General features: G+C 44.3%; 4 protein-coding genes across 5 annotated transcripts; 2 read left to right on the top strand and 2 right to left on the bottom strand.

The window, feature by feature from the left end:
- Positions 1-16,649: 16,649 nt before the first annotated feature.
- Positions 16,650-18,736, bottom strand: LOC123443214 (plastid division protein PDV1). The gene is made up of 2 exons (XM_045119519.1): positions 18,420-18,736; positions 16,650-17,406 (listed from the first exon to the last, which is right to left on the bottom strand). Exons 1-2 carry the CDS (start codon positions 18,690-18,692, stop codon positions 16,897-16,899), a joined length of 783 nt encoding a protein of 260 aa, XP_044975454.1. The 5' UTR covers positions 18,693-18,736; the 3' UTR covers positions 16,650-16,896.
- A 264-nt stretch (positions 18,737-19,000) lies between these two features.
- LOC123443213 lies at positions 19,001-21,564 on the top strand. The gene is made up of 2 exons (XM_045119518.1): positions 19,001-19,404; positions 21,267-21,564. The coding sequence occupies exons 1-2, from the start codon at positions 19,264-19,266 to the stop codon at positions 21,333-21,335; spliced, it is 210 nt and encodes a 69-aa protein (XP_044975453.1). The 5' UTR covers positions 19,001-19,263; the 3' UTR covers positions 21,336-21,564.
- Positions 21,565-22,314: 750 nt separating this feature from the next.
- Positions 22,315-28,864, top strand: LOC123443212 (mitochondrial carrier protein MTM1-like). 2 transcript variants are annotated; one of them, XM_045119516.1, is made up of 10 exons: positions 22,315-22,619; positions 22,950-22,991; positions 23,459-23,593; positions 23,681-23,740; positions 24,533-24,703; positions 25,049-25,148; positions 25,333-25,424; positions 25,536-25,688; positions 27,615-27,673; positions 28,428-28,864. In XM_045119516.1, the coding sequence occupies exons 1-10, from the start codon at positions 22,470-22,472 to the stop codon at positions 28,558-28,560; spliced, it is 1,095 nt and encodes a 364-aa protein (XP_044975451.1). In that variant the 5' UTR covers positions 22,315-22,469; the 3' UTR covers positions 28,561-28,864. The 2 variants fall into 2 exon arrangements, with proteins under 2 accessions (XP_044975451.1, XP_044975452.1); XM_045119517.1 differs by having other exon boundaries at positions 22,398-22,619; positions 25,360-25,424.
- Positions 28,865-35,734: 6,870 nt separating this feature from the next.
- On the bottom strand, positions 35,735-37,775 carry LOC123443215. Its single transcript, XM_045119520.1, has 5 exons — positions 37,436-37,775; positions 37,233-37,347; positions 36,450-36,514; positions 36,268-36,354; positions 35,735-36,198 (listed from the first exon to the last, which is right to left on the bottom strand). The coding sequence occupies exons 1-5, from the start codon at positions 37,568-37,570 to the stop codon at positions 35,944-35,946; spliced, it is 657 nt and encodes a 218-aa protein (XP_044975455.1). The 5' UTR covers positions 37,571-37,775; the 3' UTR covers positions 35,735-35,943.
- Between the last annotated feature and the right edge of the window lie 34,145 nt (positions 37,776-71,920).

Raw genomic sequence — 71,920 nt, forward strand, 5'->3', positions numbered from 1 at the left:
CCAAGCAGTTCAACAGGCAAGTTGTTCTTAAGGATAGGATATTGTTCTAAGACAACTCTATCTATTTCATCCCTTTCATCCATATGCATATCATTTTCATGCTCAAGCAAGTATTGCTCTAAGGGATTAGTAGGAGGCATGGAAATAGAAGCTAAGGCAATAGTTTCATCCTTACTAGGCAACTCCTTTTCATGAGGTTGTCTACCAAACTTGGAGAAATTGAACTCATGTGACACACCTTCAAAGCCAACAGTGACAGTTTGCTTCTCACAGTCAATATGAGCATTCAGGGTATTGAGGAAGGGTCTACCAAATATGATGGGACAAAAGCTATCTTGTGCGGTAGCAAGAAAGAGGAAATCAGCAGGATAATTCATTTTACCACACAATACTTCAACATCCCTAACAATTCCCACAGGGCACATAGTATCTCTATTGGCAAGCTGAATAGTGACATCAATAGGCTCTATCTCAACAGCTGCAATCTCATCTTTGATTTCATCGTATAAGGATTGAGGTATTGCACTAACACTAGCACCCACGTCACACAAACCATGATAACAATGATCTCCTATCTTAATAGAAACCACGGGCGTGCCAACAACAGGCCTATGTTTGTCTCTAGCGTGAGGTTTAGCAATTCTAGGAGCATCTTCACAAAAGTGAATATTATGTCCCTCAACATCGTCGGACAGAAGATCTTTGATAATAGCAATGCTAGGTTCAACTCTAATTTGCTGAGGGGGTGTAGGTGTTCTAATATAGTCTCTACGTATCACAGTTGAAGCTTTAGAATGATCCTTTATCCTAACAGGGAAAGGTGGTTTCTCAATGTAAGCACTGGGAACCACAGGATCATTATAGGCAATGACTTTCTCTTCAACTGGAGTGGGTTTAACTACATTGACTTCTAAAGGAGGATGATATTTAAACCACTTCTCTTTGGGGAGATCAATATGAGCAGCAAAGGATTCACACAGTGAAGCTACTATCTCAGAGTCAAGTCCATACTTAGCGCTAAAGTCACAAAAAGTATTTGTCTCAACAAAGGATTTAACGCAATCAAAAGTGAAATTAATACCTGACTCCTTACCTTCTTCAAGCTCCCAATCTTCAGAGTTGCGTTTAATTCTCTACAATAAATTCCATTTGAAGTCAATATCTCTGTTCAGAAAAGAACCGGTACAAGAAGTGTCAAGCATGGTGCGATCATCATGAGAAAGCCGAGCATAGAAGTTTTGAATGATAATTTCTCTCGAGAGCTCATGATTGGGGCATGAATATAGCATTGATTTAAGCCTGCCCCAAGCTTGAGCGATGATTTCTCTGTCACGAGGCCAAAAATTATAAATATAATTCCGATCACGATGTACTAAATGCATAGGATAAAACTTTTGATGAAATTCCAATTTCAACCAATTGTAGTCCCATGATCTAGTATCATCACATAGCATATACCATGTCAATGCCTTATCCTTCAAAGATAAAGGAAAGACCTTCTTCTTGACCTCATCCTCGGGCAAACCTGCAAGCTTAAATAAACCACAGACTTAATCTACATAGATCAGATGCAAATCTAGATGTGATGTTCCATCTCCTGTAAAAGGATTAGCCAGCAGTTTCTCAAGCATACTCGAAGAAAATTCAAAGCAAATATTTTCAGTGGGTGCAGCAGGTTGAGGAGCAACTATTTGTTCTTCCGTTTGAGGTGAAGATACCCGAACAAGCCCCTCAAAGGATTAGTATCCATAGTGACAAGTGACAACAAATTTCAGCACACTATATGAATGTTTCCTTACCAAGTTCCACTTACCAAAGGCGCTTCACTCCCCGGCAACGGCGCCAGAAAAGACTCTTGATGGCCCACAAGTATAGGGGATCAATCGTAGTCCTTTCAATAAGTAAGAGTGTCGAACCCAACGAGGAGCAGAAGGATCTGACAAGTGGTTTTCAGCAAGGTAAAATCTGCAGGCACTGAAATTGTCGGTAACAAGTGATTGTGTGGTGAGATGATTCGTAGCAAGCAACAAGTAACAAAGGTAGCAACTGTGCAGCAAAGTGGCCCAATCCCTTTTGTAGCAAGGGACAAGCCTGGACAAAGTCTTATAGGAGGAAAAACACTCCCGAGGACACACGGGAATTTCTGTCATGCTAGTTTTCATCATGTTCATATGATTCGCGTTCGTTACTTTGATAGTTTGATATGTGGATGGACCGGCGCTTGGGTACTGCCTTACTTGGACAAGCATCCCACTTATGATTAACCCCTCTCGCAAGCATCCGCAACTACAAATAAGAATTAAGACAAAAGTCTAACCATAGCATTAAACTAGTGGATCCAAATCAGCCCCTTGCGAAGCAATGCATAAACTAGGGTTTAAGCTTCTGTCACTCTAGCAACCCATCATCTACTTACTACTTCCTAATGCCTTCCCCTAGGCCCAAATAATGGTGAAGTGTTATGTAGTCGACGTTCACATAACACCACTAGAGGAAAAACAACATACAACATATCAAATTACCGAATGAATACCAAATTCACATGACTAATATTAGCATGACTTATCCCATGTCCTCAGGAACAAAAGTAACTACTCACAAAGCATAATCATATTCATGACCAGAGAGGTAATTAGTAGCATCAAGGATCTGAACATAAACTCTTCCACCAAATAATCCAACTAGCATCAACTACAAAGAGTAATCAACAGTACTAGCAACCTTACAAGTACCAATTGGAGTCGTGAGACGGAGATTGGTTACAAGTGATGAACTAGGGTTTGGATATGAGATGGTGCTGATGAAGATGTTGATGGCGACGAGTCCCCTCCGATGAGAGGAGTGTTGGTGATGACGATGGCGACGATTTCCCCCTCCGGGAGGGAAGTTTCCCCGGCAGGATCGTCCTGCCGGAGCTCTAGATTGGTTCCGCTCAAGTTCCGCCTCGTGGCGGTGGCGAAACCACGAAAAAGCTCCTCCTTGATTATTTTTTCTGGACGAAATCCTTCATATAGCAGAAGAGGGGGGCAAGTGGGCCAGTAGGTTGCCCACAATCCCTCATGGCGCGGCCTGGGGGGTGGCCGCACCGTGCAGGCTTGTGGCCAACCCCTCGCGCCCCTCTGGCCCTTCTTCGGCCCAATATTTTTTATAAATCCGGAAAAAGATCATCATTGATTTTTACAGCGTTTGGAGTTGCGTAGAATAGGTATCTCAACTTTGCTCCACTTTCAGGCCAGAATTCCAGCTGCCGGCATTCTCCCTCTTCATGTAAACCTTGCAAAATAAGAGAGAAAAGGCATAAGAATTGTACCGTGAAGTGAAATAACAGCCCAAGAAGCGATAAATATCAACGTGAAAACATGATGCAAAATGGACGTATCATCACGCCGGTGACAATGATGATCCTGCGATGCCTGAAGATGGAGACCGAAAGAGCAAAGATGATAATGGCCATATCATGTCACTATATGATTGCATGTGATGTTTATCATGTTTTTCATCTTATTGCTTAGAATGACGGTAGCATAATAAGATGATCCCTCTTAAAATTTCGAGAACGTATTCACCGTTGCGAAGGATCGTTGTCTCAAGCACCATGTGATGATCGAGTGTGATAGATTCTAACGTTCGCATACAACGGGTGTAAGCCAGATTTACACACGCGAAACACTTAGGTTGACTCGACGAGCTTAGCATGTACAGACATGACCTCGAATACAAGAGACCGAAAGGTCGAACATGATTCGTATGGTTGAATACGATCAGCATGAAGTTGCTCACCATGACGACTAGTCCGTCTCACGTGATGATCGGACACAGGTTGGTCAACATGGATCATGTATCACTTAGATTACTAGAGGGATGTTGATTTAAGTGGGAGTTCATACTTAATTTGATTAAATGAACTTAATTGTCATGAACTTAGTCTAAAAAGTTGTCTTTATAAATATTGTAGATGGCCAACGTCAACCTCAATTTCAACGCATTCCTAGCGAAAAATAAGCTGAAAGATGATGGTAGCAACTATGTGGACTGGGTTCGCAACTTGAAGCTCATCCTTGAAGCAGCTAAAAAGGCTTATGTCCTTGATGCGCCGCTAGGTGACCCTCCTGCTCCCGCAGCAGCGCAGGACATTCTGAACATCTGGCAAACGCGGAATGATGACTACTCTCTGGTTAGGTGTGGCATGTTATACAGTTTGGAAATGGGGCTCCAAAGGCGTTTTGAGCAACACGGTGCATATGAGATGTTCCAAGAGCTGAAACTAGTTTTTCAAGATCATGCCTGTGTCGAGAGATATGAAGTCTCCGACAAGTTCTTTAGCTGTAAGATGGAGGAGAACAGTTCTGTCAGTGAGCACATACTCAAAATGTCTGGGTTACACGGTCGTCTGACTTCACTTGGAGTCGAACTTCCGGATGATGCTATAATTGACAGAATCCTCCAGTCTCTCCCACCCAGCTACAAAGGTTTTGTGCTGAACTACAACACGCAAGGGATGGAGAAGACCATTCCCGAGTTGTACTCGATGCTCAAGTCTGCAGAAGTAGAAATCAAGAAAGAGCATCAAGTGTTGCTGGTCAACAAGACCACCGGTTTCAAGAAGGCGAAGGGTAAGAAGAACTTCAAGAAAGATGGCAAAGCCGTTGCCGTGCCCGGTAAGCCAGATGCCGGGAAGAAGAAAAAGAATGGACCCAAGCCTGAGAGTGAGTGCTTCTATTGCAAGGGAAAAGGTCACTGGAAGCGGAACTGCCCCAAGTACTCAGCAGACAACAAAGCCGGCAACGTTAAAGATATATATGATATACATGTTATTGATGTGTACCTTACCAGCGCTAGTAGTAGCTCCTGGGTATTTGATACCGGTGATGTTGCTCACATTTGCAACTCAAAGCAGGAACTGCGGAATAAGCGGAGACTGGCCAAGGACGAGGTGACGATGCGCGTCGGGAATGGTTCCAAGGTCGATGTGATCGCCGTCGGCACGCTACCTCTACATCTATCGTCGGGATTAGTATTAAACCTTAATAATTGTTATTTAGTACCAGCTTTGAGCATGAATATTGTATCAGGGTCTTGCTTAATGCGAGACGGCTACTCATTTAAGTCAGAGAATAATGGTTGTTCTATTTATATGAGTGATATGTTTTATGGTCATCTGATGTCAGTTGTGCTTCCATTGCAACGGCGCCAGAAATTGTCGTGTTGACGGCACCAGGAATCCTTCAGCTGTGGCTACGCCTTAAGGGACTTCCTAGGCAAGTATGCAAAGGATTTCCCTCGTGGCCTTGGAGCCTTGCGTTGGTGTTCCCTCGAAGCGGAAAGGGTGATGTAGCACAGCGGTGGTAAGTATTTCCCTCAGTTTGAGAACCAAGGTATCAATCCAGTGGAGGAGTATCTCAAGATCCTGCACAAACACAAAAGCTTGCTCCCAACGCTATGAAGGGGTTGTCAATCCCTTATAGATTGCTTGCCAAGTGAGAACTGAAAGCAATAAAGTAACAAAGCAAAGTAAAAGCGGAGGCGTAAACGATGGATGTGAATAGACCCGGGGGTCGTAGTGTTTACTAGTGGCTTCTCTCATGAAAGCAAGTAGACGGTGGGTGAACAAATTACTGTCGAGCAATTGATAGAACCGCGCAAAGTCGTGACGATATCTATGCAATGATTATATCTATAGGCATCACGTCCAAAACAAGTAGACCGATACTTTCTGCATCTACTACTATTACTCCACACGTCAACCGCTATCCAGCATGCATCTAGTGTATTAAGTCCATAAGAACAGAGTAACGCCTTAAGCAAGATGACATGATGTAGAGGGATAATCTCAAACCAATGATAAAAACCCCATCTTTTTACCCTTGATGGCAACTACTTGATGTGTGCCTTGCTGCCCCTACTGTCACTAGGAAAGGTCACCACATGGTAGAACCCAAAACCAAGCACTTCTCCCATTGCAAGAATCATAGATATAGTTGGCCAAACAAAACCCAAGACTCGGATAGACTTATGAAGATATCAAATCATGCATATAAGAAATCAACAAAGACTCAAATATATATCATAGATAATCTGATCACAAATCCACAATTCATCGGATCTCGACAAACACACCGCCAAAGAAGATTACATCGGATAGATCTCCATGAAGATCATGGAGAACTTTGTATTGAAGATCCAAGAGAGAGAAGAAGCCATCTAGCTACTAACTACGGACCCATAGGTCTGAAGTGAACTAGTCACGAGTCATTGGAGGGGCGATGATGATGATGAAGAAGCCCTCCAACTCCAAAGTCCCCTCCGGCAGGGCGCCGGGAAGGGTCTCCAGATGAGATCTCGTGGAAATGGAAGTTTGCGGCGGTGGAAAAGTATTTTCGAGGCTCCCCTGACTTTATGCAGAATATTTGGGAATTTATAGGCCAAAGACCTAGGTCAGGGGGCGGCCAGGGAGGCCACAAGCCTGCCCACCGCCGCCTCCCCCTGGTGGCAGAGTGGGGGCTTGTGGGCTCCCTGGAGCCCACCTGGCTTTGCCCAAAAGCCCCTGGTCTTCTTCCGTTCGGGAAAAAATCATTTCGCGGTTTTTCTTCCGTTTGGACTCCGTTCCAAAATCAGATCTGAAAAGAGTCAAAAACACGGAAAAAAAACAGGAACTCGCACTTGGCACTGAATTAATAAGTTAGTCCTGAAAAAGATATAAAAGGTACATAAAACGACCAAAGAAGACAAGATAACAACGTGAAACCATCAAAAATTATAGATATGTTTGAGACGTATCAAGCATCCCCGAGCTTAACTCCTACTCGTCCTCGAGTAGGGAAGTGATAAGAATGAATTTTTGATGCTTTCATGCTACCTAGCATAGGTGTCCTTTGTAATTCCTCTTATGTGACGTGAATGTTCAGATCCATTAGGTTCAAGACAATAGTTTGCTATTGACGTGGAAACAATAATAATTCAAGCAAACTAGCAAAGTAATCATGAACTTTCAAAATAACAAGGCGAAAAGAAAGTTATCCCTACAAAAGCATATAGTCAGGCTATGCTCTATAATCATTGCACAACGAATTTAAATCATGCACAACCCCGGTATTGGCCAAGTAATTGTTTCACACCTTTACTTTCTCAAACCTTTTCAACTCTCACGCAATACATGAGCGTGAGCCATGGTTATAGCACTATAGATGGTGTGGAATGTAGTGGAGGTTGCAAGACAAAAAAGGAGAAGATAGTCACATTAACTAGGCATATCAATGAGCTGTGGAGATGCTCATCAATAGATATCAATGTGAATGAGTAGGGATTGCCATACAAATGATGCACTAGAGCTACGAGTATGTGAAAGCTCTTAAAGAAAACTAGTGGGTGTGCATCCAACTTGCTTGCTCACGAAGACCTAAGGCAATTTTCAGGAAGCCTATCATTGTAATATACAAGCCAAGTTATATAATGAAAAATTCCCACTAGCTATATGGTGGTGACAAAACGAGAGACTCTCAATCATGAAGATCATTGTGCTTAATATGCACAAGTGTGGAAAAGGTGGTAGCATTGTCCCTTCTCTCTTGTTCTCTCATTTTTATTTTTTTATTTTTATTTGGTGTGCTCTTTGGCCTCTTTTTTTGGTGGGCTTCTTTGGCCTCTTTTATTTCCTCAGATGGGACAATGCTCCATTAATGATGACCATCACACTTTCAACTCAAAACTTAGAGCAACTATGACTCTATATGGAATGCCTTCGGTAGTGTACCGTGGCAATGATCTAGCATGGCATAGACATCAAAGGAAACATCATGCTAGCTATCTTACGATCATGCAATGGCAATGTAGACGTGGTGGCACATGTCATGGTGGTAGTTGCATGGCAATATATCTCGGAATGACTTTGAAAAAGCCATAGTAGGTAGGTATGGTGGCTGTTTTGAGGGAGGCTAATGGTGGGTTTTGTGCACCGGCGAAAGTTGCACGGCACTAAGAAGATAGTGATGGTGGAAGGTGAAAGTGCATCTAAACCATGGACTCAACATTAGTCATGAAGAACTCATATACTTGTTGCAAAAGTTTTATTAGTAATCGAAACAAAGCATTCAACGCATACTCCTAGGGGAAGGGTTGGTAGGTATAAACCATCGCGCGATCCCGACTGCCACGCAAAGGATGACAATCAATATACTAATCATGCTCAGTTTTCATCACATAGCGGTTCACCATACGTGCATGCTACGGGAATCACTAACTTCAACACAAGTATTTCTAGATCCACAACACCTTACTAGTGTGACTTTCAATATTACCATAACCACAACTCAAAACTAATTGAGATGAATCAAACTTCTCTAACTATTCAATGCACATGAAGGTGGAAGTTTTCGTATCCCTTTGGATAACTACCCCTTTTGAGACTACTTTCAAAGCATAGATCAACTACCAAGCCACGCATCGCTATCCAGCATGCATCTAGTGTATTAAGTCCATAAGAACAGAGTAACGCCTTACCTTGACGGCAACTACTTGATGTGTGCCTTGCTGCCCCTACTGTCACTGGGAAAGGTTTCCACATGGTAGAACCCAAAACCAAGCACTTCTCCCATTGCAAGAATCATAGATCTAGTTGGCCAAACAAAACCCAAGACTCGGAGAGACTTACAAGGATATCAAATCATGCATATAAGAAATCAGCAAAGACTCAAATATATATCATAGATAATCTGATCACAAATCCACAATTCATCGGATCTCGACAAACACACCGCCAAAGAAGATTACATCGGATAGATCTCCATGAAGATCATGGAGAACTTTGTATTGAAGATCCAAGAGAGAGAAGAAGCCATCTAGCTACTAACTACGAACCCGTAGGTCTGAAGTGAACTACTCACGAGTCATTGGAGGGGCGATGATGATGATGATGAAGAAGCCCTCCAACTCCAAAGTCCCCTCCGGCAGGGCACCAGGAAGGGTCTCCAGATGAGATCTCACGGAAACGGAAGCTTGCGGCGGCGGAAAAGTATTTTCGAGGCTCCCTGATTTTTTAAGGAATATTTGGGAATTTATAGGCCAAAGACCTAGGTCAGGAGGCGGCCAGGGAGGCCACAAGCCTGCCCACCGCCGCCTCCCCCCTTGGTGGCGGAGTGGGGGCTTGTGGGCTCCCTGGAGCCCACCTGGCTTGGCCCAAAAGCCCCTTGGTCTTCTTCATTTCAGGAAAAAATCATTTCGGGTTTTTTCTTCCGTTTGGACTCCGTTCCAATATCAGATGTGAAAAGAGTCAAAAACACCGAAAAAACAGGAACTAGCACTTGGCACTGAATTAATAAGTTAGTCCCAAAAAAGATATAAAAGGTACATAAAACAACCAAAGAAGACAAGATAACAGCGTGAAACCATGAAAAATTATAGATACGTTTGAGACGTATCATCATGCTCTGCTGGTGAATGGTTTATTCTTGATGAATCTCGATCGTGATGTTACACATATTCATAGTGTGAGTACCAAAATATGTAAAGTTGATAATGATAGTCCCACATACTTGTGGCACTGCCGACTTGGTCATATCGGTGTTAAGCACATGAAGAAGCTCCATGCTAATGGACTATCAGAGTCTCTTGACTTTGAATCATTTGGCACAAGCGAACCGTGCCACATGGGCAAGATGACTAAGACTCCATTCTCAGGAATAATGGAGAGAGCGACCGACTTATTGGAAATAATACATACTGATGTGTGTGGTCCAATGAACGTTGAAGCTCGCGGTGGCTACCGTTATGTTCTCACTCTCACCGATGATTTGAGTAGGTATGGGTATATCTACTTGATGAAGCACAAATCTGAGACGTTTGAAAAGTTCAAGGAATTTTAGAGTGAGGTTGAGAATCAACGTGACAAAAAAATTAAGTGTCTACGATATGATCGTGGAGGAGAATATTTGAGTCACGAGTTTGGTACACACCTAAGGAAGTGTGGAATCATTTCACAACTGACGCCGCCTGGCACACCGCAACGCAACAGAGTGTCTAAACGTCGTAATCGCACTTTATTAGATATGGTACGATATATGATGTCTCTTACCGACTTATCGCTATCATTTTGGGGATACGCATTAGAAACTGCAGCATTCACTTAAAATAGGGCACCGTCTAAACCCATTGAGACGACACCGTATGAATTATGGTTTGGCAAGAAACCTAAGCTGTCGTTTCTCAAAGTTTGGGGCTGCGATGCTTATGTGAAGAAACTTCAACTAGAGAAGCTCGAACCCAAAGCGGAGAAATGCGTATTCATAGGATACCCTAAGGAAACTATTGGGTATACCTTCTATCTTAGATACGAAGGTAAAACCTTTGTTGCCAAGAACGGATCCTTTCTAGAGAAAGAGTTTCTCTCAAAAGAAGTAAGTGGGAGGAAAGTAGAACTTGATGAGGTAATTACACCCCCTCTCGAACCGGAAAGTAGCGCAGCGCGGGAAATTGTTCCTGTGGCGCCTACACCAACTGAAGAGGAAGTTAATGATGATGATCATGAAGCTTCGGATCAAGTTGCTACTGAACCGCGAAGGTCCACAAGGGTACGATCCGCACCAGAGTGGTACGGCAACCCTGTGATGGAAATCATGTTGTTAGACAACGATGAACCTTCGAACTATGAAGAATCAATGGCGGGCCCGGATTCCAACAAATGGCTTGAAGCTATGAAATCCGAGATAGGGTCCATGTATGAGAACAAACTATGGGCTTTGGTGGACTTGCCCGATGATCGGAGAGCCATAGAAAATAAATGGATCTTCAAGAAGAAGACTGATGCAGACGGTAATGTGACCGTTTATAAAGCTCGACTTGTCGCAAAGGGTTTTTGACAAATTCAAGGAGTAGACTACGAAGAGACTTTCTCTCCCGTAGCGAAGCTGAAGTCAGTCTGGATCATGTTAGCAATTGCCTCCTTTTATGATTATGAAATTTGGCAAATGGACGTCAAAACAACATTCCTTAACGGGAATCTTAAGGAAGAGTTGTATATGATGCAACCTGAAGGTTTTGTCGACCCTAAGGGTGCTAACAAAGTGTGCAAGCTCCAGCGCTCCATCTATGGGCTGGTGCAAGCATCTCAGAGTTGGAACATTCGCTTTAATGAGGTGATTAAAGCGTTTGGGTTCATACAGGTTTATGGAGAAGCCTGTATGTACAAGAAAGTGAGTGGGAGCTCTGTAGCTTTCCTCATACTATATGTGGATGACATATTATTGATGGGGAATAATATAGAGATGTTGGAGAGCATAAAGGCCTATTTGAACAAGAGTTTTTCAATGAAGGACCTTGGAGAAGCTGCATACATATTAGGCATCAAGATCTATAGAGATAGATCGAGACGCCTCATAGGTCTTTCGCAAAGTACATACCTTGACAAGAAATTGAAGAAGTTCAATATGGAAAATTCAAAGAAGGGGTTCTTGCCAGTTTTGCAAGGTGTGAGATTGAGTAAGACTCGGTCACCGACCATGGCAGCAGACAGAGAGAATATGAGTAATGTCCCCTACGCTTCAGCCGTAGGCTCTTTAATGTATGCCATGTTGTGTACCAGACCTGATATAAACCTTGCCATAAGTTTGGTAGGGAGGTGCCAAAGTGATCCCGGTATGGAACACTGGACAACGGTCAAGAATATCCTTAAGTACCTGAAGAGGACTAAGGAGATCTTTCTCGTTTATGGAGGTGACGAAGAGCTCGTCGTAAAGGGTTACGTCGATGCTAGCTTCGACACAGATCCATATGACTCTAAGTCACAGACAGGATACGTGTATGTTTTGAATGGTGGGGCAGTGAGCTAGTGCAGCAGCAAGTAAGAAGTCGTGGCAACATCTACATGTGAAGCGGAGTACATAGCTGCTTCAGAAGCGGCTCATGAAGGAATTTGGATGAAGAAGCCCATCACCGACCTTGGAGTGGTTCCAAGCGCATCGGGTCCAATGACACTCTTCTGTGATAACACTAGGGCCATTGCCATAGCCAAGGAGCCCAGGTTTCACCAAAAGACCAAGCACATCAAACGCCGCTACAACTCCATCCAGGACCATGTCCAGAGTGGAGTAATAGATATTTGTAAAGTGCACACAGATCTGAATGTTGCAGACCCGTTGACTAAACCTCTTCCTCGAGCAAAACATGATCAACACCATAATGCTATGGGTGTTCGATACATCACAATGTAACTAGATTATTGACTCTAGTGCAAGTGGGAGACTGTTGAAAATATTCCCTAGAGGTAATAATAAAATGGTTATTATCATATTTCCTTGTTCATGATAATCGTCTATTGTTCATGATATAATTGTATTAACACGAAACAGTAATACATGTGTGAATAAATAGATCACAATGTGTCCCTAGCAAGCCTCTAGTTGGCTAGCCCGTTAATCAATAGATGATCATGGTTTCCTGATCATGGGCATTAGATGTCATTGATAACGGGATCACATCATTGGGAGAATCATGTGATGGACAAGACCCAATCCTGAGCATAGCACTAGATCGTATTGTTCGTATGCTAAAGCTTTTCTAATGTCAAGTGTCTTTTCCTTCGACCGTGAGATTGTGCAACTCCCGGATACCGTAGGAGTGCTTTGGGTGTATCAAACGTCACAACGTAACTGGGTGACTATAAAGGTGCACTACAGGTACCTCCGAAAGTGTCTGTTGGGTTGGTACGAATCGAGATCGGGAATTGTCACTCCGTGTGACGGAGAGGTATCTCTGTGCCCACTCGGTAGAACATCATCATGAGCTCAATGTGACTAAGGAGTTAGTCACAGGATGACGTGCTACGAAACGAGTAAAGAGACTTACCGGTAACGAGATTGAACAAGGTATAGGTATACCGACGATCGAATCTCGGGCAAGTTCTATACCGACAAACAAAGGGAATTGTATACGGGATTGATTGAATTCTTGACATCGTGGTTCATCCGATGAGATCATCGTGGAACATGTGGGAGCCACCATGGGTATCCAGATCCCGCTGATGGTTATTGGCCGGAGAGTGTCTCGGTCATGTCTACATGCCTCTCGAACCCGTAGGGTCTACACACTTAAGGTTCGATGATGCCAGGGTTATAGGGAAATGTTATACGAGGTTACCGAAAGTTGTTCGGAGGCCCGGCTGAGATCCCGGACGTCACGAGGAGCTCCGGAATGGTCCGGAGGTAAAGATTGATATATAGGATGGATGGTTTTGGACACCAGAAATGTTTCGGGCGTCACCGGTAGCGTACCGGGACCACCAGGACCACCGGAAGTGGTCCCGGGGGTCCACCGGGAGGTGCCACCAGCCCCAAGAGGTAGCATGGGCCAAAAGGTGGAGGGCAACTAGCCCAAAGTGGGCTGGTGCGCCTCCCACAAAGGGGCCCAAGGCGCATGAGGTGGAGAGGGGGGGGAAACCCTAGGCGCTGGTGGGCCTAAGGCCCACCTAGGGGTACGCCACCCCTCCCCCTGCCCTGGCCGCCGCACCTCCCATCTGGGGGGGGGGGCTGCCGCACCACCTAGGGTGGGAACCCTAGGGTGGCACCCCATCCCCTCCTCCTATATATACCTAGGGGTTTGGGGCTGTTTTGCACACGGTTTCTTCTCTCCCTCGGCGCTGCCCTGCTCCCCTCCTTCCTCCTCCTCCCATGGTGCTTGGCGAAGCCCTACCGGGAGACCTCGTCTCTCCATCGACACCACGTCGTCGTGCTGCCGGAGATCTTCCCCAGCCTCTCCCTCCTCCTTGCTGGATCAAGGTGCAGGAGACGTCACCGGGCTGCACGTGTTTTGAACGCGGAGGTGCCGTGGTTCGGCACTAGATCAGAATCACACCGCGATCTGAATCGCCGCGAGTACGACTCCATCAACCGCGTTCTAGCAACGCTTCCACTTAGCGATCTTCAAAGGTATGAAGATGCACTCACCCCTCTCTCGTTGCTGGTCTCTCCATAGGAAGATCTGAATATGGCGTAGGAAAATTTTAAATTTATGCTACGTTACCCAATAGAGAGAGCAAGAAGCATCGAGCTTGAGGGAGAAGATTGATGCCATGGTGCAATCAAACAAGTTGATGAAGTCATTGGAGATCAAGAAAGAGTTGACCGAGAATAAGGCAAAAGAGAAGCAAGAAAAGTGGCAATTGCTCAAAGAAGAGGGGCTCCGCAAAAGCTGTCATTAAGGAGAGAAGAGCACAGGCCGCTGAAAACAAATCCATGTCCTTGTTGCTCGTCGAAGAGAACAAGATCATGTCAATGAACCGCGATGACATGGACGACCTCACCAAAATATGACATGATATGACAAGTAGAGAGATCTTGAAGAGGAGAATGGTAGCGTCGGCCTACCCGTGTTACAGTTCCGGAGATGTTTTCTCTGCTTCATATGATGGCAATGTCCATGACTTCGGTGCGGGAGTTGGGACAAGCGCCGGAGGTGGATTCGGTGGTGCCGATGAACTTCAAGATGGACTCGATGTCGCGGAGTGAAGATCGACCAAGATGATGCAAGGCCCTCTTTTGCGTTTGTCGTACTAAAGTTGTCTTTTATTTACGCGTAAAACTGTGTTATGTTTGTTTGAATTTAAACTTATTTATGGGAACTTATGTCAAATGCAAGAATTGAGCGTTTTTTGTTTTCGGATCGACGCGGCGGTGTTCGAAGAGACCCCGTAAAAACCGGCACGTATAAAAGCATATTCAATAAATATACTTTTATACGGGTCCGTTTGAGGGGTCTGCATCTACGGCCGTTCGAGCCAGCCCGTAAAAACGGTTTTCCTCAAACTGTAAACGCGGAGTATGCTAGAGTTGGTCGAAAGCAACCCGCATTTTCGGCCAGCGAAATGGACCAGGCGGCCCAAGGCAGCATGATTGGAAATGATGAAGCCGGGCGAGTGATTCCCATATACTCTCCCAAATCCCCACACACACGTACGGCGAGGCGGTGGTCCGAGAGGCCATGGTTTTTTGCACTCGAAAAGGCCTGTGACCAAGGACGACCTATCCCGGTCACGCAGGGTGGCCAGGCCACCCAGCCAATGGCCAAAGCCCTGCACGCCATCGCATCCAAGAGAAGGGAGCATGCACGGTGCCAGGACCATGAGAGGCACGCAATTGGGCACCGGAGCAAAAGCAGAGCGCGGCCTTGTTCTTTTCCACCATGAGTGCAACGCGATGCCGCAAAGCCGTGGCAGGTCAATACAAGAGTCCAGCGCAATCGGCGCTTGTGCAAATTGGCGCACCCAACCAACGGCATCATCCATCCATATTGGGCCACGCACGATTGCTGCCGCTCTGGGCACTGCTGCCGAGTTCTTGGGCCCGTTTTCTTAACAACTCATGGGCAAAGACACAAAGTCCGTCGATACCCGTGAGCTGATATTTTCCCTTCTCCATCATCTGAGATCGACTTCAAGAGAAGCTAGTCAAGCCTGAATCTCATTTCATGCTCAGGACAAAGCTCAAATCCTAGTATAGATTCTGTATCTGTGCACGGAACCTTTTTTCCAGAATGGATGGTGTTTTTTTTTTTGCCGCATCCCTTTATTGAAAGTTAGACAAAGGCTCGAGACAATTTTGTTTCGGAGAACTCTTTACAGAAATGAATATCGCATGGTGTCTCTCAAGTGCTTCGCCTCCGCAATTGTCCACGTGTTAAGCTGTGCCCTCAACAAAACCCTTCCATACTTTGTTGTGTCGTGCTATCTTGTGTGTGCGTGCGTCTGGGTTTGGACTTGTGTTGAACCTTATGGCTGTGGTGGTTTGATTTATCTATAAAGCGGAGTAAAAGCCTTTTTTAATAATTGTCCAAGTGTTAGCCTTATTTTTAAACTTAACGAACCAGATCATCGGTTGAGTGGATTTGTTTCAAAAGACACAAATGTTTCTCTTATTTCAAATGATCCAACAAACGAGCATGGTTTGAAAAGCCATTCCCTTTTTCTTCGGTGTGTGTGCCCCTAGCATGTTGATCCAGCAATCCTTATGGTGGAAGATGTCAAGGCTTTCTAAGCTTAACCACTCCAACATTTAGTCTTAACGTGAAGCGCGGTGGCATTTGAAGAAAAGATGGCCCATCAATTCTTGCGCCCTTATGCACAAACGAGCAAAGCCCACACAATTTGACCAATCCTCTTTGTAATCAGTCTCCTGTACACACACTATGCTACCTTAAACTGAAACTAGCACATTAAGATCGTCATGAAATAGGTACATGTCCAATCTCCACCTAGATTTCTTGCTCAACTTCAGCCTAATGAAACTCAGCACCCTAATGAAGGCCTAGGTATCCTTGTAATACCTATGAAAACACCAGGGTAATATTTGACAAGCTTAAAATCTGACAAAAAATGGTTTCTAGGTTGAGGTTTTGATTTGCATTTGCAGGGTCAAAAAAGGCAACACAATCTGGTTTCTCAAAAGAGTAAACTAAAAAATCCAACAAAATCTTCACCTACATAAGCTGCGGGAAACTGAAGCAGATTATGTAGGAAATCTATATAATTATTTTACAGACCATCACAAACATGAAACTGGAAAACAATCTATATGAAGGCGACGACAATGTCTAGTCGGTACAATGTCTAGTGGGTACGCAAACTCATTTCAAAAGAAGACTTTGTACAGCCAAGTCAGATCTGCATATACTGGCAACAGAGCACACAATAGATTCACATGAATACAACATTTGGCTGCTTACAACAAGGATTATAATAGTCCATTTCAAGGAATTGAAAGCAACAGAGGTAAGCTAGCCTAGCTAATGCGATCCATACCTAGAATGCAAACTCAATGGGCACCCAAAAAATAGAAACTTCGTTCAAAATGGCAGATAAGATGCTAACAAAATATGTACAAACAACGTATCAGATAGGCGACACAGAACCCCCCCTCAACTTTTGGCTAAGAACACATCGAGATGACCCATTCTACTACGCCCTGCCAGAGACCGTGAAGAATCATCGCCATTGATCCTTCTGTAGCTGTATTTACCACAAGATGGACGTTGTTCTCCAGAAGCCAACAAACGCAGCTGCAACATTGTAATCATGCCAACAGCAAACACTGCACTATTCCCCAGAAAACCACCAATATTTTTGATATTGCAACTATTCCTGACTACATCAAGACTAGAAGAAACCACCCACCCTAAGAAATTTGAATCATTTCCCCTCTTCTCGGTCCTGTTAGCGCCAGAATGACTTCTTGATTTCTCAGGCTTGTTTACTGACAGAAAAGACCAGAAATCATGGTCGACATTGTGGACGAAATCCAACGCCTCGTCTATTACTTTGTGATTACTCCCATGGTGCTCTTTTAGTCGTATGGCAAGCATGATGTGACTTTGTTGCAACCTTGCTAATGCAATATCTCGCCCTGCTTGTTGCTGTGAACAAACAGCCTGCAGGAACAGTGAGTATAACGCATAAGTACACAGTGCAGGCATGAAATTCAAGCATTAATCATGGTACTTTATTGATGCTTGAACATAACAACAATCTAGAGGTTTGAGTTTCCAACTTATTAAATTCACCTGTTCAGTGTTTTTTTTTAATCTCGTTCAAGCGTTCGGTGGTTGACTAACTTGGTGCTTTCCTTTTGATTAGGAGAATGCTACCTAGTACTTAGGTCCATTTCTGGACAAGCTTGACAAATTAGCACACACAGGTTATTTAGTTGTTTACTTGGTTCACTTCAGGATAATCAACCAGGAACTTGCATCCGTTGTAAGTCAGACCCTCCATTAATTTTTGCAGATACTTACCATATCTATCAAAACGCAAAGTCATTCTTGATCGAATGGGACACTGTCCGTCTTTCAAGGTTGGTTGGAAAACCGAAAACATATTCTTGAAACTATTTATGTGCACAATGCATTTGTTTCCCCTAATTCGAGATGAGTTGAACCTTCAGAGGAAACCTGGCTGATTAAAGATCCATCATACCCCACCCGCAAAAAAAATTAAAAATAAATAAATCCATCATACTCAATAACACGCACTAGTTCTTATCTCACCATGTGCAAACATCGACATGGCCAAATCGTCCCAAGGCATACTAATGCCTGAAAGAACTATCTGCAAATTTAGTTCAGGGTGATTTCCCTCTTCCAAAACCAGCATGGACACTACCAGATTGGTATATTCAGACCAATGACTTCAGATTGTAAATCATACACTGAATTCTGACCACGCTTTCAAGCTTCAATAACCAGCCGGTTGAATTTACTGACATTTCTACCCACAGCGAGCCTCTCCACAGTTTACAGAAACATCGTACCAACCAAACTAACAACTTCGACACTCCGTTCAAACCAATCAACATGTAGCGAAGGCGACGCGTGGAACACAGTAGAGAGATCAAACCACGCGAACAAGAGTGAGGGATAAGGAGAGGGGTTTGAGAGAGGCTCACGAGAAAGCACTCGAATTGGTCCTCGAGGTCCTCGAGCGCGGCGCGGATAGCGTGGAGGCTCCTCGCCTCCTCGGCCACCGCATTCAGGTCGGCCGCCTCGTCACCGTCCGCGTTGACCCCCTTGACGTGGACGACGCCTGCGGGCTTCCCCCCGGCGCGGCGGCGCACGGTGCGGAGGAAATGGGCGCGCGAGAGGGCGTGTATGGTGTCGCTGACCTTGTCGTGGAGATCCCAGATGGTTTCCAGCACGGCCTCCGCTCCCTCGGGCTCCATCCCAAACCCTAGCGCCGCCCCGGAAAATTCTAGAGGACGCTGGCCGCTTTGCTTGGGTCGCGGGGTTTCCGAACTGCTTGGAGGGAGAGAGTGGAAACTTTTGCTCAGCAATGATGAGGCTGACAAGACATGGGCCAGCCGCCAGCGGCCATCTGGAACATTCATTTATAATCTATTTATTTTAGACAAGCAACATTCATTTAATGGTGGCTCTCTTAAAACTCTGGGCCTGATTTTTCAAGCCCCTAGGGCCCGGTCCGGGTCCGGTCTTCAATCTGGTGGGCTCGCGGGTCGGGCTCGGAAAGGGGGGAAAAGCAGCACGGCGAGGAAAACTCGAGAGCTTTCCGAATCCTTCCTTGTATGCCATCAACGGCCGCCGCGGCGCCGCTGGTTTTCTTTCTTCTCGCCCAAGCCGCCGCCGGCACACCAAACCGGCAGCTGCTTGGTCGCCGGGGCCGACGACCCTGGAATAAATTACGAAGCAGCGCCGCGGTCTCCAGGTAGTAACAGCTTCCTGCGAGCCACATCTCCCCCGCGTGCTGTTGGTTGGATTGGATTGGATCGGATCGGCATGGAGAAGGAAGCCAAGACGCCGCGGCCGGTTTGCGCGCAGGAGGCGCTGGCGCTGCTAAACTGCGCCGCGGAAAACCCCTACGACCGCGACAAGTGCCTCTCCCTCCTCGAGGCGCTCCGGGGGTGCATCGCCCAAAAGGTAATTATAGGCTTATGCGCCTTGCGTTTGGTGGACCGCTTGCTCATTCTTGCCGATACAGCTATGATTTGTGATCCTGTACTGAAGGTCTTCCATCTTAGTTCCTTAAAAGGAAGATATCACCCACCGCTGAGTAATCTTGATCTTTTTGTGCCTAGCTTTTTTTTATGGAGCTCCCAAGCATGTGTATCTCATATCACAATATCACATCATGTGCTTCCGTGTAATTTCAAGCAAAATGAGCACCATGTCACATAATTCCTTGTCCAATCGGAACAATCTTGCATGCTCAAGGGATGCATACTCACCATGTCACATAATTCCTTGTCCGATCGGAACAATCTTGCATGCTCAAGGGATGCATACTTGTTAGATGGTAGAGATATCAACTTGCAGATCAAAGCCTGGTTAAGTGTGAGAACTTAGGAAGGCTTAGTTAAATTACTTGTTTATACTCGGAGTTACAAGGCTGAAACTACTTGTTTGTACCACTTAGCTAGTACCAAGTTATTGTTACCTGAGGTAATTCCCCTTTGAAATAGCAAAGAGGAAATATCAAAATCTTTTAATAGTTTCTCTCCTTTGAGGATTGTGTGATATTCGGTACTGCTTGTTAAACGAGACCATATTGTTTGGGAGCAACTTGTCTAGAATCTGGCTCTCAGGTGGATATGTGCTATCTAAGGCCATCTCCATCGCGAGGCGGTAGGAAATATTTCCCAGACGATTGGCAGTTGCGGCGTTGATTCGTGGCATCGGCAAAAAACAAGAAGGTGAGCACTAGGCGTTTTTCCTCCACGAGCTGAGACGAAGCGCTATTTCCAATCCAAGTATTTAGCGTCGGCGTTAGCGCCTAGCGCTGGAATAGATGGCGCTTAGTGTTTTTTAATTTTTTTGGTATATTTCTTCTGTTTAAGCGCCTAGATAAGTCCCCCACCCTGTATTTATTTTTGGTATTTATTATTACCTGAGGTAATTCTCTTTTCAAATAGCAAAGAGAAAATGTCGAAATCTTTTAGTAGTTTCTCTCTCTGAGAACTGTGTGATGTTTGGTACTGCTAGTTAAATGAGGCTGTATTGTTAGGGAGCAACTTGTCTAAAATCTGGCCGTCAGGTGTATATGTCTTATCTAAGCTAGCCGAATGACACATCCCAAAAGTTATCAAAACATACAATATAAATTGACGACATTGATCCAAGATGCACCTATTATGTCATGACATTTAAAATCAGAAGTCGATCTACACATTGAGTGAAAAAAAACTCCCGATGCAATCAATAGTAGCTGAACAATAGGAACCAAATCCTCTGCAAACCGTAAGGCCTCCTGTTTTTCTCGCCTCTCGGCTCCACAGTTAGTTCCCCTAGGTCGGCACTCTCCTTTAGAAAAGAATTACTAGTTAGGTACCATTCATGGCGAATTTTGTCAGTTTCGGTTTTTCAATGTGTGGGCCGATTTTGATATGAAAATTTGTCACATTATCCACCCGGCTGCATTGTATGGAATGCACCTTCCGATTTTATACTAGTTGCTCCGTACTGTTGCAGTGTCACCTTCATGTTAAATTCTGGTTGTTTTTCCCTGTGATCATGAGAAGTTGCGACATCACAATGTAGCTGGACTCTTCAAAAATTGGGTGCTAACAGAAATAATCATATTAGTCATGATCAGTTTGTTTCATAAAGAAGAAGCTTCGACTGATCTTTGTTTGAATGTATTTTAGCTGTTCCTATCCAACGAAACCTTTTTTCTTGCCTCGTGTTTTCCTTCAGGCAAGTCATCGCAAAGTATATTTCTGTCTTATAAGATGTATTGTCTTGTTCAAATTTGTCTAAATCCCCCTCTTTTTGTCGAAATGCAGAAAGTGAAGAAATTTTCGTTGGCTGAAGCAGGCTCCACCGGCGCCACGGAAGCTCCAAAAGGCAAATAGAAGCCTGTGATGTTTCAGTGCCACTTACATAACATGTTCTAGGCCATACCGGTTTAGTGTTGGATCTGTCGTTTGAAGGTTCATTCCAGATTTAGATTTCTAAACCCTGCCCCCCTCCCCCCAACAATAAAATCCAATATGTTTTATTGTCCAGTTGTCGACTGGAGATTATATGTAATTTTTGCATTTGAGCAGACAAGGATGAATGTAGTATCGCCAGATTTGCTGCTGCCGTCCGTATCCAGTTTCATGATTGCAGGTGTCCGAAATAGTCGCATGAACCGTTGCCATCTCTTCACAGATTTATGCCTGTATTGTTCAGCATCAAATCGTCGACAAAAGGGCAACTTGATGATTTACAAGCTGATTTTTGGCCTGTTTGGTATCTGATCGAAGGACTGTCTGACATGTGCAATTCGATGCGTTCATGGAGATAGCTTGGACTGCGATGCTGATGTTTCTTGTCTTAGCTTACCTTTGTCTCCCTGGCAAGTATATTCATTCAGCCCCGGGTGTGAAGCAAAAACCATGTTGTCCCTGGGTTTATGTGATCCACACAACTCAAAAAGCACAGGCAGGAATGTGAAAGAACATGAGGTGTCGACGTTAGTGCACCAAACGACGTTTGATTACACCAAATGAGAATCGCACTACTGTCCACTTATTTCAATCCGTATATAGCTCATTTTATAAAATATAGATACAATATACCATTTTATAAAAGATAGATACAATATACTAGAAAAGGAGGGACTACAGTCTACAACAGAGGAAGTTTGACAAGGCTCGACGTCCATGCAGTAGTTGCACTTGCACAGGGGAACATGCTGCTGTCTTGAGAGCAAGCGCCATCCTTCTCACAACAACGACGCAAGTCGGCAGCTCACGCGTCAGCACACACGTAGCTGCAAGCGGGCCACGTGTGCACGGCGCAGCAGCGGTGGTGGCTTCTTCATCTCTCTCGGGAGTTGTACGCTTCGAAAACGAGCCGTGTCGACGCGAACGAGCGTCCACCAGACCACCACCTCTCCAGAATTCCTCCACGCCGCCGCGATTTGTGGTCGGCCCCTTAACTAGCGGCAACGATACACGCAGAATCAATCCCTCCGCCTCCTCCCCTTCTCCTTCCTCGCCATGGCCACCGCGGAGCGAGCCCCGGAGCAGCTCGCTCCGCCGCCGCCGCCGCCGCCCGAGCGCGCCATGGGGTTCGCGGAGCGGGCCGTCGCGGCGGCCGGCGCCGCCGTCGTCTCCGCCGTCCTCGTCAACCCCCTCGACGTCGCCAAGGTATGCGCCGCGCCATTCACAAGCGTCACTACCAATTGGCCAATCGCCATGCCCCGGCCTCTATCTCCGCCAGAACGAAACGAATCCTCCTCCGCGGGCGCTGGTCCCGCCATTTTCCAGCGTTTCCTGAGGCTTCTAGCAGTCTAGGTGAACAGGGGGCAACGCGTGCTCTTTGCTTCTGAAAAAATTGCAACTAGAGAGTAGAGAGTTTGTCGGCATGATCGCTGTATTGCTGCCAGGCGAATTGGCCGGAACTTGTGACAAAATGTACATATAGACTTGGACCGAATGTGTTGTTGATTCAATTTCAAACCCTGTTTTGTCTTGCAGACGAGACTACAGGCACAAGCCGCTGGAGTCGTCTACAATCCGGTAAGCTTACCACTTCTGTCCCATACAGAGCGCTTTCACAATTGAATGTTCCTACAAATTCTCTGGTCAACTCAACCAGGAATGAACTAAAAGTTCACATTAACTCAGAAACAGAGAAGAGTCAAAGCCGTCAGTTAGACCATTTCTGTATATTGTTAGATTTATGGACTTCGTGCTTGATTTTTTTTTCCTTTTGGATTATGCGCCCCCATTCTATTTTCGAAAAAAATAGATTAATATCTATGCATACATACTTTTTTGCAGTAGATAAACCATCTGTAGCACTCAATTCTGGTAATAGTTACATACTGGCAAGCAGATATGCTTCTGTCAGGGTGATTTGTGGTTTTATCCCTTGATTCCTTTCTCTTCTTAAAAAGTGTGCGTGTTATTTATTTTTTGCTAATTGCTTACACAACAGTATTGCTAGCTTGTTTATCTGTTTTCCTCTGAAATACATTGCTCAGATATGGTCAGATTTTAGGTGCTATCCATGGTGTAACCCTGGTGGACTGAAATTAAGTGGTTTAGGGCCATCCTGCAGTCCTGAATGCTTTCAGTACAGAGGAACAATGGACGTGTTCTCTAAGATCAGTAGACAGGTAAATGCGCTTATTGAGCATTCTTCTTCATTGCGCTTTCCTGTTTTGGGTAGATCATATTCAGTAACGATTTATGTGCCCCTGCAGGAAGGAATTTTTAGACTATGGAGAGGCACTGGTGCAAGCTTAGCCTTAGCTGTACCAACGGTAATATCCTTTCAGTTGACCATGGCTAGTATTCTGTTTGTACTAATTGCCCCTCCCAAAATTCGTGTCTTAATTTTGTCTAGATATGATGTGTCTAAACATGACTAGATACATTCATATCTAGACAAATTTAAGGCAAGAATTTTGGGACGGAGGGAGTACCTTAATATTCCATGGAGCTTTCCTTGCCTTACACTTGATTTCCTCTATAAAATTCTTCTTCCCATTATTTATCATCAAGTATCATTTCTCTGTTGTAAAAGTTGTGTTCTATACCTTCATGACGAATGATTTTCTAGGGTTCTTATAATCAGGACAACTTCACTGTCCTCCTGTGGAGTCCAACAAGATTTTTTTTTATAAAGCCTAAGGGAACAAAAATAGGAAAATAACTATGGTCTAATTCATTTCGATGAAAAAGCATGTGGATCTCACACATAGATTGCTCTTTAACAGTAAGTTGGATGGAATGGCCTTATAGTGTCAAAAAAAAGTTTGATCACACCTGTAGGCTGTAGCAGTAATAATCTGTCTTACAATGTGAGGTGTTTATAAAAATACAAGTAGGAACAGTGTTTGTGGTGAGAATATATTAATGCTTGTTTGAGGTTTGGTCTCTCTGAGACAATCTTCGTACAGACTGACGACTGTTACTGATTTAGGATATTATGTATTTTCTGTGCCCTCTTGGATCTGTATTCAATTTGGATTAACATCATGGAATGTTAGAATTATACATTCTGATGTACTTTACATTTGTATCTCACTAGAAATCTATGCTGTTTTTTTCAGGTTGGGATATATCTGCCTTCTTATGACCTGTTGCGCAATTGGATTGAGGAATATTCAGATCACAGTTATCCCAAACTTAGGCCATATGCCCCTCTCATTGCTGGATCTATTGCACGATCATTGGCATGTATAACTTGTTCCCCTATTGAGTTGGCAAGAACACGTATGCAGGTCAGGATATCGGATCCTTGCTTTTTTACAGTTTCCATTATTAGAGAAGATAACACATGTACTAGGGGGTGAAAGGGGGGCCTGATACGTAATTTCTCTCTAACTCTTGTCAGCAAATTGTATACAGTAGTACTTTCCGATACATTGCCAAAGCCTTTAGATAAGTGATGCTTTTAGATAAGTAAAAGTAAAAAAGATTTACTAGCTTGTGATTCAACAGAAATTGCAAGTGGCATGGTTGAAACAGTTGAAAAAGAAACCAAAACTTATTCTGGACGCAACTTTATTCTCTATGCTATTATTTAGATATAAATATAATTATGTATTTTCTAATTACACATATAGGCCTTCATGCAATCAAGTGGTGGGGCGAAACCCCCTGGAATGTGGAAGACTATGCTAGGCGTACTTTCATCGAGGCAAAGCATCAGCCACCCTGAAAATTGTATGTCTACTATACTGTCTGTTGGCCTGTAACTAATGAATCAGTCAAATCATTGCATGACTTCAGCACAACAATTGTCCATACCAGCTACATTATTCTCAAAAATTTGTAGAAACGAACCAATAATTGTAGCTTTATATTCTCATTTGTTTTGATTAAGCTATACTTTTGACGGTGCAAACAGCTCGGGGATACCATCTTCTATGGACAGGTATGGGAGCACAACTTGCACGTGATGTCCCCTTTTCAGCTATATGTTGGACGGTTCTTGAACCAGTAAGCTACTCTACCGAGCTTTATTATATTATATTATGATTTAGACAATTTGAATTCAGCAAAACCTGTAGAGCTAACTACCTTTTCCACGTGTAAATGCTTTCTGTACAGACTAGAAGACACTTATTGGGATTATTAGTTGGCGAGGAAAGCAATGCAGCAGTTATACTGGGGGCAAACTTCTCCGCAGGCTTCATTGCTGGAGTTATCTCTTCAGGCGCAACATGTCCTCTCGATGTTGCCAAGACACGCAGACAAATAGAGGCAAGCAGAGCTTGGGACCATTAGCTTTTTTTTTTGGAAAAGGAGGTTAAACCTTCGGCCTGTGCATCAATCGATGCATGCAGCCATCTTTATTAATTATTCCACAAAGGTCTAACAAGAATATACATCAATCCGCCCAAAGCCACCACTCACACCTACAAACTCGATAATGTGGAGTGCTCTCACTTCACATATCTAAGACCGGTGTTGTCGCCAATCCATCCACATAACGTATCGGGAGCAACAGCCGGTGCAGCACACCTAAAACGCATACCTCATGCACACGTTTTACAAGCCGTCATCATCATCGAACCACTGACCCATCTTCAGGAAAGAGATCCGCATCATCCATGCCAGTCCAAACATCCGTCGACGCCACCACGGCGCCCAACGACGCCACCGCCCTGCGCTCATCCGTCCAGATGCGAAGACTCCGGGAGATCTGTCATGCGTCGCACCTGCCAATCAGCATGACTCAGCGTATCACCTGTCGGCCAGGCATGACTTGATAGCTTCACCAAAATTCCGTGCAAGACGAAGCCGCTCCACCTCCTGCCTCAGTCTGCCAGCGCTGCTCCACAAACGATGCTCCCAAGAGAGAAACGGCACCGCAGTACCGTCATCGTTCGATCTGGAAGACCAGATCCTAGGGTTTTCCCCGAAGTAGTGCCCACCACCAGCAACCGTTCAGGACCCACACAGTGCCCACCACCACTCAGCCCTCTAAGCGACGCCTTCAGGAAGGTCACGACGTCAAGGATGCCGCCGCCGCCCACTGGAGTTAGGGTTTTCACCCGAGAGGCAAGGAAGGGAAGCAGAGGAGTAGATGTATACCGACGTCTCCAAAAAGAATAACGGCGCCCTTGAGCGTCGTCGTCGGCGCGGCGGGCCTGGGCCAACCAAGGGGTTTCCCCCAATCCGAATCTCCTCCACCGGCTTCACCCGCAGGTAGGGCCCCGACAACCACGCCGGCACCGCCAAGAATCCGCAGGAGAGTGGCTCACATCAGGACTGGAGGACAGCGGCCAGATCTGGCGCCGCCGGCCGCCATAGCAGCCACGTGACGGCTGACCAGGCAACGGCCGACGAAGGGGAGCAGCACACCACAACGACGCTTCCAAGAAAGATAGCGGCACCCGCGGGCGTCGCCGTCGCGGCTCCGATGAGGACCAGAGCAAGGATTTCTTTCGGAGCTGCGCTGAACATCCACCGCCACCGACCGCTGAGCATGGCCGCCACGCACCACCACGACCCCCAGGCAGGGTCACAGGTCACCGCACCGCGTGCCCTGGCCACCGCAGTCGCGCCTAGCCGCCGCTCCCTGCCACCGCAGCCGCGCCCGGCCGCCACTCCCTACCACCATGGTCGCGCGCCCCGCACAGATCAGGCCATGGCAGCCCCGGATCCGCCCTCAGGCGCCGCCGGTGGGCGAGATCTCGCCGGATCCCGCAGCCGCCGAAGTGGGGCGCCGCCGCCAGAGCCCGAGGGCCGACGCGAGGGGCCCCGCCGCCGCCATCCCCGGGGCGCGCGCGGCTTCGCTGGCGTCCCCTCCGGCAGCGGCGAAGTGGGGAGGGGGCGGAGAGGGGGGCCGGTGGCGGCGCAGGAGGGTTGGCCGGTGACGACGCGGGGAGGGGGCGGAGATGGGGGCCGGTGGTGGCGCGAGACGACGCCCCCGAGTTAGATCACCGGCTTCTTTGGACGCGCTGGTCTTCCCCCGTTCAAGCTGATCCCCGGGACCATTAGCTTATCACTAGTTTTCTTAAGACTGCTCTCTACTGACTTTAGTTTGTTAAGACTTTATGTGCCTTCAGTCATTCCTGGTGCGCATTGAGCTTGGAATTAACTGCTATCAATAACATAAAATACTTTTGTTCTGTTTTTTTGCTCAATATTTTGCATTTACTAAATTTACCTTTCTCATTTCAGAAGGATCCTGCTAGGGTATTAAACATGAACACAAGGCGCATACTTCTTGAGGTTTGGAGGTATCTTATATTTTCCTTCAGCAAATTCCGTTGCAGCATACTCACCTTAGGTTTCCAATAAGCAGTGCCATAGGAACTCCATAGTCATCAGGGTTAGAAATGGGAAGAGACTGTAGCCAAAAGTTAGAACAAGAATTAGGCTCCCTAAGCAGTACTACTCCCTCCGTTTCTAAACATATGTCTACTTAAAGATTTTTACTAGGGGATTACATACGAAGCAAAATGAATGAATCTACACTGTAAAGTATGTCTATATACATCCGTATGTAGTCTTCTACTGAAACCTCTAACAAGACTTATATTAAGGAACGGGGGAGTAGTATAGAAAAACATGCCCTTGGCGATGATGAAATCGTTTTCTTCAATAGAACATGGACTATAAAATTCTTCGTTCAAGAACACATGCCAATGAGCTAGTAAGCATCATTATGTTCACATTTGCACTTGCCGAATCCTTGATAAGCTCTGTTTGCGGTTGCTGAAATGTGTTGAATTGTGCTTATTTTATAATCTGCTGCAGAAAACTAGCCATAAAAGTAGGCAAAAGTGGGTAAAACAAACACTAAAGTAGAGTAAGGCGGGTGGGGCAAATGGGATTCTGGGAATCCACTACAATACCAAATGGAGCCATAGTCATAATCATTTAGCAATGCTTTAATGATGTGTGATGTGTTCATTATTTACTCTATTGCATATAGCAAGTTTTCTGCACAATGCAATGCATATAACACCTGTAATGCGTCACTTGTCACAGGAATGAAGGTATCAACGGCCTATTCAGAGGCGCAGGCCCACGCATGGCACGAGCAGGACCTTCAGTGGGCATTGTCGTTTCTTCGTATGAAGTTGTCAAACACATCATGCACAGGAAACACGCAGAGCTATGAGATTAGATTTAGTTGTATGTGGATCCCAGCAACACACGAGCCTTCTGATCAAACCAACAGCGGAGCCTCCTTCTGATCGAACGTGACTTCACTCTCGTGAAAGCCGGTTAGAAATGCCTACCTTATCAGAATGGACGTTTGGGTGTCCCTGTTGTAATAAAGGGTAGAGTGCCCAAAATGTTGTAATTTCTTGTTACAAGAAGTTTTGTGATATCGCTAGGTGTTTGAGATGTGTAATTGCAATTAGCACAAATGGGAAGCACGCTCAGGAATTAGAGTGAAGGTTAGAAAACCGCACCAACTACCACAGGCTGCATGGTCAAGTTCATTCTCAATGTTCTTCCTTCGGAACTGCCTCTTCAGGGAGGCAATAGACGATTAAAATTTCGACTCCTTAGAGCAACTTGATCTGATTCCCTGCAACAGGAGGATAAATTCGAAGGTCCTATTCACTCCCGAACTCAAATGCTTCCTGACGAACAGTAAAAAAAATCAAAAAAATCTGATTTTTTATGAACTTTGATAAATGTCTTACATGCATACCAGAATTCAGCATGAAATAACAAAGTCGTCGCTAAAAAAACTAAATCAGCAGTCTAAAATGTATTTAAAATTAGCTTTTATGGAGCATCCTTTTTTTGCTACGACTTTCACGAATATTACTTCGATCTAAAATTTTACAAGTATACAAAACATTATCATAAAAAATTAGATCTTTTTAAAATTATTATTATTATTTTCTGTTTTACTGTCCATGTGAAAGCATTTGTGTTGGAGACCAAAAATTCTATGTCCGTTAAATTTTGTTTTTCTTCTCTAACTCGCACCTTATCGATCTCTTATAACGGTTAGAGAAGGATAATTTATCCTCTGTGTCCTTTTCGAGGAGTAAAAGTATTCACTTGTTCACCTTGTGGCCTATTAGAGGAGTAAAAGTGCTCACTTGTCTACCTATGGAGTAAAAAAAATGGCTTCATTCCTGCTAATTGTTCTGACTTGCTCGACCACATTCACTCTGGCGCTATCCTTATTGTCTTCACTGGCCATCGTCGACACCCTGCAGACCCGTCGACTTTTTGCCACCAAATTCCAATGGGATTCAGAAGATTTTTTTTCATCCTTTCCATGATCTTTGGCCAGGGTGGCAGGGAGACACTCCTCCTCATTGTCCGTAGACTGGCGGCACTCTTCCTATAGTCGGAGCCGACCGACATCCTGCAGCCTCGTCGACTTTCCGCCACCAAATTTTGATGGGATTTAGACAATCTTTTTTTCTTTATGTTTTCATCCTCTCCATGATCCCTGACGAGGGAGACACTCCTCCTCATTGTCCGTAGCCTAGTGGCACTCCTTCTGTAGTCGGAGCCGGCGAGGCCACAATGAAGGAGGATGTGTGCGGTTTTGTCCTTAGCCTTGGTGAAGGCATCCACATGCTGAACATGCCAAAGTTAGCCTTAATGGCGACGGCTACGACGGATTCATGGCCCGACCACGAGAGGAAGCAAGACATGAGGATGGAGTGGATGGTGCCTCCGGGTATCCCGGGTTGCTCCGCGGCTCCCCCCACTCGGGTGGCTCGGCATCAACCTAGGGAGTGCATACGACGATTTTTTTTTTCAAAAGTACTACCTGTTTTCTACCAAATTCGAAAAGCATATGCCAAAATTGAAAAAAATAATCAAAAATAGCACCCCGTCGGCCTCTGGTGGGCCGAAGGGGGTCCTGTCGGCTGGCGGGAGGCCGAAGAGGGCCCCTCGGCCCGCGGGTGGCCGAAGAGCCTGCTGTCGGCCCACGACTGGCCGAAGAGGACCCGTCGGCCTCCAAGAGTTCGAAGAGCCCCTGGATAAGGCCGACTGAGCCCTTCTTCCTCTTCAGTCGCTGGCTCCTCTTCTCTCTCTCTCGTTTTTGTTCCCTCATTTTGCCCCCCCCTCTGATCTCCTCCATCCTCCACTCATTTTCCTATTCAATCCGTTGAAACAATAGATCATACCCATCTTCACCGGCCTACCTAAGGTCTCATTTTGTGCTATGGGGTAGTTTTTTGTTCATTTGGAGGAGCCATGGTGGGGTGGTGGAGGTGTGGATGGTGAGGAGGTGGTGTGATGGAGAGGAAGAAGGGGACACACGCGTCGAAGGTATACCGATTTTTTACTGTAGATTCTTTTTAGTGTTGGTTTATTTACTGTACGTAGGTTTATTTTTGTATAAATTTGTTCGCTGCGAATAATGACAAGCTGGCAATGTCTGACAAGCGAAAATGTCTGAATCCGTAAATTTGACTGTTTATTATGGCCCTGGTAATGTTCGATATAATGAGTTGGGGGTTGATCTTAGCGAGTTTAAAAAAGGCGTCATGACACTTTCAGACCTGGACAGACTGGACATTAGGTAGTTGAAGCACTGGTTGACTAGTAGTTTTGGGCTGGATCCTGAAGTCTGTTTTGTCAGTATTCATGCATTGTGGACCAAATCATGTAAAAATGTCAAGTGGGAGTTGATGCCGATAGATAGGAGCCAGCATTGGTTGTCCCTGTTAAGTCGTTCCAGAGACCGAAGTATCCACCCATATGCCCTAGTGCAACCAGTGGCAAAGGAGAAGAATTTCGTACAAGTCAACGTGGGGTATGAACCAGGACAGGGTAGTCAAGTGGCTAACGAGATTTATGTATCCGGGTCACAGCCACCGGATGTGGTTGCTAGCCAAGCCAAGAAAGAGTCATATTATGTGCCACACAATGTTAGTAGTGGTCATGAGACTGGGCAAAGTATTCAGTCAATACTATTAGCTGGCTCTGGTGTTGCTGATGGGGATGAGGAAGGCGATGAAATGCAGAGAGTGATGGAGGAAGAGAACGAGTATGGGTTTGCGGAGAATTTGGATTCTGAAAATTCCAAGGATGAAGTGGAGGTACCGATTCCTTCTGCATGGGATCAGGACATAGCCGTCGGCATTAATGTCAACGATGGCCATGAGACTCCATGGCAATATAATCTGAACCAAGTCCAGATCGGGGCTATGTTTGACACAAAGAAAAAATTGAAGTATGCGATGAAAGAGGGCTATGTCTACGCAGAGGGTTTTCCGGACACACATATCGAGTCCAACAAAATATACTGTGAAGTGTGTTGAAACGGGTTGTCCTGCGAAGGTGCACGGGCACGTGTCGAAGTATAACATCCACTGGGTTGTCACCAATGTGGTCCCACATAATTCTGTGAGGAAAAATCTGTTGGTTCGTCATCCAAACCTGACTTCAACTCTCATAGCGCAACTCATGTATACTGAGATAGTTGAGAAGAAAGATATGAAAGCAAAACATATCCATAAAGCAGTGAAGGTCAGATGGAATTATGACATTCCATATGGGAAGGCTTGGAGGGCTAAGCAGAAGGCTATGGAGGAAAGGTTTGGGACATTCTTCGACTCATATGATAATGTTGTCCGTCTCCTTGACATACTGAAGGAGAGGAATCTCGACACTTATGTTAACATACAACACACGAGGTTGGAGATTATACCAAATTACAAGGTGTTGAAACGAGTATTCTTCTCTTTCGGTTTGTGCATAGAAGCTTTCCGGCATTGTCCTCCTGTGATGTTTGTGGATGGTACATTCCTGACTGGTCAGTACAAATGGCAAATCCTGACTGCTATTGGTGTGGACGGGAACAACCAAATCATCCCACTAGCCATGGCATTTGTGGAGGGTGAGAACTTTCTCAGTTGGGCATGGTTCTTCCGGCAAGTTAAAATTGTGATCGGGAAGGACCGACCAAACGCATGTGTCATTCATGACACACATCCTGGTATATTAAAGGTCGTGAAGACACTAAGTAATCCAACAGCTGACGAGCCAACACCTTGGAAGGACTTGCAAAGCCGGTGGTGCATGTGCCATCTGGGTGCAAATTTTTTCTCACAGTTCAAGAACAAACGGTTGATGAACTTGTTCAAAAAATTATGCAAGCAGAACCAGCAGCGCAAATACGAATTTATTTGGTCAAAACTAGATGAGTTTACTAAGAAGCATGTCCTTGCTAGGAAGGAAATGGAAAAAGACCAGGTTAAATTAACAGCACTCATCGCGGAGCTAGAGGAGCCAGTAGGTCTTTGTGACTTGCCAGCAATTGACCCTCCTAATACAAGAGAAAGAAGGACAGGGCAATAAAGAATTTTTCTGAGTGGATAGAGAAAGAGCCTCCAATGAATTGGTCTTTGTTGCCTGACACCCATGGAGCCAGGTATGGCCACATGACAACCAATCTTGCAGAGGTGTATAACTTTGTACTCAGAGGGAATAGAGCATTGCCACTGGCAGCTATTTTTGAGGGTGTATTTCATGGGACTTTGAGATATTTCAGAGAAAGGCACGAGTTAGCAAAGAAGCATATTGCAGTTAATCAGAACACACCTTATTGTAGCCGCGTCATGGAGTACAGGGCTCAGAAGATAAAGAAAGCAAAAAAGCACACTGTCACACTCATAGGTAATCAAGAAAGGAGGTATGAGGTTCAGCTTCCTACTAATGGTTTTGGTTCTGCAAATGAGGTGAAGACGCATGAGGTTAAAATTGGAACGGAATTTTATCCAACCTGTGAGTGTACATGCAACAAACCACAGTTGTTGCACCTGCCTTGCTCACATGTGTTGGCTGCCTGTGGCCAGATTGAGTTAGACACTATCTCATTCGTGTCTCCGTACTATTCAAAAGAGGCAGTACTCAATGTCTGGGCAGGTGAGATGACAGGGTTTAGAGTCATCGGCAATTTCAACAAGGTAAACGATGGTGAGAGAGTATACATCCCGGATCCTGGACTTCGGCGAACTAGCAGGGGCAGACGTAAGGTAAAGCGCATCTGAAACGATATGGACCAATCTAAAGCTGGTGGAGCAACCAGACAATGTTTTCTCTGCGCGGCTTATGGACATAGGATGAAATATTGCCCCGACCAAACAAAAGACGGTGCTTCCACATCGACGACTGTGACAACAGTAGCAAGAGGTGGTCGTGACAGTCGTGGTGGACGTGGAAGTCGAGGCCGAAGGGGTGGACGAGGAATAAATAACTCAGAAGCTACATAATGTGTCGGCCTACGTTTTAATTTGTAATATGTATGCACTATGTTTTAATTTGTAATATGTCTGCACTATGTTTTAATGTGTACTATGTCGGACTATGTTTTTATTTGTAATATGCAAATTTGAGAACAATTTTCGAACACGAGCTTAATTAAAAAAACATAATTACTGATATTACTGGATAATTCTGCTACATAATTCAATACAAATTATAGTACTGGATAGTTCTACTACTGGATAGTTCAATACAAATTCAACCATTACATACTTCAAATTCATCACGGATCTCCTTCAACTTCTTGACCTTGTCCTTATAGCCATGGTTCTGTTTCATCATATCAGAAATGATGTACTCCAGCTTTTTCTTCTCTTCCTTCATTTGGTCTCTCTCTAGCACAAGCTGGTCCCTCTCCTTCTCTGCCTTCATCCTAAGTACCTGATGTAGGTTGGTGCAAGAATGGTCTGCCAACTTCTTCTTCTCAATCTCCTCTTTCAAATCACTGATAGCCAACCTAGCACCGCCAAGCTGATTAATAGCCTCCTCCTTGTCAGCCATCATTTTTGCAAAATCAAATTTGAAAAATCTAAGCTCTTCCTCCATCTTCCTCTTTTCTCCAATTATTTTGAATTTTTCTTCACCCAGCTTCAGATTTTCTCTGAGTCTGTCCTCGTTTTCTTTGTCATGCATGCTCCACAATTGACCTATGCAAAACTGCATAGCAATTGACCACTCAGGGTCTATCCACTCCAGATAGCAGCACTTTTCTTATGCCTAAAATTCAAAACAATTTCAGTGATTAACATACATGAAATTGAGTGGAGCAGAAACTAACTAAGATTAACTAATTACAGTGCAACATACCTTCTCCTTTGCACAAGCAAGAAAACGCCGGTCAGTATCAGTAGATTGAAATGGAACTTGCCTGAGGCAAGGCTCTAGATGCATACAACAAGAAGATAGTTCATGAGCAATGCCACTCCATTAATAGCATGGGATAGTCCTAGGAAGCTAAAAACAGAAGACACCAAACTGTTATGAAATCCCGAAATGAAGAACCCTAAACCTAACCGTAAATGTTGGAACCCTAAACCACACCTCCACCACCCCACTATGGCTCCTCCAAACGAACAAAAAACTACCCCATGACACAAAATGAGACCATAGGTAGGTCGGTGGAGATGTGTATGATCTATTGTTTCAGCGGATTGAATAGGAAAATGGGTGGAGGATGGAGGAGATCAGATGGGGGGTCAAATGAGGGAAGAAAAACGAGAGAGAGAAGAGGAGCCAACGACTGAGGAGGAAGAAGGGCTCGGTCGGCCTTATCAGGGGCTCTTCGGCCTCCTGGAGGCCGACGGGTCCTCTTCGGTTAGCCGTGAGCCGACAGCAGGCTCTTCGGCCACCCGCGGGCCGACGGGCCCTGTTCGGCCTCCCGCCAGGACCCCCCTCGGCCCACCAGAGGCCGACGGGGTGCTATTTTTATTTATTTTCAATTTCGACATATGCTTTTCAAATTTGATAAAAATAGATAGTTTTTTTTGAAAAAAATCGCATATGGCAGCAAGCAACACCATGATGAGGCGGGCGACATGCGATGCGTTCGGCAACGGGTTGCCGAACGAGGATTAGTGACTCACCATCGCCGTCGCTCACCACGAAGACACATAACAAGTATTCATAAAATATGTATGTTGAATGTAAGTTTTACTCCATTAAGTTAAGTGGATCGGTTTGAGACAACGCCTTTCTTAGAGGAGCAAAAGTACTCCTTTAAAGGATATCTTTTGGCTCACCACAAAGACACATAAAAGAAGCCGCCGCCGTGAAGTAGTTAAAATTGATAACACATGATCCGAAGTTGTCATTGCAGGATCAAGTTTTACTGATCAAGGCAAATAAAATTAACTGTCAAATTGACGAGTTCTGGAAGGCTGGAAGGATTTACTGATCAGGTCTAAGTGCACAAGCATCCCATTAGGCAGAAGCCAAAAAAACGATTTCTGGGAAGCTGAAATGCTCTTAGGGTAACATAATGTAAAGGAGCTGGAGAGAAAAAAACACATGCTTGTAAAAATATAACATAGGATGGCCACTTCGTCTGAAAGATTACTTAAGATAGAAAGTACTCCCTCCGTCCCATAGCATAATATAGGGTGTTTTTTGACACTACACTAGTGCCAAAAAACGGCCTATAGAGTATAACCAAAGATATCTGGATGCAAAAAAATGGTTCAAGGTGTCGTCTCCATGCCTCTTCTTCCTGCATGCATCTTGGTACGAAGCACACTATGAATGTGTTCCATCAACGTCTGTTCCTTCGGCCTCCCTTCCCCTTCCCCTTCCCCTTTCCTTTCCCTTTCTTACCCTTTCTCATCTCCCGCTCCGGTGCATCTCTGAACGATGACGACGAGGATGGTTTTGGTGCTCCCATGAGGTGCTTCACATCGAGTATACCGTTCTTGAAGCGCCCTTCAGTTGCCCTGAGTACTCGATCCTCTGGTCTAATCTTCTCAAATTTCTTCTTGTCTTGTTTCCTAAAAATCCCGAGCAGTCTTTCCTGTATAGAGTTGTCACGCGTCACTCACTGTTCCAGGGAAAACCAGAATCAGAGTAATTGAGAACATACCTCTTCAATCTTCTTTTGTTCTCTTTTCTGCTGGTTTTTCATAGCTGGTATTGCCACAGATAACGGTGTACGCTGCTTCTTAATGGCCTATTGCAGACAAATTAATTTTTTTGAGATAGTGCAAAGCTTCAAGTGAATGTTTTAGCCTGCGAATATAGGACATACAAGGAAACAAAGATTACCTTTCCACCTAGTTCAACTACTTTGCGGTTCTGTATTTTATTCTTGTCCTTCCATGTAGTTGCACCTGCGAATATAGCCCCAAGTGAATGTTTTAGCCTGAATAAAAACTCGAGATCAAATGGTAAGCGTGCAAGGAGAGATGAGCTCGCTGTTAGTCCGTTTAGTTGAAGAAACACTAACATAATAGTCTGTTTATAAGAATAGATAAGCAAAATCTGAAACAATTGGAAATTTGTTCTGCTGTATACCTATGCAAAATGTTAGTCCTTTGCTCGCTAATTGGCTAAAGACAGGATCTTCTATAGTTCTGTTGAGTAAACATTGATATTTGCTTTTGTTTGAGAATGCAGTGCATTTCGCTGGATGTGCCTATCGGTTGTAGAATACAATGTGCATTTTGTTCTATGTTATAGTTTGAGTTTGAAGAAATGCAATTAATGCTTTTCAACTGCGTCTATGTTTCTGGAGATGTGCCAAAAAGAACTTCACTTCTTTTGGGGGACAGAGTAATATAACTGCTACCATTATTTCGTTTATGAGTAATTATTATTCAATGTTTTGCTCAAATGTTTCAGATTTTGCTTCACGAATACGAGATCTTGAATTGCAATGTATCCACTAGGGTAGTCATCAAATAGCTAGAGCTAGAGCAAAGCACAAGATGTTATTTGACATGGTAGTATACTATGCAGCTATGGCAAATGCTGCAACTTAAACCTCATTGAAATAAGCAGAACAAAACAGTTCATAACGCCCGAGGAGGAAGTATATGACATAATTACCGAAAAGTTCGACATCTTTCAGCAACTTCTCAATATCAATGTCAGGCTCATCATCAGACATGTCGGTAGATTTCTCCGGAGCTGGCTTGTGGTACATATTTGAAAGACTCGACCCCTAGAGGGGAAAGGTTAAGACGAAATTAGGAACTGATGATGACTGGGAACAGACGTGCTCCAAGAAAAGGAAAACACAGGGACAAAACCATGAAGTGGTGATACTCGCTGCTCGACGAGGGCGCCTCGGTACGGCGCGGCTTCCGGGGGCCAGAGACGGACGGGTCGAAGACCACCTCGGTCGCCGCTTTGATAGGTCTTGATTTGGGCATCCCCCTCACCATCTTGTTCTTAGCCGGCTCGTGGTGGCTCGAAAGTTAGCGGCTCTCGGCGAGGACGGCCGGCAGTACAGGAAGCGGCAACAGGCAGGCAGCTCTTGAGCGTCGTTGCCGGACCCGGGAGTGGGAGGGGAGCTTAGAGGCGGCGGCGGCGGGGTTGGGTGACCTGGTAGACGGAGCTCGGCTTGGTACTTGGTAGAATGTGAGTTGGGCTACTGGGCCTTTCTGTGGTTAGCATATACTATTATATTATTAAAAGATGAGTATATCTGTTAACCTGGCCTAGGCGCCGTCACTTGACACGATGTGTCCGCCGCCACGTGTTCTGATCGTTTTTTAGATTTTATTTTTTCACATATTTTTTGGCTTTTTAAATGAGTTTTTTTCCTGTTTTTTTGGTGTTTCAGGTTTCAACGGTCTTCCAAAAGAATGCATGAAAAAACATTTTTCCCTATTTTGGGAGGTATGATTTTTCTTTCATTAGAGGCACAGATTTACTTTCACGAATGCTTCTTGAAAATAAAAAAAATTATTTTTTTCCTTTACTGGGAGGCACAATTTTACTTTTATGAGAGATACGAATTTGCTACCGCGAGCGGCATAGTTGTGACTCTCAGAAAAAAAACATGTTCTTTTCATTTCTCGGGACGCATGGTTTTGATTTTGAGAGAGACACCGCGTGCTTTTTGAAAACTGAAAAAATGTGTTTTTTGTTTTTTTTTTCTTTCACAAAAGGCACTGATTTGCTTTCGCTAGAGGCACACCTTTGCTTCCACGCGAGGCATGACCGTGCATCACCGAAACGAAAAAAAAACACTTTTTTCGCGAGAGGCATATTTTTTTTTGTTCTTTTTGTCAAAATCTATCAACATGAATCTACTTTCTAAAAATCTCGACGCGAGAAATCCAACGATAAAAACATTTCGAGATTTGGAGTTTTGGATGCACGGTTTAAGAGATAAAACATTTTAAAATAACAGATCTACAAAAAAGATAAACTTTCAGGTTGCGACAATTGGCACACATACAGTGTGTCACTTGTCGCAGTCTTAGAATATGAGAGTGACTTTTGAAATGAGTACTCCTTAGAGCATCTCTAACAGCAGCCCTTGGCAACCACTTTGGGTGTTTTAGGGTTGCCCTATTTCTGTTTTAGGGCAGCAAAACGTTGTTGCTTTTTGAGCACACCAAGATAGGGCACCGCACTGCTCCGACGGCCACCCTATATAGGGCACGGCTGCGGCCAAACTACCTCCATATTTTATATATGTTTGCATATATATCTCAACAAAAAATATGATAAACAAGTTAAAATAAATTCAAACAAATAATAGTTCATCGAATGTTTATTACATGGATGGTTCATCGAATGGTTCAACAAGTTTCTCACAAATCATCACACAACAACAAGTTTCATCACATACAAACACATAAAAATCAAGTGCAAGACTTTGATCATTTCCTTCCATACCATGCCCACCACTCCTCCAAATCATACTCCTCATCGGGTGAATCATCAAATAAATCCATCTACAAGTAAACACATATATTAAAATTCTAATCGAAAAAAAAGAAAAATTGAGGGTCACATTACCTCAAACACCTTCCGGGCGGATGAGTCGGTGGGGTGGCAGCAAAGTCACTGATTTGGCCGCAGCTAGCCCGCCAAGCCATCGCACAGAGTTGTTGACGTCGTGGGGACTGTGTTGGAGCGGCGGCTGCGAATCAACGACAGAGCACCAACTTCGGGCGTGGCGGCAGCGGCAGTGATTCTGGTCACCGGCGGCGAGAATCCGGCTACCTAAGGCTGATGCAGGGTCAGGCGATGGACGGTCGGCGGTCCTTGGCTGGTGGCGCGGTCTACCAGCGACGGTGAAAGGACATGGATGTCGCCTAGAGGGGGGTGAATAGGCGCTTTAAAATAATTAAGGTTTAGGCTTAAACAAATGCGGAATAAAACTAACGTTTAATATGTCAAGCACAAAACCTACAAACAACTAGGCTCACCTATGTGCACCAACAACTTATGCTAAGCAAGATAAACAACTAAGTGATAGCAAGATATATGACAATGAACAATATGGCCATCACAAAGTAAAGTGCATAAGTAAAGGGTTTGGGTAAGAGATAACCGAGGCACGGGGAGACGATGATGTATCCCGAAGTTCACACCCTTGCGGATGCTAATCTCCGTTGGAACGGTGTGGAGGCACAATGCTCCCCAAGATGCCACTAAGGCCACCGTAATCTCCTCACGCCCTCGCGCAATGCAAGATGCCGTGATTCCACTAAGGGACCCTTGAGGGCGGTCACCGAACCCGTACAAATGGCAAACCTTGGGGGCGGTCACCGAACCCGTACACGTGGCAACCCTTGGGGGCGGTTACCGGTACCCGTACAAATAGCTCGGGGCAATCTCCACAACCTAATTGGAGACCCCGACGCTTGCCCGGAGCTTCACACCACAATGATTGAGCTCCGAGACACCACCAAGCTTCTAGGATGCCAAAGCATCCACGAAGAACAATATCTAGGGTACTAAGTACCAAACGTAGTAAGCTTCTCAACTTCTCACTTCCACATATCACCGTGGAGAACTCAAACCGATGCAACTAATGCAATGGCAAGAACACACAAAGTGGTCAAGTCCCTCACACTCAAATCCCTCCACAACAACAAAAGCTATGGAGAAATATGAGAGGAAGAACAAGGAGCTCACAAAGAACTCCAAGATCTAGATCCAAGGGGTTCCCCTCACATAGAGGAGAAAGTGATTGGTGGAGATGTGGATCTAGATCTCCTCTCTCTTTTCCCTCAAGAACAAGCAAGAATCATTGGAGGGATTGAGAGTAAGCAAGCTCTAAGAATGTCAACAATGGAGGTAGAACAAGAGCTCAACGGATGGATAAGGCCAAGGGGGAAGAAGACCCCCTTTATATAGTGGGGGAAGGAATCAGACCGTTACCCCCACTTACAGCCCGAGCCCAGCGGTACTACCGCTAACCCTCCGGCGGTACTACCGCTGGCTGCAGCGGTACTACCGCTGACCCTCCAGCGGTACTACCGCTGGCTGCAGCGGTACTACCGCTGAGCCCAAGGTAGTGCAAAGATACTACCGGGCCAACCACCGCCAAGAAAGTCTTTGCAAAAAGGTCCGACGCAGTACAACCGCAAAGATGACGATACTAAAATCTTGTAGCGGTACTACCGCTGGGACAACGGTACTACCGCCAGCTCTAGCGGTACTACCGCTAGGGCCAACGGTACTACCGCCAACTCTAGCGGTACTACCGCTCGCCACTGAAACAACCATAACTTTCGCATACGAGCTCCGAATTGAGCAAACCCAAGCTTGTTGGATTCAGGACGACAAGAGCTATCCAAACAGCGAAAACTCCCACATCGAAAACATCATAGTAGAAGCATATGGACTCTGTTTTCGATGAACTCGAGCTTGTCACGAAGAAGACCATAAGCTCTAAAACTCACAAAGAGAAACACCAAACAAGAACCAAGAAGTATGATGCAAGGATGCAAATGGTTTGAGCTCTCAGCGAACGATACAATCAAGCTACTCACTGGAGATCCCCCCTTGATAGTACATCAATCTATCCTAAATAGAAAACCTATCAAGGGCAAACCTATACCTTGCACCTCGTCCTCTTGAGCTAGATGATGATGATCTTGGCTTCCTCAAGATGGACCACCTTTCTTGATTGCGTTGGCTTGATGAAGACTAGTTGATTTCTCCCCCATACTTATTATGGGTGAGCCACTCTTCAGCATATCTTCACAAGTCCATTGCCACCACAATGGACGGCAAGCTTCAAGCACGATATATTCGTGTTGATCCTCTTGAACTTGCACACCGCAATCTTGATGACGATCACCACTTGACGTCATCCTTCATGGGTTGTATGAGATCTTCCTCTAGACGCAAGCCCATGGAAACACACCTAACCCCCACATAGAATTCTCACAAAGACCATGGGTTAGTACACAAATACGTACTGGACACTGCTTACCATACCATGGGATCACTTGATCCCTCTCGGTACATCTTGTACGCTTTGTGTGTTGATCATCTTGATTTACTCTTTGTCTGACGATCTTGATCAACCTTGTGTCTATATGACCATTCTTTGGATAATACCTTGAATTCCACCTTGGTCATCATATAAACTCCTTGAACCCAACAAATGGACTTCAAGAAGTGCCTATGGACAAATCCTATAAATATAACTTAAGGCAACCATTAGTCCATAGGAATTGTCATCAATTACCAAAACCACATATGGAGATATATGCTCTAACAGACGGATTTGCGCGGGGCGGCGGAGCAATGTCGTGCGGGGGCGTGGCAGTGAAATGTCCGGTTGCCAGTTGGTCGCGTGTGCGCGTGGGGTTGGAATTTGGGGTAGCCCCTTTGTTGCCCCAAATATACATTACTTTGCTACAACTTAGGGCAGTGCCCTAAAATTTGTTTGGCCGCTGACCTATTTAGGGCAGCCGTTGGAGAGCGATTTTGGCCGTTTTCTGCCCTATATGACAGGTTTTATACATCCCTCCCCTATAAAGGGCTGCTGTTAGAGATGCTCTTAGTGATTTCCGAGGAGGGGGATGAAACATGTACACCTTTTGGTCCGGCCCATGCGAGAGGCGAGGTGCCTTTTTTACGGTTTTCTCTTTCATATTTTTCATCTTTGTGAATTAAAAGAAATATTCACGAATTCAAAAGAATATTCAAGAACTTCAGAAAACTAATAATCTTACATGTGCAACTCTAGGATCGAAAGTATGTCTAGAGGGGGGGGGTGATTAGACTACTTGACAAGATACTTTTTTGCCTTTTCCCAATTTTACTTGAGAGGCAGCTACGACAGTTATAACAGGTCAAGCACACCCTACACATGCAGTTTTAATAGTATTGCAGCGTAAAGTAAAACATGCAAGTATAAAGTATAGGAGTAAGGTAGGGACATCAAACGCATGAGGTTGAAACGACGATTTTTGGCATGGTTCCGACAGGTGGCGCTATCGTACGTCCATGTTAGTGGACACTTCAACCCACGAAGGGTAACGGCTGCGAGAGTCCACACAGGGCTCCACCCACAAGGGGTCCACAAAGAAGCGGCCTTGTCTATTCCACCACGGCTTACGTCCACACAGGACTAGCCTCACTCACAGTAGATCTTCACGAAGTAGGTGATCTCCTTGCTCTTACAAACATCTTGGTTCAACTCCACAACACACAGTAGGAGGCTCCCAAGCGACGCCTAACCAATCTAGGAGGCACCATCCTCCAAAAGGTAATAGATGTGGTAGATCAATGAACTCCTTGCTCTTGTGCTTCTAAAGATAGTCTCATCAACACAAATCACTCTCTCACATAATTTGAGTGGTAGGAGAGGTTGATTTGGTGGAAAGCAGTTTGGGGATGCTATTGGTCAAGTTTCAAAGGATTGGATTGGATATCTTGGTCTCAACACAGAAAATGGATCTGTAAATGAAGTGTGTGTTCTGAGTGGTTCTCCCATGAATGAGAGGTGGGTGAAGGGGTATATATACAAAATCCAACCATTACACACAAAAGTGCAAACTCGGTGACACCGAAGTGGACAACTCGGTGGTACCGACTAGTACTAAAAGTGTGAACTTTGAATCTCGGTGTGACCGATATATAGAACTCGGTGGCACCGAAAAGGTGACTAACAGTCAGATGACCAAACTTGGTGGCGCTGATACTCAAACTCGGAAATTCTGATTTTGTGTATCTTGGCAACAGAATGTTGGTCACACTGAACTCAGTAGCACCGATGCAGTTTCGGTTGCACCGAATTGGTGGGAATGGCTAGGGTTCTGTGTGAGGTTCAAACTCGGTGGGTCCAAAGTGGCAATGTTGGTTACACCGAATTTGTGTATGTGGAACTTGACAGAGTGGGTATGTGGGAAAAATAACTAAGTGTTTTGGTGGCTAACTTTGAGCATTTGAGCAGTCAGTTCATTTTACTACCTCACCCCCTTTTAATAGTATTGGCTTTCCTATGGACTCAAAAGTGATTTCTCACAAATATAAAATGAAGAGTCTCCTAGCTTGAAGTTTGAGCCAATATTGTTCCTTTCTTGTATCCAAGGGTATCTCCACATAAACCTGAAGTCATAGCATCTTTTGAACTTTTCTGAAATACACTTGGAAAACACATTAGTCCAATTATGCATATGTTGTGATCAATTATCAAAACCACCCTAGGGAGCAATTGTGCTTTCAGTCTCCCCCTTTTTGGTGATTGATGACAACATATAGATCAAAGTATCGACTAAAGATATAATCAATGATTAGCATCAACGCTTTGAGAAGTATGTGAAAAGCAAGAGCTCCCCCTAAATTTGTGCATTATTTAAAATTTGTGTTTGAATGCAAATGCACAATCGATTAGGATCATGGGTTACTCTTCCATGTCACATACATCTTGGTGGTGCGTAAAAGTAAAAGTAATGCACATGGCATCAACAAGATAAGTGAGTGATCATCACAAGGATAGCTAAAAGATGATATAGTAGCATCACACAGGATAAAATGTATGATCACACACACAAATAGGATAAAGTCATCCAAAAGCCAAAGTTTTTAAAACCAAACGAGAGCAAATAAAGTCAAAATCTCTCTCTCTCACGAAGTCTATGATCTATACATTTCTCCCCCTTTGGCAACAAGTTACCAAAAAGTTCAAAAGTATAGAACTACTCGTCTCTCTGGGCAGCTGATGATGGAGTCAATAAAACAGTGTCGACGAAGGTTTCTGCTGACGGCCCTGGAGCTGGAGGAGTTGATAATGAAGGAGCTTGAGCTGGAGCTGGTGTTGAAGGTGCTGAAGCTTGTGCTGAAGATGTTTGTCTTGTCTCCGGAGCAGGAACAACAACTGACCAAGGCCAGGTGTTGAACCTTGTGGTAGTGGGAGGAGGAGACTCATCCTCGTCATCATCATATTCATCTTCATCTTCATCCTCTGAGCGTGGAATCTCCACAGAGTCAACTTCATGTTGAAGCTGTCTAACAATGGTGGTCAACTGAGTTACCTTCATGTTCATGTTGTGGAATTTAGTCTCCACAACTCTCTCAAGGCTCTTCTGATTCTGCATAATCTCCTGAATGTTCTTATCCGTGCCTTGGACAGTGCTCACTAGAAATGCCATTTGCTCAGCTTAAGTTCTGAGCTGTGGAACCGGAGGTGGCTTGTTTCTAGCAGCTTCAGCCGCTCTGCCATTCTTGCTGCAGCTGAGTTGGGATCATTGTCATCCATCACAACCTCATTATCTTCAAATTCTGGATGAAGAGGTAGATGGGGACGATCAAGTTGATATGCATGCTTTCCTAGCTTGGCATTGATGAGCATATGAATATAGGGTGCATATCCACAGGATCTCTTCTGATCCGCAGCAGTCCTTCGGATAGTCTCAACTATCAAATCCATCACTCTAAATCTGGTATGGGTATCAAGTAGGTGCAGTAGGTTGATTGAGTATCCTCTGATCATATTCTCATCTCCTGACTTAGGCATGAGAGTGTATCGCGGTATAGTGTTTGTCGTGGGAATACCAGCTTGTAGAAAATATACTGAACCAAACTTGTGACTGGCCAAGTACCGATGTGGAATGGTCTCATACATATTGGCCATTGAATTGTGATTCTCCTTAGCATCTGCATACACATCTACATCTGCTTCTTCCTGCTTGGGAACACCAATGATTGCACCCCATTGATGACGAGTTGATGGATACACTTCTTGCCCCTCATTGGTTACCCCAAGTGGAAGGTGGAGATGTAGTCAGCAGCAGATTTCCCTTACACGCTGACTGTAAGGTTTATTGAACCACGAGGACTCCAAGGTTCAACAAGTAGGTGTCCGCTGCTCTGGCGCTAGCAGAAGACGCGGACCTGCACACACAACAAATAACTTTGCTCCCAACGATTACAGAGATGGTGTCAATCTCTCCGGCCTTGTAGTTTGCAAAGGGTCAAAACACAAGCGGGAATAGTGACAGTGATTGCAGTGGAAAAGTAAATGAAAGCAGTAAATGATGAAGGTGTAAGCAATGGTGGTAATATGGACCTGAGTCACATGATGTTCACTAGTGATGTCTCTCTCCCAAAATACGATAAACAACTATGCATGGGTAAACAAATTAGAGCTGGGCAATTGACAGAATTATGAACGCACCGCAATGCTAATTATGCTACTTGAAAGTTAGAGGCTCAATAGTAATGCGCAGTACGCCAAGACAAGTAGACCGTTTATTCATTAGCATCTACTTACTGATCATCCACCTTGAGATATATATCCAGAACATCTCGCTGGTATTAAGTTGTGAGCCCCACCCAAAGTGTAAACTCAAAGCAACGGACAACTGCATTAATGAACTTTGCGTAAGGTAAACAATATTTGCAACTGCGGTCACAAGCACCGTTGTTTTCTCCTTGGTGGCAACACCACATCCCCTAGTCTCATGTTTATATCACCCAAGCTAGACATCAGGGGGCATGAACCCACAACCATGCATAACGCTCCCTCTTGGAGTTACAATCTACTACTCGGCCAAAGCAATAAAAAGCAACAGAGAACATGCATGAATCACTAAAGAACATAATATAAAAGGATAATCAAATATATAACTCATCACAATCTGAACATAATCTCATAATCCACCGGATCCCAGCAAACCGAGCATAGCAATAGCAGGAAAATTATATAGATGCCTTCATCATGTAGGGCAGCTCACAAGGGCTAATCAATGAAGCATAAGATTGGAGAGAAGACATCACATGGCTACTGGTCATGGACTCATGGTCCAAGGAGGACTATTCACGGCACGTCCGGGAAGCGTCCATGGTGGTGGAGAAGCTCCCGGAGATCAATCCTCCTTCCGGCAGGGTGCGAGGAAGAGATCTCCTGACGCTCCCGATCTTAGAAGCGCTGCGGCGGCGGAACAATGGAGAAATTCGCGATTCTGGATATGCTCGAAGGGTTTCCGATCGGAGGGGTAAATATAGGCCAAAGGAGGGCGTTAGAGGAGGTGGGGCCCACCCAGGCGACCTGTGGGCGCGGCCAGGGGCCAAGCCACCTGGGCAGCCCCTGGCTCCCCTCTTGCCCATCTTCGGTGATTCGGAAGCTTCCGTCACGCTGATTTTTTATATATTTTTCTTGGGATTTTTGGGACTTTGGAAATTCGGGTAAAAGTCCCTGCAAAAAATACATCAGCTGACAAAAACTGGCAGTGGATGCACTGAGTTAGTAGGTTAGTCCAAATATGTGTAAAAAGATATGAAAGTGTAGTAAAACATATAACAATGTCACCCAAAAGATCATGGAACAAGCAGAAATTATAGATACGTTTGGGACGTATCAACATCCCCAAGCTTAATTCCTGCTCATCCTCGAGTAGGTAAATGATAACACAAATAATTTCTCTGTTGACATGCTAACACACATATAAGAACTTCAAAGTAAAGCAAGTGAGATATGCAATTCAAGTCAAGACAATAACAAGCAAGAGTCTATATTTAGTATTGAAAATAGCAAAGTAAGAACATGAAGGTTCAAGAGCTCTCGGTGTTCGTGACTCGAATGTCTCCAAATGGTGTTTGCGTGCAAGAACTGGGAGATGGGTTTAGAGCATACAAATATTTTTTTAATTGAGAACTCAATCTACTAAACTTCACACTTGATCTCCTTCGGAATCTTATTTTGACTCATCCCCAGACCACTAGTCAGGCACAAGTCAAAACGATCCTCTCCCTTTCGACTTTGAGCACTCATGCAATGGATGAGCGCAAGCAAGATATGTTGGCACTTAGGATGGCAAAGAGAATAATGATGGGGAAGGAAGACAAAAAGGTGTGAAAGGCTCACATCAATCAGGACAACCATAGGCGAGAGAAAGCCAAATGATAGATATGATGTGAGGACTAGGCATTGCCATGCAACGGATGCACATATGAGCTAAGGTAAGCTCTCCAATGGAACTAGAGGGGGTGCATCCAACTTGCTTGCTCATGAAGACGCATAGCTCATTTGAGGAGGCTCATCATTGGAATATACAAGCCAAGTTCTATAGTGTAAGGATCCCCACATAGTTATGCATGAATGATAATCTCTATGAAGTACAAATATAACAATGGAGTACGAGTGTGGATCTTTCAAAAGGAATAGTAGTGTTTCCCCTTTCTCTTTTTATTTCCCCCTTTTTCTCTCTTTAAAAAAAAAATCTGTGGCATCTTTGTCTCTTTCTATTTATCTCTCATTTGTCCTCTTTGGGATCTTTTGATTTGTCCTCTTTGGGGTCTTTTACTTTGTCCTCTTTGGGATCTTTTCCTCACTTAAGGGCAACACTCTATGTTTTACAAGAATAAAAAGAAGATCATCACACTTCATAAGAAGTACTCACATAAAGACAAATGAAAACTATCATGATGTATGCAAATGTATGCCTTTGCCAGTGTAGCAGGATATGCAATGAAACTAGCGCATCATGTAGCAATAATAAGGGCAAGGCCCAACTAGTATGCGGCTCCTCGATCAAGCAAAAGCATGTATGCCATGAAGATCAAGTCATGAGATGGTGGATGTTGCATGGCAATGTATCTCGGAAAGGCTATGGAAATGCCTTAATAGGTAGGTATGGTGGCTGTTTTGAGGAAAGATATAATGAGGCTTATGATGACAGAGTGTATCATGCCAAGGGTTTGGATGCACCGACGAAGTTTGCACCAACTTTCAAGATGCGAAAGGGCAATGCACGGTACCGAAGCGGCTAGCAAAATATGGATGGTGGAAGTGCCAACAATCAAATACTCGCATTAGTCCGAAGAACTCATACACTTATTATAAGTAACTCTCTATCTAGTTAGGAAATTCACAAAGAGACAAGTACCCCGAGGAGGAGTGTTTGGGGGTTTGGTTATCCTTGCGCATCCTCGATCCATGGTAACGTGAGGGTACTCTATATATTCCAACCCCTCCAGAGGTTAGTGATCAATCTAGTAGCTAGAGTTCTCAACTATTTTTTTTGTTTTTAAAAAACACACGGATTTCCCAAAATTCGACACATATCACTAATAGGCTCAAGATCTTGGCACCAATAGACCAAACATTACTCAAATAAATACCTCAAAACTATTGCAAGTTACTACTATACTTAAATAGCAACCTCAGTTACCTACTCATGCAAGACACACAACTCAGTGCAACAAGCCAACTCTCTAAACAAGACAAGCATGATAACTCAAGAGAGTTCCAAAAGCAACCTAAATAAAAGCTCTTAAAAAGATAAAGCATGAAAACTAAGAGCTAAGCATGACACCAACTATGAAAAGATAAAGAACACACAAAAGGATAGGCATGAAAACCTATGTTGTATTCTAGGGTGGAGTGGAGCGTGTTTCTCTCCCAAACAAGGAAGGCTAGGTTCCGACTTGTTATGAACAGCAAGCAAAACTAAAACAAACTAGAAAGTAAAGAGCGGGACGCTCCAAGCATAGCACATAACATAAGAAGTGATAAAAATATAGCATGGAGATGGACGAACTGATGATTGTTGATGGAGAAGGGGATGCACGGGGGCATCCCCAAGCTTAGACGCTTGAGTATCCTTGAATATTTCTTGGGGGTGCATGGGGGCATCCCCAAGCTTGAGCACTTGACACTCCTAGATCTTCTTTCATCATCTTCCATTGCATACTTGAAAACTCCCTTCATACGAAACTCATCAAAAACTGATTAGAGTGCTTAGTGCCCATAATAAAAGTAATTCATTTCCTACTGGAAATAAATATTTTCATGAAAAGCTACTGTTTCTTATGATTTCCAAAAGATTTTTGCAAAGGAAAAGCAAGCTTAAGATTTGCAAAATGATGAAAACGCAAAACGTGGCAGAATATGTGAAAAACAGAACAACAGGTAGTAAATAATATTTTCGAGGCACTTCTACAACTCAAATCAAAAAACTCGGAACATAGACATAAAGACAATTATGTAGAGCATGCTGTCAAAACAATTCAGATCCAAAAGATGATCTGGTGATTTTTGGCGAATTGTTCCGTCAGGTAGACAGAATCTGTTTCTGGACAACATGTCACAACTTTTGAACTTTCTTGCAATAAGAGGCTAAAACTTGGCACAAAGCTTGAAAATAAATATACAATGATGTTGCTACAGTAGTAACAAGTATCAAGACCACTAAAACTGAAAGTAAAAACAAATTGGGTTGCCTCCCAACAAGCGCTTTCTTTTATGCCTTTGAGCTAGGCATGATACAAAAAGATCAAGTATTATCAACTCCATAAGAATAGCTTGCCCGAATAACGGACTCATAAGGTAACTTAATATTCTTTTTAGGGAAGTGTTCCATTCCCTTTTTAAGAGGAAATGGGAATCTAATGGTCCCTTCTTTCATGTCAGTGATAGCACCAACGGTGCGGAGAAAAGGACATCCCAAAATAATTGGACATGAGGGATCACACTCAATGTCCATAATAAGAAAATTAACAGGAACATAATTATCATTGACAACAATAAGCACATCATCAATTCTCCCTAAAGGTTTCTTTCTGGAAGAATCAACAAGACGAACACCAAAAGAACATTGATCATAAGGTTTCAAATCAAGCATATCATACATTCTTTTGGGCATAACGGACACACTAGCTCCAACATCACACAAAGCAAAGCAAGAGATATTATTCAATTTAATCTTGACCTTAGGATCCCAACCATCCTCTAGTTTTCTAGGAATAGAAGTCTCTAGCTTGATCTTCTCCCCCTAGATTTGATAAGAGCATTGGTAATATGCTCGGTGAAGGCAATATTGAGTGTACTAGTGTGGGGGTCTTTAGCCACTCTTTGCAAAAAGGTGATCACTTCGGAGAGACTATAGTTGTCAAAATTAATATCATCGCTATTAAGTAAAATTGTATTGTCATCCTCTATATTTGATTTGCTCTCTATTATAAGAGTTTGGATGTGTTCCCAAGTTCGGGGACGTTTAGGAGCCACTTCAAACCAAAGATCTGGTTCCTTCCCGGGGATACCATGTCAAGGGCATAATTCTCCATAATGACTAACATAGTCACACGTTTATTACTTTTATAAATACCCACAGTGGCAATTGGAGCAATAGAAGAGAAGGTAAAATCATTGTTGTTGTGACTAGTGAAGTCACACAACTTGGTGTTCTCAGTGGAACCCATAGCAGTAGCAACAAGCAAGAACAAAGCAACTAATCTTTTTGTGGTTTTTGGTATAAGACTCTAAATCAAAAACTAGAAAGCAAACTAACAAGACTAAAAAGCAAAGGTAAAAGACAGTGTGCAACTCTCCTATCTTGAAGACTGGAGTCCCCGCCAACGGCGCCAGAAATTTGCTTGATGACGAGTTGATGGATATACTTCTCGCCCCTTGTTGGTTACCCCAAGTGGAAGGTGGAGGTGTAGTCAGCAGCAAATTTCCCTTACACGGGGACTGTAAGGTTTATCGAACCAGGAGGACTCCGAGGTTCAACAAGTAGGTGTCCGCTGCTTTGGCACTACCAGAAGACGTGGACCTTCACACATAACAAATAACTTTGTTCCCAACGAGTACACAGAGGTTATAAATATCTCCGATCTTGTAGTTTGCAAAGGATCAAAACACAAGCGGGAATAGTGATAGTGGTTGCAACGAAAAAGTAAATGAAAGCAGTAAATGATGGAGGTGTAAGCAATGGTGGTAATATGGACCTGAGTCACATGATGTTCACTAGTGACGTCTCTGTCCCAAAAGACGATAAAGAACTATGCATGGGTAAACAAATTACAGCTGGGCAATTGACAAAATTATGAACGCACCGCAATGCTAATTATGCTACTTGAAAGTTAGAGGCTCAATAGTAATGGGCAGTACGTCAAGAGAAGTAGATCGTTTATTCATGAACGTCTACTTACTAATCATCCACCTTGAGATATCTATCCAAAATATCTCATTGGTATTAAGCTGCGAGCCCCACCCAAAGTGTAAACTCAAAGCAACGGACAATTGCATTAATGAACTTTGCGTAAGGTAAACAATATTTGCAACCGCGGTCACAAGCACTGTTGTTTTCTCTCTGGTGGCAACGACGCATCCCCTAGTCTCATGTTTTTGTCACTCAAGCTAGACATCAGGGGGCATGAACCCACAATCATGCATAACGCTCCCTCTTAGAGTTACAATCTACTACTCGGCCAAAGCAATAAAAAGCAACGGAGAACATGCATGAATCACTAAAGAACATAATATAAAAGGATACTCAAATATATAACTCATCACAATCTGAACATAATCTCATAATCCATAGGATCCCAGCAAACCGAGCATAGCAATAGCAGGAAAATTACATAGATGCCTTGATCATGTAGGGCAGCTCACAAGGGCTAATCATTGAAGCACAAGATTAGAGAGAAGACATCACATAGCTACTGGTCGTGGGCTCATGGTCCAAGGAGGACTACTCACGACACGTCCGAGAAGCGTCCATGGTGGTGGAGAAGCTCCCGAAGATCAATGCTCCCTCCGGCAGGGTGCCGAGAAGAGGTCTCCTAATGCTCCCAATCTCAGAAGTGCTGCAGCGGCGGAACGATGGAGAAATTCGCGATTCTGGACATGCTGGAAGGGTTTCCGATCGGAGGGGTAAATATAGGTCAAAGGACGTTAGAGGAGGTGGGGCCCACCCAAGTGACCTGTGGGCGCGGCTAGGGGCCAAGCCACGCAGGGAGGGTGCCTGGGCAGCCCTTGGCTCCCCTCTGGCCCATATTCGGTGATCCGTAAGCTTCCATCACGCTGATTTTTTATATATTTTTCTCGGGATTTTTGGGACTCTGGAAATTTGGGTAAAAGTCCCTGCAAAAAAGACACGAGTAAACAAAAACTGGCACTGGGTGCACTGAGTTAGTAGGTTAGTGCAAATATGTGTAAAAAGATATGAAAGTGTAGCAAAACATATAACAATGTCACCCAAAAGATCATGGAACAAGCAGAAATTATAGATACGTTTGGGACGTATCACCCATTCAGGAATAGTAGCGTCATACATGTGACCATCCGTCAGCCAGACTAGAGAGTCTTCATAGAAATGTATTGTTGCATAGAATTGCATGATCATCTCGTCATTCCATGGGGTCATCTCTTTCCCAACAAAATCTTCAGTGTCAACTAGCCCGAAGTTCGCTTGAACATGTGGAAAGAAATTCTCATTCTCCTTGATGTATGCCCAGTCGACATACCTCATATCATTGACAGCAGGACTCTTGTCAAACAAGATAGTCTCATAAACATCTTGTTGTTCCTTGGTGTAAAACCTTGGATCAACAACAGTTCTTCTTCTGACAGCATATGGATTAGCGGCTCTCCACTTTCTTAATACGGTATCCTTCCTCTTCTTCATGTCTTCTGCTACAGGATGAGCATCATTGTGGAGTGGTACATATGGTCTGGGCTTCCTGAGAACTGGAGCATTCTCATCTTCTTCTTCTTCTGCAGCATGGGCATTGGATGCAGGGCATTTGCTCTTAGCAGCTACAGGTATATCTTTGGTGGTCTTCTTGGAAGCTACATCCTTCTTTGCTTTAGCATCAGGATTTGGAGCAGACTTCATTGCATCACCCATCAACTTATTTTTCTTGGGAGGAACTGGGATTTCCTCAGGAGCTTCTTCTTCAATTTCTTCTGGGTCTTCAAACATAGAAGTCTTTCTGCCAATAAGATGGATAGTTCTCCTCCTGGGCATCTTCACTCCAGCCTTCTTTGCAGGTGCATCCTTGGCAATAGCTTTGCCCTTCTTGGCATAATTAGGTGCTCTGTGTTGAGCAGGACTGACAGACATCTTCCTGAGAACTTTCCTTGGAGGAACCTTAGGAGGGGCAGAAGTTTCTTCTGGCAAAAAGTTTGAGTCTTCTTCATCAGAATTTAGCTTCCTCCTTTGCGTGGTGGCTGCCTTGGGCAAGCCATGAGAACTGTATGATCCAAGGTCAGTGTGTGTCCTCTCTGGACTAGTGCCAGCTTCCAAGTCAACACTTGGTTCCCTAAAATCATTCTGACCGTCATCTGATCCTGACATACTAACACACGCGCTCAACAGCAAACAATAGAACCTGTGAAGTGGATATAGGAAAGACAAAACGGATGAGCATCACAAAATTCGGATGTTTTTGAAAATTTGAAGTTTTGAAACTCAGAATATGATCTTCTGCAGGATGTAAATCGGTGGCACCGAGTTGGCAATTTCAGAGTCACCGAGAAGGCTTACTTGCTTAATAGAGACTTGGCAGTCATTTTCGATGGCACCGAAAAGAGCTTCTCGGTCTCACCGAGTTTCCTCTGAGGAACCGTAAAACAGGAAGCGGTGGAACCGATTTTGCAAACTCGGTCTCACTCATGTGCGTGTTGCGGCAGATCAAATCCAGAATTTCTACTTCTTCTTCTCTACAAGATTTATCTGGTGGATAGAAGGGTTTGCACATGGTGGCTCGAAGAAAATATTGTCCCAATGTGTAAGAATCAGACGGGGAACGCAAGGGAGATCGAACCGTACCCTAGCTTGGTGGCGGTTCGGCTACGACGACGCCGGCGGGGAAGATTGCATCGATGGCGGTGAATCCCAGAGGCGGCGGCGCTCGGGGAGTCAAGGGCGATGAACTGGGGTCTCGAGGGCAGCGAGGGTTTTGGTGAATGAAATGTTTTGACGAAGTGATGTCAAAGATTTGGTCCGCGGGTATATACACCCATGCGCTGTCGGTGTCAACAAGATGGCAAAATCGGTGTCACCGGGTTCCTTAATTGTTAGTAGACAGGGAAACTCGGTGTAACTGAGTTGGTGATTTTGGTGGTACCGAGATTGAAAACCTGATCAACTTTGAAAAATCGGTGGCGCCGAGTTTGAGGAGTTGGTCACACCGAGTTTTTCAAGGAGGTTTGGGAAGGCAACCTTTGACAATACGGAACTTTGAGTGCACCTTCACATAGAGGGACCGACAAGTGCTTGTTCAAGTTTTGTGATCAAGCATGAATAAAACTTGAGATGAGATAGCATAGATAGCTAGAGAAGGGTCCTAGGCATTCTTGTCCATCCAATTAGCAAAAGATAAATCAAAAGCCAAATAACCACAATTGGATGTCCTCGAATGATCAAATACATGCAGACCGACATGCTCACACAGTAAGAATGATGAATAAAACATGGTGAACATGCACACACATCCTAGCAGCTATCAAGCACTTGGGTGATGACAAAGTCATCTATATATGAGTATATTGACATAGGAGCCAAGTAAGAATACTTGATCATAGTGTTAGGGATCGTAGTAATTTAAAAAAATCCTACGCCATGCAAGGATCTATCTATGGAGAAACCAGCAACAAGAGAGGTTGTAGAGCATCTTCATACCTTTGAAGATCGCTAAGCAGAAGCGTTACTATGAACACGGTTGATGGAGTCGTACTCGCAGCGATTCAGATCGCGGTGGATTCCGGTCTATGTGCCGAATCACGGCACCTCCGCGTTCAACACACGTACAGCCCAGTGACGTATCCTCCTTCTTGATCCAGCAAGGAGAGAGGAGAAGTTGAGGGAGAACTCCGGCAGCACGACGACATGGTGGTGGTGGAGCTATGTGGTTCTCCGACACGGCTTCGCCAAGCGTTGCGGAGGAGGAAGAAGAGGGAGGTAAGGCTGCGACTTGGGAGAGATCAATTGTGTGTTCCCAAAAGGCCAAAACCTCAAGTATATATAGGAGGAGGGAGATGGAGGGATGCCTTGGCCCCTCCTCCAAGGAGGAGAGCTTCGCCGAAGCTAGGGAGGAGTCCTCCTCCCACAAGGGAGGTGGACTCCCTTGGTAGGACTCTTCCTTCCTTTCCTTTTAAGATTTTTGCCTTATCTCCTTTATCCCTATGCGCATGGGACTTTAGGGAAGGCTTTAGACAACCCAATAAGGGCTGCTCCACCTCCTCTAACAGCCCATCAGCTCCTTTGGTCGTCACATCCCTCCGGGGGTCCTCTGACACCCTCCCGGCACTCTCGGTACACTACCGATGAGCCCCAAACTTTTCAGGTGACCAAAACAGGACTTCTTATATATCAATCTTTACCTCCGGACCATTCCGGAGCTAATCGTGATGTCCGGGATCTCATCCGAGACTCCGAACAACCTTAGGTAACCACATACCATTCTCTTTACAACTCTAGCATCATCTAAACTTAAGTGTGTAGACCCTACTGGTTCGGGAGACATGCAGACATGACTGAGACATCTCTCCGACCAATAAGAAACAACGGGGTCTCGATATCCATGTTGGTTCCCACATGTTCCACGATGATCTCATCAGATGAACCATGTTGTCAAGGATTCAATCAATCCAGTATGCAATTTCCTTTGTGTATCGGTATGATACTTGCCCGAGATTCGATCGTTAGTATCCCTATACCTTGTTCAATCTCATTACCGGCAAGCCTCTTTACTCGTTCAGTAACACATCATCCCGTGGCTAACTCCTTAGTAACATTGAGCTCAATATCATGATGGATTACTGAGTGGGCCCAGAGATACCTCTCCCTCGCACGGAGTGACAAATCACAATCTCGATTCGTACAACCCAACAAACACTTTCGGAGATACCTGTAGTGCACCTTTATAATCACTCAGTTATGTTGTGACGTTTGGTACACCCAAAGCACTCCTACGGTATCCGGGAGTTGCACAATCTCATGGTCTAAGGAAATGATACTTGACATTAGAAAAGCTTTAGCACACGAACAACACGATCTAGTGTTATGCTTAGGATTGGGTCTTGTCCATACATCATTCCCCAATGATGTGATCTCGTTATCAATGACATCCAATGTCCATGATCAAGAAACCTTGATCATATATTGATCAACGAGCTAGCCAACTAGAGGCTCACTAGGGACACATTGTGATATATATATTCACGCATGTATTACGGTTTTCGGCTAATACAATTATAACATGAACAATAGACAATTATCATGAACTCGAAATATAATAATAACAACTTTATTATTGCCTCTAGGGCATATTTCCAAGAGTCTCCCACTTACTTCTTTCAAGACAAACTCTTTCTCTAGGAAGGATTTGTTCCTAGCAACAAAGATCTTGCCTTCGGATCTAAGATAGAAGGTGTACCCAATAGTTTCCTTAGGGTATCCTATGAAGACACATTTTTCTGCTTTGGGTTCGAGCTTCTGTGGTTGAAGTTTCTTCACATAAGCATCGCAACCCCAAACTTTCAGAAACGTCAGCTTAGGTTTGTTGCCAAACCATAATTCATACAGCGTCGTCTCAACGGATTTAGACGGTGCCCTATTTAAAGTGAATGCGGCAGTTTCCAAAGCATAGCCCCAAAATGATAGCGATAAATCGGTAAGAGACATCATAGATCGTACCATATCCAATTGAGTGCGATTACGACGTTCAGACACACCGTTACGTTGCGGTGTGCTAGACGGCGTGAGTTGTGAAACAATTCCACATTTCCTTAAGTGTGTGCCAAACTCGTGACTCAAATATCTCCTCCACGATCGGATCGTAAGAACTTTTATTTTCTTGTCACGTTGATTCTCCACCTCATTCTGAAATTCCTTGAACTTTTCAAAGGTTTCAGACTTGTGCTTCATTAAGTAGACATACCCATATCTACTCAAATCATCAGTGAGGGTGAGAACATAACGATAGCCTCCGCGAGCTTCAACGCTCATTGGACCGCATACATTGGTATGTATTATTTCCAATAAGTTGGTCGCTCGCTCCATTATTTCGGAGAATGGTGTCCTCGTCATCTTGCCCATGAGGCACGGCTCGCATGTGTCAAATGATTCAAAATCAAGAGACTCCAAAAGTCCATCAGTATGGAGTTTCTTCATGCGCTTTACGCCGATATGACCAAGGCGGCAGTGCCACAAGTATGTGGGACTATCATTATCAACCTTGCATCTTTTAGCACTCACACTATGAATATGTGTATCATCACGATCGAGATTCATTAGGAATGAACCATTAACCAGCGGGGCATGACCATAAAACATACCACTCATATAAATAGAACAACCATTATTCTCAGATTTAAAAGAGTAGCCATCTTGCAACAAGCGAGATCCCGATACAATGTTCATGCTTAAAGTTGGTACTAAATAAAAAATATTAAGGTTTATAACTAATCCCTAAGGTAGATGTAGAGGCAGCGTGCCGGCGGAGATCACATCGACCTTGGAACCATTCCCGACGCGCATCGTCACCTCGTCCTTAGCGAGCTGATACGTCCCAAACGTATCTATAATTTCTGCTTGTTCCATGATCTTTTGGGTGACATTTTTATATGTTTTGCTACACTTTCATATCATTTTACACATATTTGGACTAACCTACTAACTCAGTGCACCCACTGCCAGTTTCTGTCTGTTGATGTCTATTTTGCAGGGGCTTTTACCCAATTTTCCGAAGCCCGAAAAATTCCAGCAAAAATATATAAAAAATCAGCAAAACAGAAGCTTCCAGATCACCGAAGATGGGACAGAGGGGGCCCAGGGGCCTCCCAGGCGACCTACTGGCGCGACCAGGCCCTAGGTCGCGCCAGGAGGCCGCCTGGGTGGATCCCACCTCCTCCGGTGCCCTCCTTTGGCCTATATTTAGAGTCCCGAGAGTAAACCCTTCAACAACTTCTGGAATCGCGAATTTCTCCATCCCGCCGCCGCAACGCTTCCGAGATCGGGAGTGTTAGGAGACCTCTTCCCGGCACCCTACCGGAGGGAGGATTGACCTCCGGGAGCTTCTCCACCGCCATGGACGCTTCCCGGACGTGCTGTGAGTAGTCCTCCTTGGACCATGAGTCCATGACCAGTAGCTATGTGATGTCTTCTCTCCAATCTTGTGCTTCAATTGTTAGTCCTTGTGAACTGCCTTACATGATCAAGGCATCTATGTAATTCTCTTGCTATTGCTATGCTCGGTTTGTTGGGATCCGATGGATTACGAGATTACGTTCAGATTGTTATGAGTTATATATTTGATTATCCTTTTATATTATGTTCCTTAGTGATTCATGCATGTTCTCCATTGCTATGTATTGCTTTGGCCGAGTAGTAGATTGTAACTCCAAGAGGGAGCGTTATGCATGATTGTGGGTTCATGCCCCTCGATGTCTAGCTTGAGTGACAGAAACATGAAACTAGGGGATTTGCTTGTTGCCACCAGGGAGAAAACAACGGTGCTTGTGACCACGGTTGCAAGGATTGTTTACCTTACGCATAGTTCGTTAATGCAGTTGTCCGTTGCTTTGAGTTTACACTTTGGGTGGTGCTCGCAACTTAATACCGGAGAGATGTTCTGGATAGATATCTAAAGGTGGATGATTAGTAAGTAGATGTTGATGAATAAACGGTCTACTTGTCTTGGCGTACTGCCCATTACTATTAAACCTGTAACTATCAAGTCGCATAATTAGCATTGCGGTGCGATCATAATTCTCTCAATTGCCCAACTATGATTTGTTTACCCAAGCATAGTTGTTTATCGTCTTTTGGGAGAGAGACATCACTAGTGAACATCATGTGACTCCGGTCCATATCACCATTATTGTTTACACCTCCATCATTTACCGCTTTCATTTACTTTTCCGTTGCAATCACTATTACTTCCCGCTTGTGTTTTGATCCTTTGCAAACTACAAGTCCGGAGAGATTGACAACCTCTCTGTACTCGTTGGGAGAAAAGTTATTTGTTGTGTGTGCATGTCCACGTCTTCTGCTGGCGCCAGGGTGGAAGACACCTACTTGTTGAGCCTAGGAGTCCTCCTGGTTCGATAAACCTTATAGTCTCCGTGTAAGGGAAATCTGGTATTGACTACATCTCCACCTTCCACTTGGGGCAACCAACGTGGGGCGAGAAGTATATCCATCAACTCGTCATCACCAGCCTACGCTTGTTTCACAGTTCCTGCTTAGAGTTGCAAATGTGAGCAACAACACTGGTATCAAATACCCAGGAGCTACTACGAGCACTGGTAAGGTACACATCAATAACAAGTATATCACATATACCTTTGACGTTGCCGGCCTTCTTGTCCGCTAAGTACTTGGGGCAATTCCCCGTCGAGTGACCGGATCCCTTGCAGTAGTAGCACTTAGTCTCACGCTTAGGTCCTTTCTTTGACTTCTTCCCGGCAATTGGCTTACCGGGCACGACAATAGCTCTACGTCTTTCTTGAAGCTTTTCATATCCTTGCCATTCTTGAAACTAGTGGACTTATTGACCATCAACACTTGATGCACTTTCTTGATTTCTACCTCCGCAGATTTCAGCATTGAATACAACTCGAGAATAGTCTTTTCCATCCCTTGCATGTTGTAATTCATCACAAAGCCTTTATAGCTAGGTGGAAGCGACTGGAGGATTCTGTCAATGACCGCATCATCCGGAAGTTCAACTCCTAGCTGAGTCAAGCGGTTGTGCAACCCAGACATTCTGAGTATGTGCTCACTAACAGAACTATTCTCCTCCATCTTACAGCTAAAGAACTTATCGGAGACCTCATATCTCTCGACCCAGGCATGATCTTGGAAAACAAGTTTCAGCTCCTCGAACATCTCATATGCTCCGTGTTGCTGAAAACACCTTTGGAGCCCCGGTTCTAAACTGTAAAGCATGCCACACTGAATGAGAAAGTAGTCATCACTCCGCGACTGCGAGGCATTCCTAGCGTTCTAGTCTGCCGCGGGAATGGAAGGAGCACCTAGCGGTGCATCAAGGACATATGCCTTCTTGGAAGCCATGAGGATGAGCTTTAAGTTACGGGCCCAGTCCGCATAGTTGCTCCCATCGTCTTTCAGCTTTGTTTTCTCTAGGAACACGTTGAAGTTGAATGGGACATTTGCGTTGGCCATTGGACCTATAATATTTGTAAAGATACTTTTAGACTAAGTTCATGATAATTAAGTTCATCTAATAAAATTACTAATGAACTCCCACTTAGATCAACATCCCTCTAGTCTGTTACATGATCCACGTCGACTAGCCCGTGTCCGATCATCACGTGAGATAGACTAGTCATCATTGGTGAGCATTTCTATACTAATTGTATCCACCATACGACTCATGTTCGACCTTTTGGTATCCCGTATTTGAGGCCATGTCTGTACATGCTAAGCTCGTCGGGTCAACCTAAGTGTTCTGCGTATGTAAAATGGCTTACACCCGCTGTATGCGAATGTTAGAATCTATCATAGCTGATCAACACGTGGTGCTTCGAAACTACGAACCTTCGCAACGGTGCACACTTAGGGAAATACATGTCTTGAAATTTTAATGAGGGATCATCTTATCTTTGCTACCGTCGTTCTAAGCAATAAGATGTAAAACATGATAAACATCACATGCAATCATATAGTGACATGATATGGCCAATATCATCTTGCTCCATTGATCACCATCTTCGGGGCACCATGATCATCATCGTCACCGACATGACACCATGATCTCCATCATTGTGTCATCGCGAAGTTGTCACGCCAACTATTACTTCTACTACTATAGCTAACCGTTAGCGATAAAGTAAAGTAATCAACATGGCGTTGCATCTCATACAATAAATTAAGACAACTCATATGGCTCCTGCAGGTTGTCATACTCATCAACATGCAAGTCGTGAATCCTATTACAAGAATCACATATGTAACATCACATCCTTTTGTCCATATCACATCACATAGCATACCCTGCAAAAACAAGTTAGACGTCCTCTAATTGTTGTTGCAAGTTTTACGTGGCTGGTTAGGGTTTCTAGCAAGAACGTTTCTCACCTACGTGACAACCAAAATGTTGATATGCCAATGATATTTACCCTTCATAAGGACCCTCTTCATCGAATCCGATTCGACTAAAGTGGGAGAGACAGACACCCGCTAGCCACCTTATGCAACTAGTGCATATCAGTCGGTGGAATCAGTCCGACGTAAGAGTACGTGTAATGTCGCCCCGGGCCGCTTCATCCCACGATGCCGCCGAATCAAGATAAGACTAGTAACGGAAAGCTATTGACAAAATCAGCGCCCACAACTTTTGTGTTCTACTCGTGCATAGAATCTACGCATAGAACCTTGGCTCGGATGCCACTGTTAGGGATCGCAGTAATTTCAAAAAAAATCCTACGTCATGCAAGGATCTATCTATGGAGAAACCGGCAACGAGAGAGGTTGTAGAGCATCTTCATACCTTTGAAGATCGCTAAGCAGAAGCATTACTATGAACGCGGTTGATGGAGTCGTACTCGCAGCGATTCAGATCGCGGTGGATTCCGATCTAGGTGCCGAATCACGGCACCTCCGCGTTCAACACACATACAACCCGGTGACGTCTCCTCCTTCTTGATCTAGAAAGGAGAGAGGATAAGTTGAGGGAGAACTCCGGTAGCATGACGACGTGGTGGCGGTGGAGCTATGTGGTTCTCCGACAGGGCTTCACCAAGCGCTGCGGAGGAGGAAGAAGAGGGAGGTAGGATGCGCCTTGGGAGAGATCAATTGTGTGTTCCCAAAAGTCCAAAACCTCAAGTATATATAGGAGGAGGGAGAGGAAGGGATGCCTTGGACCCTCCTCCAAGGAGGAGAGCTTTGGCCGAAGCTAGGGAAGAGTCCTCCTCCCACAAGGGAGGTGGACTCCCTTGGTAGGACTCTTCCTTCCTTTCCTTTTAAGCTTTTTGCCTTATCTCCTTTATCCCTATGTGCATGGGCCTTTAGGGAAGGCTTTGGCCAGCCCAATAAGGGCTGGTCCACATCCTCTAACAGCCCATGAGCTCCTTTGGTCGTCACACCCCTCCCGGGGTCCTCCGGCACCCTCCCGGCACCCCCGATACACTACCGATGCGCCCGAAACTTTTCCGGTGACCAAAATAGGACTTCCTATATATCAATCTTTACCTCCGGACCATTCCGGAGCTCCTCGTGATGTCAGGGATCTCATCCAGGACTCCAAACAACCTTCGGTAACCACATACCATTCTCTTTACAACTCTAGCATCATCGAACCTTAAGTGTGTAGACCCTACGGGTTCGGGAGACATGCAGACATGACCGAGACATCTCTCCGGCCAATAACCAACATCGGGGTCTGGATATCCATGTTGGTTCCCACATGTTGCACGATGATCTCATCGGATGAACCACGATGTCAAGGATTTAATCAATCCCGTATGCAATTCCCTTTGTCTATCGGTATGATACTTGCCTGAGATTCGATCGTCGGTATCCCTATACCTTGTTCAATCTCGTTACCGACAAGTTTATTTACTCGTTCCGTAACACATCATCCCGTGGCTAACTCCTTAGTCACACTGAGCTCAATATGATGATGGATTACCGAGTGGGCCCAGAGATACCTCTCTGTCACACGGAGTGACAAATCCTAGTCTCGATTCGGACAACCCAACAAACACTTTCGGAGATACCCGTAGTGCACCTTTATAATCACCCAGTTACATTGTGACGTTTGGTACACCCAAAGCACTCCTACGGTATCCAGGAGTTGCACAATCTCGTGGTCTAAGGAAATGATACTTGACATTAGAAAAGCTTTATCGCACGAACAACACGATCTAGTGTTATGCTTAGGATTGGTTCTTGTCCATCACATCATTCCCCAATGATGTGATCCCGTTATCAATGACATCCAATGTCCATGATCAACAAAACATGATCATCTATTGATCAACGAGCTATACAACTAGAGGCTCACTAGGAACACATTGTGATCTATATACTCACACATGTATTACGGTTTCCGGTTAATGCAATTATAGCATGAACAATAGACAATTATCATGAACTTTGAAATATAATAATAATAACTTTATTATTGCCTCTAGGGCATATTTCCAACACATAGGTCATACTCATTGTTAAGCACAAGTTGGGTTACCACTTTTACATAAGCATTAATGTGTTCATATCCTTAGGAGATGCTTATACTCAAGTCTTAGAGTAAAGCTCCCCCTTGATATAATATCCACACAAAGAGGGATGAACTAACCTTGGGTTTTGTCGTAGAAGACTTTAAGTAGGTGAAGTATTGGTGGATGCTCAATGTTGATGAAGATCATCTTGAGTTGGGAGCAATCCTTGTTGTTTTCATACTCTTCTCACCTACATGGGTTAGTCCCAAAAGCAAAAGGAACATATGCAAGAATATTTATGGACATGGAGTGAAGCACACATGGGATAATTTCCAAAGATGCATTTATTACCTTGTTCCTTGCTTACCTTTGAGGGAATGTGTGACTCATCGAACTAATGCATATGGTTGAGGTTGATTGCATGTAGTTCTTGCCAACATGAATAAGAGTGAATTTCATTGGCAGAGTCACCCCTCAAGAACTTCTAGTTCTTCCTCTTGGGAATCCACACCAAATTGATGGGAATCCTTGGAGTTCTGGTAGCACTTGCTGAGGTAGATCTAGTAGTGTCCTTGGGAACCCACTTGACCTTGGCTTGGGGTTCTTCTTCAAATAGGTCAATATCATCTTGAAGCTTTCCCTTGCCTTTGTGGTCTCGTGGTAGAAGGCCATCTTGTGAGCTTGTTCCTTGGGAAGGAGTGGTCTTCTCCTCTTAGGGAACAAACTTGGGAGTGGGATATGGACCTTCTTACCAAACATCTCCGTTGATGTTAAAGTAGCCAACACCTTGTTTCTTCCAATGTCCTCCTTGCTTGCGCATAATTTCCTCAAATTGTTTACTTCCGGCAAGACTCTTGAATACACCTCTCTCTATAATCCCTGTCAATAGATTATTTTCTTGCTCAAGTGTAACTTGGCTAAGAGAATCGTTAGTGGAATCAATAGAGGTACTAGCAACAACATTATTGGATTTAGCTTTAGCATTGTTGTTACTAGATGAAGAAACTTTCTTGCCTTTGTTACTAGTGTTCATAGGTTTAACTTATGGAACAAAGTTAGACAAGAGTAATCGTTTGGCTAGATAAGAAGAACTCTTCATTCGAAGATCATCATTGGTTGCTTTTAAGAACTCATGCTCTTGCTCCAAGTTGAGCTTCTCAAAGCATAGCTTCTCATGGGTTCTTGCAAGCTCTCTATGATCTTCTAGAGTAGTCTCATGAGCTAACTTAAGAGTTTTTAATTCTTGAGTTAGTCGTTCAATTTCTTTCTTATCATCATTCGATTTATCTTGACTAGCATGATAAATAGCAAGTTCATTTTCAGTGCATTCACTAGCTTTATCTAGAAGTAAGTCATCTTCTCCTAACAAGTCATCCTCATCACTATTGAAATCAAGATACTCAGGATGTGATACCTTGGGGCCTTTAGCCATGAAGCAATTTCCAATTCCCTCATTTGGTGAATCAAATAAGTCGTAGGAGTTGGTGGAAACAAGCGCAGTCCCGGCGACACCTTCATATTGATTATAGTCGGAGATGGAGTGATAGCTTCTCTCGGAGTGGTGATCAGACTCGGAGCCAGAGACCCATTCACCAACATGAGCTTGATGTCTTCTTCTTGAACTGCTCTTGGTGTATTTGTCCTTCTTCTCCGATTCCTTGCCTCTCCCCGAGTGTCTTCATTCATAGTGATCCTCTATACTCCTTCTCTCTTTACGAGGTGACTCATCTGTTGAGCTTCGTCTTCGAGGTGACTCCTATCTTCGTTTGTAGGGAGCCTGTAACGCCCCAGACACACCCGTCGGCGGTCGTTACTCCTGGCGGGATCTAGACTGGCCCCACATATCAATACTAGTCTTTTATGCACACTTTGTCCTCACGCATGCGCAACCGGGATCAACTTCCCGGTCGGTCACCCATTCTAGAACTACTCCAAGCCAAGCACGCTTAACCTGGGAGTTCTGTTCGAATGGGCTCCCGGAAAAGAAGGAATTCCTTATTTATATGAGTAGTCTATCATCCCTAATAAGCCAGGCTATCACATACACCACCATTCAGAGGAACTGACGTCCTCGTCGGGCCACAGGAGCGTTCCCTCTTGGTACAAACGTCTGTGCATCCAATCCAGTACATGTTCCATACCGTGTGCCACGACAGGTCACAAACGTCATGAACAACATGACCGCACACCTGTCCGCAAACATCTGTGTAACCACGAGGGTCGGCTCTGATACCAAAACTTGTAACGCCCCGGACACACCCGTCGACGGTCGTTACTCCTGGCGGGATCTAGACTGGCCCCACATATCAGTACTAGTCTTTTCTGCGCACTTTGTCCTCACTCATGCGCACCCGGGATCAACTTTCCAGTCGGTCACCCATCCTAGAACTACTCCAAGCCAAGCACGCTTAACCTGAGAGTGCTGTTCGAACGGGCTCCCGGAAAAGAAGGAATTCCTTATTTATATGAGTAGTCTATCATACCTAATAAGCCAGGCTATCACAGAGCCGGACACTCATTTGAGTAGTGTTCGGGCTTCCCACACTTGTAGCAGTTTCGGTCATGACTGGACGAATTCTTCTCATCATGTCTTGAACTTGAGCTTCTATCTTTGCCTCTACTCTTGTAGAACTTGTTGAATTTTTTGACCATGAGGCTTATCTCTTCATCGGTGACAAGATTGTCTTTTGAAGTAGCGGGAGCATCACATGAAGCTTTATAAGCACCGCTTGACTTGTTGTGTAGCTCATCTTTGTCTTTGAGTGACATCTCATGAGCAACAATCCTACCAATGACTTCAGTTGGCTTGAGATCTTTGTAATTTGGCATCATTTGGATCAATGTGCACACCGTGTCATACTTTCCATAAAGAGCTCTTAGTATCTTCTTGATGATGAATTTGTCGGTCATCTCTTCGCTTCCTATGCCGGCAATCTCATTGGTGATGAGAGCTAGCCTAGAGTACATTTCAGCGATTCCTTCACCATCCTTCATCTTGAACTTGTTAAGTTGACTTTGAAGCACATCCAACTTAGATTCTCTAACAGAGTCAATACCTTTGTGCATATCAACCAAAGTATCCCAAATTTCTTTTGCATTCTCAAGACGACTGATTTTGTTGAATTCTTTGGGGCAAAGGCAGTTGAAGAGGATATCGCAGGCTTGAGCATTAAGTTGCAACATCTTCGGTTCATCAGCTGTCACATAACGATCTGGTTCATGCCCTTCTCCAAATAAGTTACCTTGCACACCAACACGAATAACAGCCCAAACATGAGGATTAAAGCCAAGTATATGCATTTTCATTTTATGCTTCCAACTAGCAAAATTAGCGCCATCGAACTAAGGACCTCTACGATGATAATTTCCCTCACTAGATGCCATACTCTCCTAGGTTGCTAAACCAATGAAATGAATACCAAAGCTCTGATACCACTTGTAGGATCGAAAGTATGTATAGAGGGGGAGTGATTAGACTACTTGACAAGATTAAACATTTGCCTTTTCCTAATTTTACTTGAGAGGCAACTACGACAGTTATAACACGACAAGCACACCCTACACATGCAGTTCTAATAGTATTGCAGCGTTGTTAGAGCATATATCTCCATATGTGGTTTTGGCAATTGATGACAATTCCTATGGACTAATGGTTGCCTTAAGTTATATTTATAGGATTTGTCCATAGGCACTTCTTGAAGTCCATCTGTTGGGTTCAAGGAGTTTATATGATGACCAAGATGGTATTCAAGGTATTATCCAAAGAATGGTCATAGATACACTAGGTTGATCAAGATCTTAGACAAAGAGTAAATCAAGATGATCAACACACAAAGCGTATAAGATGTACCGAGAGGAATCAAGTGATCCCATGGTATGGTAAGCATTGTCCATTACGTGTTTGTGTACTAACCCATGGTCTTTGTGAGAGTCCTATGTGGGGGTTAGGTGTGCTTCCATGGGCTTGCGTCAAAAGGAAGATCTCATACAACCCATGAAGGATGACGTCAAGTGGCGATCGTCATCAAGATTGTGGTGTGCAAGTTCAAGTGGATCAGCACGAATATATCATTGAAACTATTGTTAATGATCATGTGTTGATAAGGACAAGCTCATGTGCTAACAAGGACAAGATCAAGATAAGCATTCCTGAGCACTACATGCTTGATTCTTGTGGATGTTCACATGGTGGACAAATGAAGATGAATACATAAGCTAGGCTTTCCACATTGTGTATGGGAGAGCTACTTGAAGAATTCATCATGTCTTGCTTTCAACTTGAGCCAAGAAGGAACAACAACATCAAGCTCAAGTGACGTTAGTTGTGCGGAGTGATGATCAGCGAATAAAAGTATACACTCAAGTATGGATCATCAGTACCCCTTTTATGATTCTTGAGTCTTTAGGGATCCCGCACTATTAAGAGGGGATCACAGGTTTTGCGATGAACTTGCTCAAACTACATCTCCACTCTTCTGCTCAGACCACATCTCCACTACTCTGTTGTTATCTGAAAACAGAACCAGTGCCTCGGACATCCGGCTACCTCCGGACGTCCGAGGGCCGGACGACCGACTGCTTCGGAAATCCGGAATCCTATACCAGAGAAATCAGAGCCATATAACTCGGACTTCCGGCTCCCTCCGGACGTCCGAGGCCCGGATATCCGACCAGCTTCGGAATTCCGGAACTATGCACCACAGAAACTTGAGCCATATAACTCGGACTTCCGGCTCCCTCCGGACGTCCGAGGGCCGGTCAAGGGTCGGACGACCGACAGGCTTCGGAAATCCGGAGCCCTGCACCAGAAGAACTTGAGCCCTATAACTCGGATTTCCAGCTCCCTCCGGACGTCCGAGGGCCGGACGTCCGTCCCCTTTCGGAAATCTGGAACCTCCCACCAGTAGAAGTTGAGTCGAATAACTCAGATTTTTGGCCTTCTCCGAACGTCCGGTCGCTGTTCAATTCACAGTATTTTCAGTGATATCTACAGGCCTCGGACGACCGACCCTTGTCGGACATCCGACCCCTCGCGGACGCCCGGACTTCCGGAAACTGTCGGACGTCCGGACCCTGTGTGACTTAAAATGTCCCCAACGGCTGTTTTTCTCTCCCCACTATAAATACCCCCCCTCCCACTTCGTGAGAGGGCAGACCAACACAGCCTTATCCTCATAAGAACACACTTCTACCTCACACACATTTGCTCACACCAAATCTTAGATCCCAAGAGCATTTGTGAGCCCCTTTGAGAGTTGTTCCAATCAAAAGATAGATCGTCTCCCTCTCCTCCTCTCAACCCAAGCTATTTGAGATTTGAGCAAGTTTTGAGCATTCCTCGTGATCTTGTTACTCTTGGAGGTTGGAGACTCCTAGGCGGTAGGAGTTCTTCGGAGAGGAATCAATCCGTGTGATTACCCCCCGGAAAAGTTTGTGAGGGTCTGGAAGCCACCTCAAAGGCTTGCCACTAGTGGTTGAGAAACGCCTTCGTGGTGTTATCTCAAAGGGAGAATAGGGTGAGCCTTCGTGGCGTTGGTGTGCCTTCGTGGTAACATCCACCTCTCTAACGGTGACTAGCTTCCCTCCAAGGAAGTGAACATCGGGATACATCTTTGTCTCAGTGACCTTGGTTATCCTTAACCCTAACTCCTTACTTGTGGTTTACTTGTGTTACTTGAGCATACATACATTGCATATTGTTTGTGCTCATTATATTGTGTTGGCTATTTCTTGTACAAGATTAATCATTCAAGCATACCCTCTATATCCACACGCTCATACTTGCAGCCTTTGATATATCGTGTGATACAGTGTGATCTAGTATCTTGTGTTGTTCACCTACTTGTCGTGTGATATAGCTCAAGTAAGTTTGCGTAACTTACTTGTGCTTGTTAGTAACTGTACTGTGTCCATCTTGGTAGATCGTGTTGTTGATACACGTTGCAGTGCCTAGTGCATTTAGGATTTTTGCTTGACAAGTACCCTCTTAGTTTATTTCCGCATTAGTTTCAAGCCAAATCTGAAGAAGTTTTTAAATAGCCTATTCACCCCCCCCCCTCTAGGCGTCATCAAGGTATTTTCAAGCGTAAAGTAAAACATGCAAGTGTAAAGTAGAGGAGTAAGGTAGGGAGATCAAAGACATGAGGTTGACATGGCGATTTTTGGCATGGTTCCGATAGGTGGCGCTATCGTACGTCCATGTTAGTGGAGACTTCAACCCACGGAGGGTAACGACTGCGAGAGTGCACACAGGGCTCCACCCACAAGGGCTCCACAAAGAAGCGGCCTTGTCTATTCCACCACTGCTTATGTCCACACAGGATCAGCCTCACTTACGGTAGATCTTCACGAAGTAGGCGATCTGCTTGCCCTTACAAACATCTTGGTTCAACTCCACAACACACAGTAGGAGGCTCCCAAGCGACACCTAACTAATCTAGGAGGCACCATCCTCCAAAAGGTAATAGGTGTGGTAGATCAATGAAATGCTTGCTCTTGTGCTTCTAAAGATAGTCTCCTCAACACAAATCACTCTCTCACAGAATATGAGTGGGTAGGAGAGGTTGATTTGGTGGAAAGCACTTTAGGGAGGCTAGAGATCAAGTTTTAAAGGATTGGATTGGAATATCTTGGTCTCAACACATGAGTAGGTGGTTCTCTCTCAGAAAATGGATCTGGAAATGAAGTGTGTGTTGTGAGTGCTTCTCCCACAAATGAGAGGTGGGTGAAGGAGTATATATAGGCAGCAACCAAAATCCAACCGTTACACATAGAAGTGCAAACTCGGTGACACCGAAGTGGACAACTCGGTGGTACCGGCTAGTACTAAAAGTGTGAACTTTGAATCTTGTTGAGACCGATATATAGAACTCGGTGGCACCGAAAAGGTGACTAACCGTCAGATGACCAAACTCGGTGGCACCGATACTCAAACTCGGAAATTCCGATTTTGTGTATCTTGGCAACAGAATGTTGGTCACACTGAACTCGGTAGCACCGATGCAGTTTTGGTCCATCGATTTGGTGGGAATGGCTAGGGTTCTGTCCGAGTTTCAAACTCGGTGGATCCAAAGTGGCAATGTTGGTTACGCCGAATTTGTGTATGTGGAACTTGATAGAGTGGATATGTGGGAAAAATGACTGAGTGTTTTCGTGGCTAACTTTGAGCATTTGAGCAGTCGGTTCATTTTACTACCTCACCCCTTTTTAATAGTATTGCCTTTCCTACGGACTCAAAAGTTATTTCTCATAAATATAAAATGAAGAGTCTTCTAGCTTGAAGCTTGAGCCAATATTGTTCCTTTCTTGTATCGAGGGGTATCTCCACATAAACCTTAAGCCATAGCATCTTTTGAACTTTTCTGAAATACACTTGGAAAACACATTAGTCCAATAATGCATATGTTGTGATCAATTATCAAAACCACCCTAGGTAGCAATTGTGCTTTCAGCAACGCACATTCCCATCAAGAAAACGTAAGATTTTTAACATTAACTTCTAGTGAGTAATGGTATACATGGCCATCTTAACTTATGTGTCATCTTCTGAAATAACATTAGAACCATACGACGGTTACGAAAAAGAAAGTTTATAATAATAAAGAATCACCTATTTCCTTTATTTTTATTTAGAGGGCCACTTCATTTTAGTATCAAACTTTGAGTTATAATTTTGGTCAAGAAAATATGGGTTTTATGTCACAAAAAATATATTATCAGAGAGTTCTTTCAAGTGTGCATCAAATGGCATAATTTTTGTGGCATATAACTCATATTTTGTTAGGAAAATTAATAGTCAAAATTAGACATAAAAAAGTGAAGTGGTCTTGTATTAGTAGATGGGGGGAGCATATAAATTTGATTTGATGTTATTTGAAATAAGTAATATACATTTATTTACAACACAAACAATTCATTTAGTCTAATTCTCATATGGAAAGCCACTCCAGATTTTTTTTTGCGAATAGGAAAGCCACTCGAGATTATCTTCATATTTTTCTTCGTACTCCAACTAACTCTTTAGATCCCATCCGTACATATTTTGATTATAACCAACGAAAAATGTAACATCTATATTTCAAATTTTATTCCTCGAATCCCAACCGTTTTTATTTTAATAATTTCTTTCTAACTACCAAAAATCATAACATCTATATTTTTCAACTCGACTATTTATCTGATTACATGATCCCAAAAATTAACTGAAAAACTATAGCGTGAACATCCCAAGGCTACTACACAACCCTTGGATCGTCATCATTTCTAGCGGAACCCGGGCAGAAGTTTAATCAATCCTTGCTTTCATCAATGTAATCTTTTATTCTTAAATAGTTAGAACCCACTTTTTAATTTTCTCTCCATGTAACAATGCCACATCATCAAATCATGCATGTAGTTA

This window comes from Hordeum vulgare, chromosome 3H (genome assembly GCF_904849725.1).
Source record: "Hordeum vulgare subsp. vulgare chromosome 3H, MorexV3_pseudomolecules_assembly, whole genome shotgun sequence".
NCBI lineage: Eukaryota > Viridiplantae > Streptophyta > Magnoliopsida > Poales > Poaceae > Hordeum > Hordeum vulgare.

Coding starts and splice junctions, on each gene's coding strand:
- LOC123443215 (XM_045119520.1), bottom strand. CDS start 37,570: ATGGTGAGGGGGATGCCCAAATCAAGACCTATCAAAGCGGCGACCGAG. Junction 36,355..36,449: donor TAGTTGAACTAGGTGGAAAG/GTAATCTTTGTT, acceptor TGTCTGCAATAG/GCCATTAAGAAGCAGCGTAC. Junction 36,199..36,267: donor AACAAAAGAAGATTGAAGAG/GTATGTTCTCAA, acceptor AACTCTATACAG/GAAAGACTGCTCGGGATTTT.
- LOC123443213 (XM_045119518.1), top strand. CDS start 19,264: ATGGAGAAGGAAGCCAAGACGCCGCGGCCGGTTTGCGCGCAGGAGGCG. Junction 19,405..21,266: donor GGGGGTGCATCGCCCAAAAG/GTAATTATAGGC, acceptor GTCGAAATGCAG/AAAGTGAAGAAATTTTCGTT.
- LOC123443212 (XM_045119516.1), top strand. CDS start 22,470: ATGGCCACCGCGGAGCGAGCCCCGGAGCAGCTCGCTCCGCCGCCGCCG. Junction 23,741..24,532: donor TAGCCTTAGCTGTACCAACG/GTAATATCCTTT, acceptor TGTTTTTTTCAG/GTTGGGATATATCTGCCTTC. Junction 25,149..25,332: donor CATCAGCCACCCTGAAAATT/GTATGTCTACTA, acceptor CGGTGCAAACAG/CTCGGGGATACCATCTTCTA.
- LOC123443214 (XM_045119519.1), bottom strand. CDS start 18,692: ATGGAGCCCGAGGGAGCGGAGGCCGTGCTGGAAACCATCTGGGATCTC. Junction 17,407..18,419: donor ACCAATTCGAGTGCTTTCTC/GTGAGCCTCTCT, acceptor CTGTTCCTGCAG/GCTGTTTGTTCACAGCAACA.